At 33.2% G+C, this 70,077-nt stretch overlaps 2 protein-coding genes and 1 long non-coding RNA gene across 4 annotated transcripts in view; 1 reads left to right on the top strand and 2 right to left on the bottom strand.

Annotated features, from left to right (window-relative positions):
- The window catches only part of LOC123553458 (uncharacterized), a 7,172-nt gene extending 564 nt beyond the window's left edge, over positions 1-6,608 (top strand). Inside the window, exons 2-4 of the mRNA XM_045343164.2 lie at positions 3,818-3,885; positions 4,416-4,502; positions 5,061-6,608. Coding sequence (XP_045199099.2) covers positions 3,830-3,885; positions 4,416-4,502; positions 5,061-6,510 — 1,593 coding nt within the window. The 5' untranslated portion in view covers positions 3,818-3,829 and the 3' untranslated portion in view covers positions 6,511-6,608. The remainder of the gene's footprint in view (positions 1-3,817; positions 3,886-4,415; positions 4,503-5,060) is intronic.
- A 2,982-nt stretch (positions 6,609-9,590) lies between these two features.
- On the bottom strand, positions 9,591-56,863 carry LOC123552035 (uncharacterized). Of its 2 annotated transcripts, none has more exons than XM_045341418.2 (2): positions 56,325-56,863; positions 9,591-10,952 (listed from the first exon to the last, which is right to left on the bottom strand). In XM_045341418.2, exons 1-2 carry the CDS (start codon positions 56,645-56,647, stop codon positions 9,602-9,604), a joined length of 1,674 nt encoding a protein of 557 aa, XP_045197353.2. In that variant the 5' UTR covers positions 56,648-56,863; the 3' UTR covers positions 9,591-9,601. The 2 variants fall into 2 exon arrangements, with proteins under 2 accessions (XP_045197353.2, XP_053397528.1); XM_053541553.1 differs by lacking the exon at positions 9,591-10,952 and adding an exon at positions 46,364-48,904.
- Positions 30,033-31,574, bottom strand: LOC128556417 (uncharacterized). Its single transcript, XR_008370638.1, has 2 exons — positions 31,148-31,574; positions 30,033-30,223 (listed from the first exon to the last, which is right to left on the bottom strand). It is a non-coding gene; the product is annotated as an uncharacterized LOC128556417 (long non-coding RNA).
- Positions 56,864-70,077: the final 13,214 nt, after the last annotated feature.

Here is a 70,077-nt window from a genome sequence, read left to right as displayed (position 1 = left end):
TACAGAAAATAGATTCTTCAATTGATTCATAATAAATTTAGAGAATATCTACTACTTGATCCGTAAAAGGAGTTTTTATGAATTGCGGCTATTTTTCTGCTATGTTTTGCGCGACCAAGTCATGAACTATAAATCAATCTAAAGGTCTCTGTTGGTGGCAGTAGGATCTTTTTGAATTTTTAAAAAAATCTCGATTAATGTCAAGTTTTTAGGTTTTATCAAGTCACATGCACAAGTCTTAGATTACATATTTAGCAATTATTCTAAAAATACATTAAATGGAATCACGGAAGTTTATAGCCGAACATGTTCTTTCCCCACTGAGAAAATCAGGTAAAACCACAACATCGATTATTTTGAATATTCTTTGACGCTTTAAAGTATTAATATTGCTTTTACGCTAACTAATGCATCCTGAACAATTTATCACAATTCAAAAACCAATAAAGCCACAATTGTATTTTTTTTGTGGTTTCAAAAAATGACTGATTTACTAGTAAAAATAAACCCCATTAAATCGTCTATGGAAATAAATTCAATTTAAGTATCGGGATATTTTTGAAATTAAAATCAAAACACATCATAATTATTACCACACTCTGAGATGTTTACAATAATGTAAAATATCAAATACATGTAGTTACTTATTATCTTATGTATTTAAGAGGAATCAAGGTAAAATATTGTTACGGAAAAGTTGAACCAAAAAGCAAGTCAGAACTACATATTGATTATTGTTCTAAAGTATCACTATTGTTCTAAAGGAACACATATTTTGCCAAAATGACTGAAAATTCAGCTTATTTATCAGTCAGTACATTGTATATGTTGTTGTTTAAATATCGACATTTAAATAAAATCAAACTATTTCTTAGAATCTTCTTTTTTTTAAATTTCATTATACAACTTCATCCCATTCTTTGAATTTTATAAAATACACGTAAGAAGAAAGTCTAGTATTTATCAAGTAGCGAATGAAAATGCTACCAAAACAAAAATAATGATGTGGTCGCGCCACATTTAGGCAGAGCATTTTTGCATGCCAAAATTTACACTCTGTTGTCCGCTGTTTCAATAATGATGATAAAAACTTTTTTTAATGCGTATAGTTTTTATGACTTTTTTAAGAATGGGTTACGTTCGTAAAATAAATAAAATCGTGTCATTGCATATCTCGATTTTCTTGAAATATTTTCTTTTTATCAACTCAGCAACAATCAAGTTGTCATTGAAGTGTGCCAAAATTAAAAAATAAAAATGTAATTTGAAATTATCAGATCATTAAGATATTGTTTGTTGCCTATAAGCTTTTGGCATCCTTCGTTTTTTCAAGTTTACTGAAAGCCACGTGTGCGCTTTGAATATACACATGCACAAAGAAGAACGAAGCATGAGTGTCACTACGGATGAGACACATTGAATCTCTAAGCAGATCAAATAAAGTTATAAAATATTTTGATTTACCAATCATTCATTTTGGTTAAACCTTACAGTTAGGTGTGCCATGACCGTGTGCTCAAGTGTTACTGCATTCTATACAGTATTCCCTACTTAAGGAAACCGCGTCACAGATTTTGCCTTCTAATTAATTTTATGCTCTAACATCCGGTTTGATAGAGGCTTATACCTCCTTAACCATACTAAAAGGTCAAGAAATCGAAACAAGTCCTTTTTGAAAAATCTGTGACCAGGTTACCTCAAGCAAGGAATGATGTAACTATAGAATGCAGTTTAGGCAATCGCCCCTGCTGTAAGCCTTGACCAAATATTAATGAACTTTAAGATTCTATCCCCTTTAGTGGTAATTTACCTTCATTGTATTTATCTGTGTAGACTGATTTCTTTAAAAAACAAAAAAAAAAACATGTATATAATTATAACTTTGTTTTATCTGTTTAGAAATTAAATTGTAAAGGTTTATATACAGTTGAAACTCGGCATCTTGAATTTCAAGGGATCAAGCGTTTTACGTCGAGATAACCGAAAATCGACTTAAAGCATATTTATGTAATATATTTTGTGCGCCGCTGTGTAATCGGGGCGTGACTTGAAATCTCTCCGAGATAACCGGAAGTTCGAACTGAGCAAGTTTGAGATATCGAGTTTCAAGTGAATTTTCTAAATGAGCCGCACCATGAGAAAACCAACATAGTGGCTTTGCGACCAGCATGGATCCTGACCAGACTGCGCGGATGCTCAAATATAATCAAACTATATACAGACCTTAGAAGATTATAGTGAATAAAATCTCACCAAGCGTCATACATCACCTTAAATTGAGCGCAGCAGTATTTAAAGCAATCTTAAGTAGCAACTGACTGAAAATTGCGTTTCTACTTTGCACAAGTTAGATAGATAGATCTTTATTTTTACTCCAATATTGAAGATTTGAACATATACAATATAAAGGAAAATTTTCCATACTCAGACAGTGTTATTTTCACTTAAACTGTACCAGTAACCTAAATGCATGGAAGAAATACCAGTTTCAGTTTCATACAATCAATTTTCAAAGTTTTATGGCTTTTTCAGTAATGTATGCTAGCGCTCCAAATTTCCTTAAAAAGGCTATGGTGACATGATTTATGAGCACTTTTCCCTGCTGGGGCTTATTTTTGCCATATTTTATCAAGTTTTACTATAAACCGTGAAGTAGTTCAAAATGTAGTTCCATGCTATGGATGAAATCTGGTATAATAAGTGACAAGAGGGGGTGACCGTTATATTTTTGGCTTATTTTTATTGCTTATTGTATTGAGAAAAGACTAGACCATTTTCATTGTGAATTTCCTGGAATAAGTTTTAGTCTTTGCGAAAAATGCCTGCCTCTGCGTAATTGCTAAACGGCTGTTTTCATGGGGGCATGTTTAGTGGGTGATGTTTCTCAGAACAGATTAATTTTCTCATATGTAACATAACATGTCAATATTTTTCTATTTTTGATAAGAAGGCATGTCATACTAAATGACCATTTATGGTTTTCATATCATTGAAATGCTCTAAAGTGCTGAAAATGAGGTCTGAATATTTTATTGTTAATATGAAATAAAGAAGGAATTGAATCGGTAGAATGTAACCAGAGAAAATATATACATTGCATGCAACTTACTATACATATATCAATGAAAATACGGAATAACATAAAATGAAAAAAAAATATAAAAAAGAAAGAAAAATAAATAATGAAAGTTGGCTGCCCACTCCTATTCAGCTTAATGAATCATGAACTTGTTTAGTGAGATCAAGGCACCAGTGAAACTGCTGTTACAGTGGGATTAAGACACCAGTGAAACTACTGTTACAGTGGGATTAAGACACAAGTGAAATTACTGTTACAGTGGGATTAAGACACCAGGAAACTACTGTTACAGTGGGATTAAGACACCAGTGAAACTACTGTTACAGTGTGATTAAGACACAAGTGAAACTACTGTTACAGTGGGATTAAGACACAAGTGAAATTACTGTTACAATGGGATTAAGACACCAGTGAAACTACTGTTACAGTGGGATTAAGATACAAGTGAAATTACTGTAGCGGTGACATTAAAGCACCAGTAAGGCAGCTGTGACGGTTAGCATAAAACATCATTGAGTCAGCTTTAGCAGTGAGAACTGGGTACAAGCGAGACTGCTATTACCGTAAGATTGAGACACCAATGAGACTGATGTAGCGGCGAGATTAAGGTACCAGTGAGAGTGAGATTAAGACGACAGTTAGACTTGTGTAGCGGTGAGGTTAAGACAGATTTAAGATTTAGACAGCTGAGAGAGAAACTTGCACATTTTCTAACACGGATCTATTTTTACATTCCAGATATAACTGTCAATGTCTGGATACGTCTGGCTTATAGACCACAGAAGGTCTCAACATATGAATCAAAGGTAATCTGGTTCAATACACATGTTTTTAATATAAGAGTTTTAAAACAATGCTGATAAAACAGCTATACAAATGTAACTGTTCTTCATTCTGATGTTCCCCATCATCGGTTCTGTCTTACGTAGATTTTCATTACTTACAGAGAAAATCAGGACATAGGCTATGATAGTACACCTAAAATGGATTGATGACACACAGAAATGTGTTACTTTTAATCATTTTATGTTATTTTAGCAAAAACTCAGTTAGAACAAAATATCTTAAATGCCATGAATTACCAAACAGACCGGACACTCACTGAGTAGTTGTGATATGCAAATGAGATCTCGTTTATAGAGGAAAACGCGTTATTAGACTTTCTGAGCGTTGATCTGGGTTCCACGTGATTTCACGAGAAAGCCGAATGTTAAGTACCCATTTTCGAGCCTAATTTAATATTACTAAATATACTCTCTGAATCTTGAACCGCAGTAAAATGTTTGTATATTTTGAAAAATTGAACAGTCTCGGTACTTTCTGTTTCATTCCCTAGGAAAATTCCCAAGAAAATTAAAAGTGTTATAGACGATGACCTTGCGACATTTTGCGAGGACCGAAGTCTGACAAGGACTCAAGTTAGGTAAGAATGAAGACAAAATGAATTCTTAATTTTCTCCAAACTTAAGACAACCGGTTCCGGTTCCAAACTACACTTTGGGTATGGCGCTATTATTGTTTAACCCTTATCATGCTGGACACGATTTAGCCTTTGCGACCAGTGCAGTCTGATCATGATCTGCACTGTTCGCCATTCAGTCAGTATCGTTTTGGTATTCACCCCTTTTAACAGTAAGTGGTACTGTCCCAATTGAAAGACGGACAAGTTCATTATTTAAATGTAGCAGGGTAAGGGTTAACATAGGACAGAAACAAAAATTACTTGAAAGCTAAATTATTCCAATTCATATTTCTTTACTGTATGCCACGAATAACTTTCAAATAACTCTGTCAGATTCAGCATTCAAGGACAAGATGTCAGATATTCGTTTGAAGTTAAAAACTTTTCATACTTTGCAAATTGTAGACTGGGATAATTTTAAAAGTTGCATTCAGCATCGCATTAAACGTAAACTGCCGATTAAATATTCCTTATACTAGCATAGCCATTGTTTACAATAGCACTTGCGTGTTTCCTTAGGTTGAGAGAGAAACTAAAGCGAAAACAGAGCAGTGAGATATTCGAGTCGCAAGTTTCCCAAAGTATGGGCGCAGTTGGCACTAGAACAAAACAGAGATCAAACAAGAGAAAGAAGAACAGAAGGAAACACAAGACGACGTTGGACGAAAATCTTCTTCCTGATGACAAACCCGCACTTATCGAAGGTACCGCGTGCGATGTACTAGTATCTCATATTGACAAGTTTGTTGGAACTGAATCTGATGATCGCACTCACAAGGAAATACCCATGGATTTGGAAAAAGGAGATGCAAAAATTGAACATATTACTAAGAACATGCCGTCTTGTTTTGAGAGAAAGGAAATAGCGAAACTATTAGCCATTGATCTTGAAAACTTTCGTCGGGATCTCAGGAAACGTCCTATGATTGAGTTACAAGTTTTTGAAAGAAAGGGTCAAATTGCAAAACTGAACTCAGAGGTAATGAAGTTGAGGATGGAGCTATCTAAACCACCGAAGGTAATGTGTCAAACTTTACAAAATTGCAATTCTTCTAAATCCTCAAAACTGAAACCTGAAATGCCGTATAACAAACATGACCGTGGTTTGAGTTCAGCCGAGAAGACATTACGCATGCTACATAGAACTGTGCGGCAGCGGACGTGTCCAGGGATCTGCTTAGTGTTTGGTATGTACAGCGGAATTCTTAATTTTATTGATCCCAAAAATCGGTTTTTGCTACCAATAGATGGACCACCAACTGCAAAAGCAGACAAAGTCATCAAAATAAAATGGATCAACGAGGAGCAAAGAGAGGTATTCATTGATTATCTTGCCAGTAGATTAGTTTCTTTGTATAGAAGGTACTTTTTGCCGCCAAGGCAAATTTTTCTTAAACACCGCAATTCAAGACAACACTTTGTTATGGAAAGTGAAGCAATGATGTTGACGATCTACAGAATGTTAACAATGTCCTATTTAGCTCAACTTTTACAATATCGCACAAAGCAAAACACCTCTCGAATGGAAAATAGTTCATTGCCAAATTCAACAAAAGGAACACTGTTATTGTTTGGAATGGAAGTCAAATGGATGGTTAGTATTTTACAGAATGCGTATGTGGTTCAATGCAAGGGGGAACAACTCTTAACTGCAGGAACTGATTTCTGGAATCTTTTAGAGGGTTTCGCTGCTTGCCTTATACACCAAACGCCACAAAGAAAGACACTTTCTTCAGAGCTTATGTACATTGTTCGAAAGATGATTTCCGCTAATAAGTGTTCACCAAATTCAGTAACAGATGGCAATTTGTTGACGCCCAGACGTTATTGCATGCAAAGCGACCGCTCATTGCAAAATGTCAGAGTTGAGGGTGGCCGGCGCCGGGTTCGGTTACAGGCATGTAGAATCTGCGATGATGGCGATCTTCAGGAAAATTATGGAATAAGATTATGTTTGTGTTTAGAGTAGGAATTTGGTACAATCAAAAGCATGGTTTGGATATATATTTTATATACTGAAGGAATTTGTTGAATGTTTTGAAAGTTTGATTAATTATTATAAAGTGAGCTAGTCTTTCTTATCTTTCAGTTTCGTAAGAAATAATTCTAGCAGAGACATGCGTATGTTGATCTGTAAACGAGGACGTTTGCCAGAGCTTGAAAATGACCTTGGACAATGCACGAGTTTTGGTTTTTATCAATAGAACGTTGTTACCCAAAGTTTTATTTTCAAAGATGAGAACACATTTTCACTGATCCTCCAAATAATACAAATTTGCCAGCATATCACCATCGTAAAACCGGACACAAAAGCAACATTTAGTTATAAATGTAACACTTCGTGTTCAAAAACGTCAGATTTGTATTTTCTTGTCACTTTGGACAAACGTTATACTAGAATTCTGCTTAACCCATGGTAGCAGTCGTGAGACGAGTCTTCCGTTATTATGTTTGGCTTGGTTCTATGCTTCCAGGGAATCGTCTTATAGACCAAAAATATGATATGTTGAGGATCAGTCATAGATACTTATAGTATTCGTTCAACATTGATGGTGCTGGGTGGAAGCATTGACGTTGTTTAGTATATTTTAGAGTCCATGTATGACATAATAAATGAATTTGTTCCAAGCGATATGCTGACCTTGAGTTGTGACCTTGGCCTTGAGCCCGACATGGCTGATTCATGAGTTCTGCACATCGTTTTGATAAGGTGATAGTTTGACCTAAGTTTCAAGAACATCCTTCAAGGGGTTTAGGAGATAAAGGGCGGACACAAAATGGAAGAATCAAACCTTTGACCTTGAGTTGTAAAAGTGACCTTGAGCTGACATGGCTGATTCAATGCGACCATTCCATTACGCACGCCCACCCCCCCCCCCCCCCCCCCCCGCCCCCGTGGCGGGGGATTAAAAAATGACACTATCATTACGTTGCGTAGCAAATAATATACACATAACTGGGTCAAAGATAGCATTATCCGGATTTATGCATGTTTACATTCTTGATATTTCTGTAACTTTTCCCTCTGCAATCTTTCAAACACGCTTACAGGAGTTCATTTCTGATTAAACGTGATTTCAAGTCTGTCAGACTTTTTTTTTGTAAACTGTTCTATCCAGTCAACCAATGTGTTTGTAGGTTTGCAGACAAAAATGTTAAAAAATAAATCATTACTGTTAAACAGAATGTCGATACGGAACCCTATAACTTCAGCTTAGGCGCTTAATGTGTGTGTGTGTGCGCTTGTGTGCGTTTGTGCGTGCGTGCGTGCGTGTGTGCGTTCGTGTGCGTGTTAGTTAGTTATGTTCCTCTTTTGACTTAAATATTAAATTATTAAGCATTTTTGGGGACATGTGTCATACAATGTTTACAACATTCTTGTTGTTTAGAGACTAATCGCTTAGCTCATTGGAAAAACATAGATTTAGGACATTATGTCTGAAATCATTGGTCCTGAACCTCTGATGTATGTGGAGAAGACGGCAGCGGAGACATGTTTACACTGGTAGAGAATCATCCGGAAGCAATAGTTGATTAATAACCCGCCAGTACAATCGAGCGCTGTAGCGAGAACAGAACACAAAGAAATATATATGGTTTTACTATTCAATATTCGTTTACCAGGTAACGGATGCATTGTATATTCACTAACATGAATATTGCTTGTTTCCAAGCAAACCTCGCGCAACCAACTTTATTCCCAACATATCTTAATCATTTAACATTCATATATATTGTTCAGTATGTTATTCAACTAACAATCAAAACCTTTGAGTAAACTTTGTTGCCTGATTTATCAAGGTTCAGAGTTCAGATGCGAAGACACTGAACTAGAAGGGCGTTAGTCCGACTGGATATTTAAGCGTCTGAATGATGAACCGTGGTAAATTAGACGATAAACTATAAGCAGACCGTGATTTTGATTGTTACATTGAATGAACCAGACGTCATGATGCAATTCGACGTCCCGAGGGATTGGTTTAACCTGAGCTCGTTAGGACGACGGAACCAACGATTCCCGAGGGATTCTGAAGATGTTATAACACGAAAAGAACATGCGCTAACGCTATTCTAGCATATAACGCGAAAACACCAAGTAAATAGAGGATATTACACGAGTGTCTTTCCATATTGAATTTATTAATCGAGTTGAATAAATAATAAAATGCTAGGCTCAAGTCAATTTGACTAACGTCTCCTATACTATAAATTCCAGGAAATGCGCGGTAAAGCCAACGTTGTTTTCACGTTGACGTCATTTCCTTTTGAATAATCCGTTTAAAGGGCCGTAATACCTTTACGCTTTGCCACGAAACGCGCAAATATTAAAAAAGTGTTATAACTGCACGTGAGCGCGAGAATATCTCTGTTAACACACGTTTTCTCTCCTGTTAAAACAACCCCGAAAAACGACAATAAGAACAGTTTTATGCTAGTTTACGTCAACATGTTCCCTTACCTGTCCGAGCCTTGTTTATCGCAGAATATATAGAGCTTAACATTCTTTGTTTAACTGGCAATGAAATCGAGCCATGTTAGAATATATTTCTGACATCTAAAAATGTTATTTACATTAACAGATACAATGAAGTTTAATAAGACCCATTTGAACCGAATCCAGAAGTCTATTATGAAATTTTACATCAATTTCATCTGCACGTAGAATGGATGCTTTTACAAGTTACAGTTTGTACTGTTGCAATTATTTACACGCCCACGTGCTGATAATAAATAACGATGTTGTTTAAACGAAATGTATTAATAATTTATACAACTTAAGTTCAAAGCAGAAAGTACATGCGTACATTTTTGATTTGAGCGCACATTTATTGAAAAGGCGAGTCTGATAAAAATTAACAACTGAATACTTCATTTAAGAAAAAGAAAGTTAATTATTGAGAGACTTTAATCTTAGTGATTTTATAAAACTGTCATAGGGAGAAATTTGACTCTGTTTATACTAAATAAAACAAAAACGGTATTGTCCCTAAAGATAAAACAGTATATACACTATAATCATAGTTTCTATTTTCTTCTTTTTTATATGAAAACTGCCTCATTTACTTAAGGTCAAAAATTTTAACAATGTCATTAAACTGTGTAACTATCAGTTTACACTGAACTGAATCAAAGCGGACAGACTGCAGGTTTTGAACTCCATGAGACTTGTCTACCACAACTCCTCTCTTCTTGCCATCATATCCTATCTGTATTACGTTATATGAGCTATATCCACACACAAAGATGTTTCCTCTACGATCTGTACACACTGCCGATGCATTGGACAATCCTGAATCAGTAAATGTAGCAACTGGTTGATAATGTCCATCAAGAATTATAACACTTTTGCTCGAATCTACAACAAACACACCCTGCGTGATGTCGTTAAAAGCAATCTGTCTAGTGCAGCTGAACATACCAATGCCAGAGCTATCCTGTGATACTGCTTGTAACTCGTTGCCTGTCATATCATGTATGTATATGGTTTGTGCATTATCAGTGATGTATAGCTTATCTTCCTTATATGCAATGTCTAAACAATTATGATTCATCTGGACTTTCCTTGAGGGTATTAGCTGATTACCAATGGAGACAAACTGGATGATTTTTGTATAGAATGTGACGACTGCCTCTTGCCTACTCGTACAACAGACGCCATACGGGCTATTGTCAAAACTGCAATACTTATCTACAGTCATATTTGTAATATTTGCACTTTTCATTTTTTGGTTGTTATGATCCACCAGCAGCAGCAATCCATCTTCAGTCCAGCAAGAGCCAAATATACTGCAAGTTGTAGAATCCTGTTGTAACTTAACATTCATATCTTTGTATTGCGCGACTGTATATATTTCATCCCTTTTAGCTATGGTTATCACGCTGCTTACTTTCCCGATTGTCTTCATGTTTCGAAAGTAAGACTGCACATTCGGATCTATTAGAAATATCACTTTCGCCTCTGTCGCCGCTGTTTTGAGAGACAGCTCAACTTCTTTTGCTTCTTTGAGTTTCCGATTGGCGATTTTCATGCAGACAAATTGCTGTGCCTTATTTCCTTCTGATGTTTGTAAGTCTGTCATTACCTTCTCTAGATCATCTTTTTGGCGATTTGCTTCTTTCGTGTCTTTTTCAACGCGGGTCTTTGATGTTTGATACACGTTTTCGACGTCTTCTATCGACTTCCTCTCAAGGTTTTTAACAAGAGCGATGAATTCCTCACTGGTGTGTTCTATTGCTGTATCAGCTTCCTTCTTTGAGGAATCTAAGTCTTTTAGGAGTTCACATTTCTTCTTTTGTATGTCTTCAAACGCTCCTTTACTGCGTTGTAAATTCTGGTTGATATCTTTTATGTCGGTTGTTTCTAACAACATGTCAATATCATCAGGAATAGAATGGACATTTTTGCACGATCTGCAATATATAAACAGGTAAATGTAGAACACATTGAAGACTGGGATTGAAACTTTGTGCAAAGTGATAATAAAGCTACCAGTAGCAGCTTTGTTAGGTATACTTAATATTTACAAATGGAATGAAAACTGTCAACATCTTCATACAACATCAGTTTTATCTAAAATGTAAAATTCTTATCAGCAGAAACAAATAATAAGTGGTGTACCTTATATATATAAAAATACCAATGCAGAATGATAGTTTTATTTATATTTATAAAAGTTGATATATTTCACTATGATCACAAAACATTTAAGGCAATATTGAGATAATTTTCCCTACAACCACGTCTCTTTAAATCTAAGGCGGAAACCCGAGTTCTATATCTCACAAGTAAAAATGTGCTGCAAAAATGCAGCAAAAAAGATAAAGCACGGCGGAAAAAAGAGTGTTGGAAATGAGTTTTCTATTGTTAATACTATTTCTTTGCTTGTAATGTAAAACTGCATAAGCGCGTGCCAAGTTTTGTAAACCTTTCTGCCAAACCTATTTATATATATTACACTACAAAACATATGTCATGTCCAGAAATGAGACCGTATTTTGAAGAGTATTGTCCCTTGATTATTAAGCCAAAATGTTTGAATTTGATTGTTTCCCTATATACCATCTTAAAGCTAGTATCGATTTTTGTTGATCTTCTTATCTTGACACTGGTTTTGTTAATTAGAGGTTTGTAACGACAAGGGATGAAACTTTTTACTCAACCGGAGTTTATACCTTGCCCGAGGCTATTTGCTGTATACATTTATGATAAAGTGAGCACTTATGTTGCACGAAGGTCAATTTTTGAACTTCTAGCTATTGCAAAATGCTATTTATATTTCAGCTGCATCAGCCCATCTGCAAGTTTTAGTGAAACGGTTTGAATTTCTTATGCCCAATGTAAAAGTTATGACCTGTTAAATTTACACACACATAAGGGCCTACGGACTATACAATGTTAAGCGTACTTCAAAGGTTAATATATCTCTGATTTCTATTCGAATGTATAAAAGTACTTATCAACAACTTATACAAGTTGTTTTTGTAAAACAATTTCACTTCTAGCTTACAAATATTTTTCAAAAACTGAAGGAGGTGTCAAAACAGAAATGAACTTGATGACTGACATTAGCATTGCAGTAAAAATGTGTGCTGAAATTGGTTTAATTCAATACTCAAGATTTTTAAGAAATTCACAGCTTGTTTAATCTGAAGTTTGAACTTGATATCTCATTATTATGTTGCAAGACAAGTCTCTGATAGTGCCTTATATAGGGCCTACGGACTATACAAGTAAGCTTATTACAAATTCTTGTACCCTGAAGAGAGCACAAACTAATTTCATTTCAGAAGTAAAAGCACTTTATGGTTAGCTAAGAAGTGAGTAACTATCTGCACTTATTTAGTTAAACATACTGAGATCATTTGAAACCATTAACCAACTTTATTAACTTTTAACACATAAACGTTTGAGTTTAGAAATAGTAACATTCACTGAAATTGCATAATGACACTGCTAAAATGGTATAAGCTTTTGTAAATAACAAGTTTTATGAATAAACAAAACCAAACCTTAGAACTTATTTGTGCCATCAAGGAAATTTTGGGTTTTTTCCCAAAATGTAAACAGGCCTACGGACTATACATAATTATAAAAGAAGTCAACAGCTTGCCTTATATAACTTATTTACATTTATGTAACTTGTGAAGTTTCAAAAAGAGCTAACAAAATCTTATGAACAATAAATTAAATAACTGAACATTATATTTCCTTACTATCAATGGAACAAATAATTCCTAAATGTTTGAATTCAGAAATACAACATTACAGATATATGACATTACCTGCAAGAAAAAAGAACTTTGACTTACTCACTTAATTGTAGATCTAAAAGCCGAATACTTAAAATATTCATATACAAACATGGCATTTAAATGTTTTGCAATATTTGAATTATTTCTAGTATGCAGAATAACTATTGTACAAATGACTTAATATTTCAGTTTTTTCAGAGAGTTATAAAGCACCAGTATTTTGTTAACTGAAATTTGTAGAGAATAGGAATTATATTTCAAAAATAATCAACTGTCTGTTTTCATCATCTGGTACTTTACTATCTAGTCAAAATGAAATTATGAATGAAGCAGTTAAACACTATAAAAATTTGTATTCATATAGACACACTGAAAACATTGATTTAAACAACATTTTGTTAAATGATAATATACCTAAGTAAAGAGAATATGAGAAAGAAAGCTTAGAAGGATATTCAAGTTACACTGAAATGTTGGTCAGTCTAAAGAAAGTGTCTAATGATTCCTCACCAGGAACTAGTGGTTTTACTGCAGATTTTTTAAAAATTCTTCTGGAAAGATATAGGTCATTTTCTGGTACGGTCTATTAATCAGTCTCTGGACACGGGAGAATTATCTGTTTCTCTCAAACAAGGGGTCATAACTTGCATACCAAAAGGTGATAAAGATAAACGATATATAAAAAATTGGCGGCCCATTTCCTAAATGTATCTTAGAAAATTGCTTTAGGCAGCATTGCCCAACGTTTGAAAACAGTATTTGGTAAACTCATAAGCGAAGATCAAACTGGCTTTTTATCAGGAAGGTATATGGGTGATAATATAAGGTTAGTGTATGATGTTATGCAATATACAGAAGAACATCAGTTACCAGGAATGCTCTTGCTAATTGACTTCTCAACGGCTTTTGACTCTATTTCTTGGACATTTATGTACAAGGTCCTAAGATTTTTCAATTTTGGAGAAAATATCATAAAATGGATTAAATTATTTTATACTGATATTGTATCAAGTGTAACCATTAATGGGCATTTATCAGATTGGTTCAGGGTCCAACGTGGCTGCCGTCAGGGAGATCCCCTTTCCCCTTATATTTTTATACTTTGTGCTGAGATATTAACAATTTTAATTAAACAGAATGAAAATATTAAAGGCATCAGATTAAACAACATCGAATTTCTACTCTCCCAATATGCTGATGACACTACTATAATGTTAGATGGAACTGAAAAGTCTTTGAAAAATACCATGCAAACTTTAAATGTTTATGCTAAACTTTCAGGTCTTAAAATCAATGTAGAAAAAACTAAAGCTATATGGATTGGTTCAATGAAAAAAAGCAACTTAAGCATTTGTCCTGAACTCAATTTACAGTGGGAATCAGAATCTTTTAAGTTACTTGGAGTTATTTTCACTGTTGACCTGAACAACATTATTGAAACTAATTATTTGTTGAAAATTGAAGAAATTAAGAGATTATTTATTCAGTGGTCAAAAAGAAAAATCACTCCAATTGGCAAAAATGTGGTGATTAAGACTTTAGCATTACCAAAAATAAACCACCTCATTATGAGTCGACCAAACCCTAGTGATGAAATTGTCAAGACAATTCGAAATATGTTTTTCAAATATTTGTGGTCTGGGGGCCCAGACAAAATAAAACGTAATATCATAACTCAGTCATATGAATATGGAGGACTCCGAATGGTAAATCTGGAGGTTTTCATGTCAGCTTTGAAGATAACATGGCTTAGAAGATACCTTAATTACAATACTGAATATTTTAATCTAGTGAAAGATATATACCCTTTCCTGGAAGATTTGACAAAATATGGAAATGATTTTTTGAAAAATAAAATAACTACTGTCAAAAACATGTTCTGGAAAGATGTGTTCATAGGTTTCACACAATTGAGCTTACAATGCCCAAACTCATGGAGTGAATTTTGCTCCTTACCTGTCTGGTATAACAGTATGTTTAAAGTTGGAAGAACAAGTATTTGTTTTCCAAGATTTGTAAGAAATGGCATTATTTTAGTTAATGATTTCTTAGATGGAAATGGAAATTTTTTGTTCTTTAATGACTTAATTAATAAGCATAATATAAACACAAATTTCCTACAATATCAAAATATTGTAGAATCTATTAGAAGTTTTCTTAACAGTCTGAGAATTCCTCATCATGCAAAAAAGAAGACAGTCCTGTACAACCTTTGTCAGTCAAAATTGTCAATAGTAAGAAGAAGGGTTGTAGATTTATTTATGACTCATTGCTAAAATCTAGCAAGTTTCCATGTTCTAATAGAAAATGGTGTGAAGAATTAAACCTGAATGTTAACTTTAATTGGTCATCTATATATAGACTCCCATTTATTGTCACTAAGAATTCAAAGTTGCAGTGGTTCCAGTACAGAATAAACCATAGAATACTAGGAACAAACTCTTTGTTAGAAAAAATGGACATTAAAAACAATAATTTGTGCAGTTTTTGCAACAGACAAAGTGAAACTATAAAACATCTGCTATGGGACTGTGAATTTACTACTGCTTTCTGGAATGATGTAAAAAGATGGCTAAGGGACAAATGTACCAATCTAAATACAAACTGGTCTATTGTGGATGTGATTTTGGGAAATGAAAAATTTAGTCAAGCTACAACAAATCTAATTTTAGTGGCTAAATATACAATATTTAAATGTAGAATGAATCATATATTTCCAAATATAGTGATGTTCAGAACCGAAGTGGAATTTCTATTGAAGACAGAGATGTTTAATGCCAAAAAAGATAATAAATTAAATAAATTCAGAGACGTATGGAGTGAATATGCTTCTTTGCTTTTGAATAGAGATTAATTACATATTTAGTCTATTATCTTTTTCCAGCGCTGCACTGAACTTTTTCTGTTCATCTATTTTATTTCTCCCCTTTTTTCACCTTCAGTACTTACAGTTTGCTTTTTGTTTTCCACTTTGTTCAAGGCTCCATTTTACTTTGTAAAAGGGTCTTGCAACAGACTCTCACTGATCTTGTCTCCTTTATAACATGTTTTTTATGTGTTTTTTTTCTCGCCCTTATATGTCTTCCTATATCATAAATTGACAGAAGTAGTGGTATCCTTTTACTGTTGTAGTGTACTGTCTTGTTTATGTGTGTATGTATGTTGTCCGTTCTTTTTTGTGAAAAAATTGGGTAGACATTTATTCATAAAAAGTTAACATTAAGATCTGTCAAAAGTAACATGGAAATTGCCTAGTTTGAAATGCTTTACTATTATCTCTTAGATAAAAGCAACTTTAATGTAAAACAGTATCATTCGCCTTTCACCATTTATAACAAATTAATGTCTAATAGTAAAGAACTTATTTTATAATTTAGTATCTCCCTTACTGGTTGCTTGAAAATACATATTTTTGGTTTACATCTTAACCATTGCCTAGCTTGACGCGGTTGGTTTTACCTTTGCTGGCTGTGTAGAGCATTGTCGGACTGCATGGATGTGCAGGCTGATTGTGATCTACACTGGTTGCGGGTGTGGAGCCAACAGCGTCCAGCATGGTGCAACCTGATGGGCGTTTGATTTGATCTCTATTCAGCCAGTACCTTTTTTGGTAAATACCCCTTAGAATATGGTGCAGTCAGATGGTTATTTGCACTGATCTCTATTCAGCTAGTACCTTTTTTGGTAAATACCCCTTAGAATATGGTGCAGTCTGATGGGTGTTTGCATTGATCTCTATTCAGCTAGTACCTTTTTTGGTAAATACCCCTTAGAATATGGTGCAGTCAGATGGATATTTGCATTGATCTCTATTCAGCTAGTACCTTTTTTGGTAAATACCCCTTAGAATATGGTGCAGTCTGATGGTTATTTGCATTGATCTCTATTCAGCCAGTACCTTTTTTGGTAAATACCCCTTAGAATATGGTGCAGTCTGATGGTTATTTGCATTGATCTCTATTCAGCTAGTACCTTTTTAGGTAAATACCCCTTATATTATGGTGCAGTTAGATGGTTATTTGCATTGATCTCTATTCAGCTAGTACCATTTTTGGTAAATACCCCTTATATTATGGTGCAGTCTGATGGTTATTTGCATTGATTTCTATTCAGCTAGTACCTTTTTAGGTAAATACCCCTTATACAATGGTGCAGTTAGATGGTTATTTGCATTGATCTCTATTCAGCTAGTACTTTTTTGGTAAATACCCTTTAGAATATGGTGCAGTCTGATGGTTATTTGCATTGATCTATATTCAGCCAGTACTTTTTAGGTAAATACCCCTTAGAATATGGTGCAGTCAGATGGTTATTTGCATTGATCTCTATTCAGCCAGTACCTTTTTTGGTAAATACCCCTTAGAATATGGTGCAGTCAGATGGTTATTTGCACTGATCTCTATTCAGCTAGTACTTTTTTGGTAAATACCTCTTAGAATATGGTGCAGTTAGATGGTTATTTGCATTGATCTCTATTCAGCCAGTACCATTTTTTGGTAAATACCCCTTAGAATATGGTGCAGTTAGATGGGTTTTTGCATTGATCTCTATTCAGCTAGTACTTTTTTGGTAAATACCCCTTAGAATATGGTGCAGTCTGATGGTTATTTGCATTGATCTCTATTCAGCTAGTACCTTTGTGGTAAATACCCCTTAGAACATGGTGCAGTCAGATGGTTACTTGCATTGATCTCTATTCAGCCAGTACCTTTTTTGGTAAATACCCCTTAGAATATGGTGCAGTCTCTATTCAGCTAGTACCTTTTTAGGTAAATACCCCTTAGAATATGGTGCAGTCAGATGGTTATTTGCATTGATCTCTATTCAGCTAGTACTTTTTTGGTAAATACCCCTTAGAATATGGTGCAGTTAGATGGTTATTTGCATTGATCTCTATTCAGCCAGTACCATTTTTTGGTAAATACCCTTTAGAATATGGTGCAGTTAGATGGGTTTTTGCATTGATCTCTATTCAGCTAGTACTTTTTTGGTAAATACCTCTTAGAATATGGTGCAGTCTGATGGTTATTTGCATTGATCTCTATTCAGCTAGTACCTTTTTGGTAAATACCCCTTAGAACATGGTGCAGTCAGATGGTTATTTGCATTGATCTCTATTCAGCCAGTCCCTTTTTTGGTAAATACCCCTTAGAATATGGTGCAGTCTCTATTCAGCTAGTACCTTTTTAGGTAAATACCCCTTAGAATATGGTGCAGTCTAATGGTTATTTGCATTGATCTCTATTCAGCTAGTACCTTTTTTGGTAAATACCCCTTAGAATATGGTGCAGTCTGATGGTTATTTGCATTGATCTCTATTCAGCTAGTACCTTTTTGGTAAATACCCCTTAGAACATGGTGCAGTCAGATGGTTATTTGCATTGATCTCTATTCAGCCAGTACCTTTTTTGGTAAATACACCTTAGAATATGGTGCAGTCTCTATTCAGCCAGAACCTTTTTTAGTAAATACCCCTTAGAATATGGTGCAGTCTAATGGTTATTTGCATTGACCTCTATTCAGCTGGTACCTTTTTTGGTAAATACCCCTTAGAATATGGTGCAGTTTAATGGTTATCTGCATTGATCTCTATTCAGCTAGTTCCTTTTTTGGTAAATACCCCTTAGAATATGGTGCAGTCTGATGGTTATTTGCATTGATCTCTATTCAGCCAGTACCTGTTTTGGTAAATACGCCTTAGAATATGGTGCAGTCTCTATTCAGCCAGTACCTTTTTTAGTAAATACCCCTTAGAATATGGTGCAGTCTAATGGTTATTTGCATTGATCTCTATTCAGCTAGTACTTGTTTTGGTAAATACCCCTTAGAATATGGTGCAGTCTGATGGTTATTTGCATTGATCTCTATTCAGCTAGTACCTTTTTTGGTAAATACCCCTTAGAATATGGTGCAGTCTGATGGTTATTTGCATTGATTTCTATTCAGCTAGTACTTTTGTGGTAAATACCCCTTAGAATATGGTGCAGTCTGATGGTTATTTGCATTGATCTCTATTCAGCTAGTACTTTTTTGGTAAATACCCCTTAGAATATGGTGCAGTCTGATGGTTATTTGCATTGATCTCTATTCAGCTAGTACTATTTTGGTAAATACTCCTTAGAATATGGTGCAGTTAGATGGTTATTTGCATTGATCTCTTTTCAGCTAGTACTTTTTTGGTAAATACCCCTTAGAATATGGTGCAGTCTGATGGTTATTTGCATTGATCTCTATTCAGCTAGTACCTTTTTAGGTAAATACCCCTTAGAATATGGTGCAGTCAGATGGTTATTTGCATTGATCTCTATTCAGCCAGTACCTTTTTTGGTAAATACCCCTTAGAATATGGTGCAGTCTGATGGTTATTTGCATTGATCTCTATTCAGCTAGTACTTTTTTGGTAAATACCCCTTAGAATATGGTGCAGTCTGATGGTTATTTGCATTGGTCTCTATTCAGCTAGTACTTTTTTGGTAAATACCCCTTAGCATATGGTGCAGTTAGATGGTTATTTGCATTGATCTCTATTCAGCTAGTACCTTTTTTGGTAAATACCCCTTAGAATATGGTGCAGTCTGATGGTTATTTGCATTGATCTCTATTCAGCTAGTACCTTTTTAGGTAAATACCCCTTAGAATATGGTGCAGTCTGATGGGTGTTTGCATTGATCTCTATTCAGCTAGTACTTTTTTGGTAAATACCCCTTAGAATATGGTGCAGTCTGATGGTTATTTGCATTGATCTCTATTCAGCTAGTACCTTTTTGGTAAATACCCCTTAGAACATGGTGCAGTCAGATGGTTACTTGCATTGATCTCTATTCAGCCAGTACCTTTTTTGGTAAATACCCCTTAGAATATGGTGCAGTCTCTATTCAGCTAGTACCTTTTTAGGTAAATACCCCTTAGAATATTGTGCAGTCAGATGGTTATTTGCATTGATCTCTATTCAGCTAGTACTTTTTTGGTAAATACCCCTTAGAATATGGTGCAGTTAGATGGTTATTTGCATTGATCTCTATTCAGCCAGTACCATTTTTTGGTAAATACCCTTTAGAATATGGTGCAGTTAGATGGGTTTTTGCATTGATCTCTATTCAGCTAGTACTTTTTTGGTAAATACCTCTTAGAATATGGTGCAGTCTGATGGTTATTTGCATTGATCTCTATTCAGCTAGTACCTTTTTGGTAAATACCCCTTAGAACATGGTGCAGTCAGATGGTTATTTGCATTGATCTCTATTCAGCCAGTACCTTTTTTGGTAAATACCCTTAGAATATGGTGCAGTCTCTATTCAGCTAGTACCTTTTTAGGTAAATACCCCTTAGAATATGGTGCAGTCTAATGGTTATTTGCATTGATCTCTATTCAGCTAGTACCTTTTTGGTAAATACCCTTAGAATATGGTGCAGTCTGATGGTTATTTGCATTGATCTCTATTCAGCTAGTACCTTTTTGGTAAATACCCCTTAGAACATGGTGCAGTCAGATGGTTATTTGCATTGATCTCTATTCAGCCAGTACCTTTTTTGGTAAATACACCTTAGAATATGGTGCAGTCTCTATTCAGCCAGTACCTTTTTTAGTAAATACCCCTTAGAATATGGTGCAGTCTAATGGTTATTTGCATTGACCTCTATTCAGCTGGTACCTTTTTTGGTAAATACCCCTTAGAATATGGTGCAGTCTAATGGTTATTTGCATTGATCTCTATTCAGCTAGTTCCTTTTTTGGTAAATACCCCTTAGAATATGGTGCAGTCTGATGGTTATTTGCATTGATCTCTATTTAGCCAGTACCTGTTTTGGTAAATACGCCTTAGAATATGGTGCAGTCTCTATTCAGCCAGTACCTTTTTTAGTAAATACCCCTTAGAATATGGTGCAGTCTAATGGTTATTTGCATTGATCTCTATTCAGCTCGTACTTGTTTTGGTAAATACCCCTTAGAATATGGTGCAGTCTGATGGTTATTTGCATTGATCTCTATTCAGCTAGTACCTTTTTTGGTAAATACCCCTTAGAATATGGTGCAGTCTGATGGTTATTTGCATTGATCTCTATTCAGCTAGTACTTTTGTGGTAAATACCCCTTAGAATATGGTGCAGTCTGATGGTTATTTGCATTGATCTCTATTCAGCTAGTACTTTTTTGGTAAATACCCCTTAGAATATGGTGCAGTCTGATGGTTATTTGCATTGATCTCTATTCAGCTAGTACTATTTTGGTAAATACTCCTTAGAATATGGTGCAGTTAGATGGTTATTTGCATTGATCTCTTTTCAGCTAGTACTTTTTTGGTAAATACCCCTTAGAATATGGTGCAGTCTGATGGTTATTTGCATTGATCTCTATTCAGCTAGTACCTTTTTAGGTAAATACCCCTTAGAATATGGTGCAGTCAGATGGTTATTTGCATTGATCTCTATTCAGCCAGTACCTTTTTTGGTAAATACCCCTTAGAATATGGTGCAGTCTGATGGTTATTTGCATTGATCTCTATTCAGCTAGTACTTTTTTGGTAAATACCCCTTAGAATATGGTGCAGTCTGATGGTTATTTGCATTGGTCTCTATTCAGCTAGTACTTTTTTGGTAAATACCCCTTAGCATATGGTGCAGTTAGATGGTTATTTGCATTGATCTCTATTCAGCCAGTACCTTTTTTGGTAAATACCCCTTAGAATATGGTGCAGTCTAATGGGTGTTTGCATTGATCTCTATTCAGCCAGTACCTTTTTTGGTTAATTAGAATACTTATTAGAATACTTATTAATATGGCCCATGATTGGAGATTGGCGTCCATATAGAAATTTAGCTGTCTTTATATAAAAAAAATTAGTATGTAAGGTTATGATATTTTAAGTAGTTCCATAACAAACATTGTTAATGTAGTCTTTTCAAAAGCCATAGAGCTTGTATGTTATTATATTTAAGTGATTTGTGGAATAACATATATGCCCATAAAAAAAAAAAAAGAAATTTGTAGAAAATTCATCTACTGTGCCTCTAATTTTCTGTTCCCATTTTTTATAAATTTGCCTCTGTATGTCAAGCTCTTTGGCAGGCATTTTCTCAAGTCTTGATCATTTTTAACATCCTGCAAACAGGTACCTATGCATGCGCCTGCATTTCTTACCTACATTGTCAGATTTGCTTTCACTAGTACTGGCACTATTTTCAGACTCAGCCTCTTTATTATTATTTCTTGGTGTAGGTTTCATAGTTTCATTAATTTAGATTTAATATCCTGTGAAAATAAATGTTTGTATTTAAGGCATATCATTTTAACAATTTTTTGTATAGTCCGTTGGCTTAGTTACCTCTATAAATTTTAAGTACTATATCACCAAATTTAATATTTAGCATAAAACATTTCTATTTAGTTAAGGTAGATGATTAGCTCTACTTCTTACATTAAAGCCAACAACCTATATTCTATGTTACTGGTGACTGCACTTATTGGCCTGAAGGACTGATGTCAGTTTCATTGTAGTGCACACACCAATTTCTACATAAGTACTGAATTTTGTGTACTAAGAGGCTTCAGATGCTGTGTGTGTTTAAACCTTACTATTTTATCAAGTTTCCTTGCTTGTTACAACTTCATGTTTATTTATCAGGTTATTAAAGAATAAGAATTTGGGGGCCTACGGACTATACTGTATAGTCCGTAAATGGTTTTACCCTGTAGAACAGACAAGAAGGAGTTGTTGCTCTAATTTATTCTTAGTGATAAATGCTAGTTACTGCCTGAAACTAAAACAGTGTAATTTATTATAAAGTTACTGCAAATGTTTCTTTGCCACTACTTGTAATTATGGGCCTACGGACTATACAAAAAATGTAAAATTTTGAATATATTCATAGAAAATATTCAGGCCTTTTTATGTAGTACTGTTAACTAGATATTTGAAGTTATATGCTTTATACAGCCAGCAACAGTAATTTATTTACAAATCTATTACTTTTAATTTGTTTGTCTTTACCTTAAAAAAATGGGTGTAAAACTCAAAACTTATAACAAAGGTACACTTTTATATAAATAACTATTCAGTATTCAATTTTGGTCCGAGTTTGATTCTGTAAAAAATTGCCTTGAACTGAAAATAATTTCTTATCAGGAGAATCAAAACATCAAAATTAACAAATCACAGTGGATGTTTTACAGCTTTCAAGAAACAATAGTTGTTTTTTTTTGCAACATCAATTTCTTGAAAAAATGGCCATTTTAGGTCATATTATGCTATTTTCTTCATTCTAGATATAAAGTCAAATATACAAAACCATACATTTCCAGAAAGCTTGGGTTATGAACTATACAAAAACCACTACTGTATTAAGTTCAAACACTGAGTAAGCTGAAATTCGAGATATAACATTCTTAAAACAAAATGTTCACTTTATCATGACCAAGCCGATAAAAAAAAAATTATATAATATAACATTGTAATTTCTTCAAATTGGTGATTTTGAATGATAATCGGGTTTTTGTTTCAAAATTGAGAGTCGGGAAGGTTATTCCCATTACTCAGCGTAACTTTTAGTTATCACGGTATTTAATCTTTTGATTATATCTTTTACGGGCAATAATATATGTGAATCGTAAATTTAATGAATTAGAAAAAAACAACATTTATTGAAACATGTTAATTAAAATAACATTTGTTATTTAATTTGACAAAGACGGAATTAGATCGACTTACATGTCTATTATCTGGTATACATAACATTGTAATTTCTTCAAATTGGTGATTTTTAATGATAATCTGGTATTTGTTTCAAAATTGTCAGGAAGCATGTTGATCCCATTCTCAGCGTATTTTCTATGTGTATTTAATGTTTTAAATATTTTTAGGGCAAAATACATGTGTATTTCGGGTCTCCTTGAAAAAAGTTTCTTTTCACAACTTTAGAAGTATTAAATACAAGGACCTGTTGTCAAATTACCTTAGTGGAATCCCTTCAAGTTAAAATAAAAAGTTGATGTTGCAATAGGTGGTATCATGATAGTGTAAGTCAGTAAGAGTATATAACCGTTAAGTAACTGTATTGATCTATGTACAACTTTTATACATAGAGAACTTTTCAATGAATGTAACTGAAATGGAAATAACAAATATTAAAAAATTCAAAGATAATGAAACAAATGACTTAGTTGATAAAATGTATGACTAGGAATAATGGAAACATTGTATGTGAAGTGTAAGTGTGCAATGTACTAGATACTTAAAACAGTATAGTTAGTTTCATTCAAGACAATACTCATTTTTGTTAGAAAAAGTATTTAAGTACTATTTTTTCACTTATAAAAAACAGTCATAAGTTTCACAACCTTTAAAATTTTAAATACTTAAATGCAGTAAAATATTTTTTACACTTACAAAAACATAGTATATATGATTAAAACTAAAACGAGTATCATTTAACAAAAGCACTCATAAGTTGAACAAGCTTAAAAATTTTAAACACTAAAATTGCAGTAAAAACAAGGCGAATTCTTTGAATTGATATCCCCCGCCAAAAGGGTGCAATCAGCATTTCAAAAGTTTCAAAATATGCCTGCTGGAGTGTAAGCAACACTTCTCTTTGCTTTGACCTAGTGACTTTATTTTTCAAGCCGAGATTTCATGAAGGCAAACAATCTGACTAAGAACAATGACGATTGGACTTGAAATGTGACCTCTAGAGTTCAAACTAGGATTTTTATCTAGTGACCTACATGTATATTTCATCAAGATAAACATTCTGACCAAGAAACATGGTCACTGGACTTGAAATGCAAGTACTATAGCATAAAGGTTTTTCTTGACTTGACCTAGTGACCTAGTTTTTGACCGCATGTGACCCACTTTTGAATGTGACCAAGATTTCATCAAGGCAAACACTCTGACCTAGAATCATGATGATGATACTTGGAATGTGACCACTAGAGTGTAAAATAAAGTGTGACGGACGGACGGAATGACTAACAGACAGGACGACAAAGCCAAAACAATATCCCTGCGCTTTTGGTGGGAGATAATTATTTTGAGCACTTACAAAAACCATAGCATACATGACTGAAACAAATATTTTATGAGCTCAACTTCTTCTCTTGAATGTGTATTTTAGACAAAACAATAAAACCTAATAAACAAAAGAGAATCCACAGTTAAAATACAGCACATCATGATAAAAACGTATGTTGTTTTGGATTTCCCCCTCAGGGATACAATTATGTTAACATTGAAGCATTATTATTTTCATCTTCAGTATTTATCATTCCATCAATTTACAACGCTTCCATAAATAAATGTCCATTTATAACTGAACGCTCACGTACACAATACAAAGAAGGATGACAACGAAACTTCCGCGCGCCGCAATTATCGTATTGCCTACAACCTACCCAAGATTATCGGATCGGAAACACAACTCGCAAGTAGGCATTAGAATTTACTATTTAAAGTGAAATTAGTAGGCGTACAACATCATTTATGCATGTTTTATTATGTATTTTGTAACTCTTCAAATACTCCCGTAATCGTAGCCTATCCGCATAGGGTTGTACTTCCGTAATCCTAGCCTCCGATTCTAGGATTACGGATCCGTAATCCTAGCCACCCCTTTCGTATAACTCCGTAGATTTAAATAGACTGTGTTTCATAGCTTAGAAATAAAATGGGTACTGATGAATCAGCAAAAAAAAAAGACAGTCTGTAATCCATAAAATCGAAAGGAAAAATAGAAATCTCAGTTCCAAAATTTAATTACGAATTGCATAATATACAAAAGGAAATATATTACCATGATTAAAAACTGTATTACAAAAAATACAGTATTTTCTACTATGTGTAAGAGGGCTAAGCAATAACATTTTCACAATAACTTCAGTTAAAGTGGTAGGTAGATAAATCGAAAGGATCAATTTCTCAATTTCTACACCATTGTCAAACAAAATCCCCAACACAAGATATTAATAATAGTAAAGCACTGATCATTTGAAATCTCAATATCACATGAAGTGCTATGGTGAGACTGGATATTCGAGCCATTGATGCTCGAGAAATTTGTTTTTTACTATAGGCTACAAATTTGTCAGATAGTCATGATCCCAGAAATCTTTGTACAAAATTACTTAAGAACTTGCCTTTTAACAAGTCTCATTTAATTAAACAAACTTGGAAGAAGTTCGATTATTTGTGTGAAAATGTTTTAAAATCTGACCAGCAGGTTCTAACGAGAAAATGTAAAAGGTTTCCAGTATTTCATATAACAAGAACTGACTATGGCCCACTGACTATCAGGTCTTTTGACTAACTGGAATAATATGAACAGTCTTGGTAGAGGGTCACCCAAGAAACATTTGTGTGAAATTATTTAGAAGTCATAGAAGGCGTCTCCGACGGGAAGACATTTTTCGAATTTCTACTAAATACACGCATCTTTACACGAGAAAAGAAAACCTTTGAAGTTTGACTGAAATTGGTTGCTTTAATTATGTTGAAGAAAATGTCAACGGACATACGGACTGACGAACGAAGACCATTTATTACATATATTTCTTGTTTCTTTGTGTTGATCTTTTGCCTCAGATTTAAAGCGATATCCCTATACGTTTTTTTTTATACTGAAAGTTTTTCTTTTTAAATGTAAATTTATTTCATTTAGAAACCATATTTCCTTGATGAGATTAATTAAATTAAGTACTTCCTATCTTATTGCGATACTGTAAAATCATTAATACTCTTGCAGAATTAATGTTCGTGGAGTTCGTGGTTGCTTCTATCCTAAAGAGGAAAACCAAATCCATTTAATTTCATTTTCAAAAGATGGAATCCACAAATTCATATCCACAGGAAATAACCGTGTTCAAAACCACGAAATTTCTTGCCCACGAAATTAAATTATTTCACAGTACGTGATAAAAGAATAACAATTTAGATCAAAATTGAGTACAGACCGATAAATGTACGTATTGATTTGCATAACGTCAAAATGTATATACACTTTTCATGTAGAAACATATAATAACTTAATACCTGTGACTGAGAGCCATACATGTTGTGCAGCCCACTTCATCGTGATCCTTGCAGTACATGTCCATTAGTTTGATAGTGTGAATACTGCATCTTTCTGTCGGCACCGCCGGTAATGTTGTCGACAATCCAGGGGTGTGGAAATTTGATTTGTCAAGCAGCGTGTGCCCTTTCATGGACGGAAATCGTGAGTGGAAATCAGCACATGACTGACAAAGATAACCTTGACACTCCACACAGTATTTCACAGCATTCTTGTTAGTACAAGTAAAGCATTGAAATTCAGAAATTTCATCTGAGGCGACTTCACTTCCCCCTGTCGCCATTTTAACTATTACTTCCTCTTTCGCTTTTAAATCCAACAATGAACATTTGCTAAGTTTATGCCTATTAAATAAATCATATCATTTATTAAGTGTTTACTGATTTTATGTCGAATCAAATCTCATGTCCGCAACAGTAAACAAGTAAACGTTTGTGCATATCAATCCGTTTGGTGTGAATGTTATTGATTTATTGTTATCAAACGTTTCAATGTTCAAGTATTGACCTGGCACTATGGAACGCCGGGGCTGTCTTATACGGACATTTTTTCATAGTATTCATTCGCTTTAAAGGCGCTCTCTACAGCTTTTCCGGACGGGTCGATATTTACCCCAACACCGTGCCAATTTGGTTGTATTTCTAATCGATGTAAGAGCTGAAATAAGACTTTTCTCGAAACACATCGCAATTAGTCTTAATAGTCATAAATCGGTTGTATATGATATAAAAGGGTGTTTCCAATGCAAAATAATAATGAAAGAAAAATTTTGAATTTTGACCATATTTTGTGTAGATGCGCCTATTTCAGCAGTGATTTCTGGGATTAAAAAGCCAATATTTTGTCTCCAGAATGTCAGAAAATGCACAAAATGCATCCTTCTGGGTCTTATTCATGACGGAATGAATGATATTTCAGAATCCCAGTGAAAAATAAATACGATAAAAGGACCATAGGGCCAAAATTTAGCCCAGTAAATTGGTAGGGGGTGGCTTCTATTAAATGTCTATATTTCTCTAAGATCTCGATATTTCACAATGAAACTTGGCAATATGTTTGGTATTACATCTTTCTTGAAAATAGAGATGAAAATGATGTGAATTTTGATAAGAAACATTTCTTATAAGAGCTGAAATAAGACTTTTCTCGAAACTCATCGCAATTAGTCTTAATAGTCATAAATCGGTTGTATATGATATAAAAGGGTGTTTCCAATGCAAAATAATAATGAAATTTGAAAAATTTTGAATTTTGACCATATTTTGAGTAGATGCGCCTATTTCAGCAGTGATTTCTGGGATTAAAAAGCCAATATTTTGTCTCCAGAATGTCAGAAAATGCACAAAATGCATCCTTCTGGGTCTTATTCATGACGGAATGAATGACATTTCAGAGTCCCAGTGACAAATAATGCAAACAAGTGAAACTTTTACCAAAATATACGATAAAAGGACCATAGGGCCAAAATTTAGCCCAGTAAATTGGTAGGGGGTGGCTTCTATTAAATGTCTATATTTCTCTAAGATCTCGAAATTTCACAATGAAACTTGGCAATATGTTTGGTGTTACATCTTTCTTGAAAATAGAGATGAAAATGATGTGAAATTTGATAAGAAACATTTCTTATAGGAATAAGGTCAGTAATTCGGTCGAAAATGTGCTTCCGTGGTGTATCGAAAGAAGTGCATAATAAATAGATCCTAATTTTCCCATTTTTTGCGCAAATTCGTGTAGAACGAGTGCTTTAATCACCATTTTTCACTACTAGAATACATTTTGCATGAAATGAGACAGTTTTCATGTTCATACACCCTACATGGCAAGTTTTGCAGATCGAAACCGGAAGTAGGTGTTTACTGCGCGGACGAGAGCAAATATGCGCCATTTCAAGAAGGATTTGAATTACTGACCTTTAACCTGTATTATAGGTTAAAGGTCAGTAATTCAAATCCTTCTTTGTTTCATATAAAAAACGGCAACTTCAGGTCGTCTTTACGTATCTTTAGAGAACATCACTTTTTCCTACACATCTTTTTAATGAAAGTTCTATCACAAATTAACGAAAAAATGAAAAGAAAATAGGGGGTATTTAGTTCCTAGTGAAATGGCAGTCAGTTGTGGTCTGCTACCCTAAAAATGGCGCATATTTGCTCTCGTCCGCGCAGTAAACAGCTACTTCCGGTTTCGATCTGCAAAACTTGCCATGTGGGGTGTATGAACATGAAAACTGTCTCATTTCATGCAAAATGTATTCTAGTAGTGAAAAATGGTGATTAAAGCACTCGTTCTACACGAATTTGCGCAAAAAATGGGAAAATTAGGATCTATTTATTATGCACTTCTTTCGATACACCACGTGAGCACATTTTCGACCGAATTACTGACCTTATTCCTGTAGGTTACATTCTACCAATTCAATTCCTTATTTATTTCATATTAATAACAAAACATTCAGACCTCATTTTCAGCACTTTAGAGCATTTCAATGATATGAAAACCATATATGGTCATTTAGTATAACATGTCTTCTTATCAAAAATAGAAAAATATTGACATGTTATGTTGATAATAAGAAAAATAATCTGTTCTGAGAAACATCACCCTCTAAAAATGCCCCCATGAAAACAGCCGTTTAGCAGTTACGCGTAGGTAGACATTTTTCGCAAAGAATAAAACTTATTCCAAGAAATTTACAATGAAAATGGTCTAGATCTATTCTCAATACTATAAGCAATAAACATAAGCCAAAAATTTAACTGTCACCTCCTCATGTCACTCATTATACCAGATTTCATCCATAGCATGGAACTACATTTTGGACTACTTCACATGTAACACTGAGTAGTCACTTCCGGTTTGGTGTAATCCGTCCTGTAGCTCACTGCAGAGTTGCCGTCTTCTGCGCATGCCCGGAAGTGATTATCTAATGTCGCGTACGGCAAAAATTCGCAAATTATTGTATGTTCGCATGCATTTAATGTATATGTATAATATACTGACTAAAGGTTAGTGTAAGTATCACCATGGTTACAAAATTTATACATTTAAAGTACTTTTAGTTCAAATTGCTTAAATCCGACATATGGTGTCGGCCCAGTACAATTTCTCCTTCTTTGCTGTATAGTAAAACAAGCACTTTTGGACATGGATTGTGAATTTCACAACAAAATTGCAGCATTGACAGCTCTGTATTTCTGAAGAGTAATACTATCCCAGTCAATATATCACAGAAAAACACCACCATCAACGATGAACTTTTTTGCTACACATCAAAGTATCTAGTCCATGTTTAAATTTCCCACTGACATCTGTCATGGCCACCAGTCTGGTGTAGTTTTTTAATCCTTCTGCACAGAAATGTAATCCTGAAAAACACACATAAAACAACTGTTAAAGACATCAAAAATGACAAAAAAATGTACACAGTATCAATAAATACATTTGGAATATAACAGGTCAAAGTAGGGATAGCGTTAAATTGGGAACTTCAAAATTTCAAAGAACTACTTTCTAGGATACAACGATCCGGAAGTACTTCTATACCGGGGTGTCACCTAAATCTTATCAAATTTTTAATGTAGCCAAATTTTTCGCATAAAATCTTGTAACTTAGGGTTTTGCGAGAAAAGTTACACAAGACATTGTCATCGCAAAGAAAATTTTGTACCGCAGAAACATTTCAAACATTAGACCTACTTTGCGGAGAAATTGGCTCGGAAACCTGAATTTTGAAGAAAAAAGGCACATTACAAAATTTGCCTTCCTTCTGAAAATTTCAATCAGATTTTCATGAAATCAACTGTGATATCACTAGTTAAGGCTTATAGTATGTTTTATGTAACTTTAAGCTTATTTATTTTGAAAAATGATGTATCAAAATGAGTATTTACCTTAAAATATGCAATATTAGTAAAAAATGCATAATTTTACCCACTACAATTGCAGAAAAATGAACTTTTAATGATTGAAAGACCAGAACCCACAGCAAAGACCAATATGTGATTATATTTATGACAATTACTTGAAGTAAAAACAGATCAATACATCACAGCCTATCTTAAAATGAATTATTTCTTCGACTAAGCCGGCAATGCCTGAAACGTCAAATGCAAAGCCGATCCGCACCATCTTGAAAGCAGGCAAATGCGGAAGGTCAAGAACTCCAACTGGAGCCAGACACAGCTCAGGGTACCCCTGAAACTGTCAAGCAGTTACTGACAAGGCTACAGTTCTGACTAAAGGCATAGGACCAGAGGGAAATGCACCGGTGGAACATGTAAATCGCTTACCGAAAACTAGCCGTCATTCTGCGGTGTTACACTGGGAATCACAGCTTCTGCCCGCTCGACTTAATAGGCTGGTCTAGTTTATGGGTAGCTGCTGACTGGTTGTACGATTCTAAATTCCTACTGACGTATGGAATTCATCGCCTGCAAATGACAAAAGAAAGATTGTGAAGCGGTGTCGGCCTTTCTTGAGAAACACCTGAGTGTGTGTGTATAGTTCTAATTGTGATCAGGAACACCTATAGAAAAAAAGTGACATAATATTCACAGATTGGTACCATCTATCATTTCTCTATCATTCTGATATCAACTGGTTCAGGAACTTTACAGGAAGTATGTCATTAAAACACTGCAACTGAATAATTTTCTACATATATGTTAGCTGAAATAGTGAAAAGAATATTAAAATAAGTATTACCAGACAACCTCTTTCAGCACAGACAACAAAGTAATCTGAAATGCACATTTAAAAGAATTGAAACACATAAATGCTATGAAAAAACAACATACAGAAAAACATGAATAAAAGTCCACAGGAAAAGTCCTATCTAAAGAATGAAGTAGAAATGAATCGGCAAAACTGAAATACAAATACCGTCAAGTTGTGTTTCCAGCGGTACCAGGACAAATACATATTAAGGAAACTGCACAAGGCCGACCGAGGAAAACAGCCCGGTTAAATAGTTTCGTAGTAACACAGACCTGTGTCGTAAGCCTGAAAAGCAAATCGAATAAGCATCCCATTCAAGCAGAATGTATCTGACGACGGCCTGATGCGGCTGAAGCTGAAAGCTCGGAATATGTTCTAAACTGAAAAAACAAATGAATAATAAAATAATACACAAACAACAACAACACCAACTATTTTATCACACTGAAGCAACCTCCATGTAATTCCCTGTGTAATACAACCAATGTCCTGTCAGTGTAAAGAAAACTTGTTATACATTAATAATGCCGACAAATGCACTCGGCACACCGGTAAGCAATGTCCTTCAATGCCAAAATGCCGGTAGAACATTGAATTTGACTGAAATGAGAAAAATAATTATTTCGTGTAATATTAGTTATGCGTCTCATACGCAAGGGAACGAACATTCACGCAATTTCTTTATATCATATATGAGACGCCTGCTGACTGGCTTTAACATCAGTGCAATAACACCGTGACCGGTTCGAGATCCAGGCCCGACAAGCAATCCTTCTCTCCGACTCTTGTTACGAAACCGACTATAGCCTCATTTAACCCATCCGGTCCAAAATGTAGAGCTTCCATGTACATAAGAAACTGTTCATCCACGGTCTATTGCGGCACTATGTAACATGTTCACATATATATACTTATAAATTCTTCGGAAAAGAGACGCTATGCGAAATAGATTTTTTTTTTTAAATTTAAGAAATTTAAATTTATATTTGTTTCTTAAAATTAAAGTGAAAAACTATGTGTCTTCTTTTTATATAGCCTTTTTAAAGCTTCCTGCTTATTCAGTGTCTTTGCACTATAGTAGAAGACTGACAAATCAAGAGGAGACAACTTTTACTCAAATTTTAAAGAAAATTCAACTACTGAATTTTTAAAATTTGAATAAAATTTAAATTTCACAAACCTTGGAAATATCCTTTCAGCCACTGATTTTTATTGTTATCAGCTACTAGTGTGTGAAGTTTCATGACTGTAAACCCTATGGTTTCTGAGATATTCCACTTTCTGAATTTGCCATATAGGTGTCGGCCCAGTACAATTTCTCCCTCTTTGCTGTATAATAAAACAAGCACTTTTGGACATGGATTGTGAATTTCACAACAAAATTGCAGCATTGACAGCTCTGTATTTCTGAAGAGTAATACTATCCCAGTCAATATATCACAGAAAAACACCACCATCAACGATGAACTTTTTTGCTACACATCAAAATATTTAGTCCATGTTTAAATTTCCCACTGACATCTGTCATGGCCACCAGTCTGGTGTAGTTTTTTAATCTTTCTGCACAGAAATGTAATCCTGAAAAACACACATAAAACAACTGTTAAAGACATCAGAAATGACAAAAAATGTACACAGTATCAATGAATACCGGTCACCGTGGCCCAGTGGTTAAGGCGTCCGCCTCGGGATCGGCAGGTCGAAAGAGTCGAGCCCCATGGGGAGCGTTCGTCCGGGGAATGTTTGTCATGGGACTCGTTCCGAAAAGGCCGGTTCGTGAGCCGCGAGCTAGTTAAATGAATGGTTACCGACTTCTATCCACCTGGCGCCTGGTATAGTGGTAGGAGTTGAGAGGTAATTGGTACGCACAATAAAGGTGTCTCATAAGCCAAATTTGCCGGCCCTTTCAAAAGGGGTGACACTATAATAAACAAGACCTTTACCTTTACCTTTTACTTTGGAATATAACATGTCAAAGTAGGGATAGCGTTAAATTGGGAACTTCAAAATTTCAAAGAACTACTTTCTAGGATACAACGACCCGGAAGTACTTCTATACCGGGGTGACATCATATACTGGAGTCTGTAATTTATACCGGCGCTCCAAGTCAGCATTGAGTCACAACTGTTTCTAATCCCGTACCGTACCCATACCGTACATCCGTATTCGTAAACTATAGGTTTTGTTCGGAGAAAGGCGGAAACTTTCATGTTCTATGCCATCAAAATGCTTCAGAAACACCTTAAAATCCGCTTCCGCTTATTAAGAAATCTGCCGTTTGATAATGGTATATTTCTAAGTCATTTGCTCAAACACTGAAAGAGTATTTTGTACCAACCTGCGTTGTATAAATGCCCGCCACATCCCACCTCGTTGTAATTAAGCGACATCTAATATGGTGACCTTTCAATTTTCTTTTTGTTTTTGATTAGGTAGACATAACCAAAGGTATGTGCAGAATTTGATTAAATTCTATTATGTAAAACTCGATAAAATAGCAGAAGTACCAACTTAAAACTGACAAAAATATGCAAAATAGCCCTTAGGTCTGCTGAACAAGTATTCCTTTCATTACAAAATCATTTTCTTTTGATTTCTCTGAGCATGTTTCAAATAGATTTATTGTTTTCCGTTATAAAAATGCTTAGATATCAAATTTATGCTGATTATTGTACTTTACTGAAATATATTTTAGGATTATAGAAATTTTGAAAAATGTTAAAAATAGCACCATATCTAGGGGCGAATTAAATTGAAACAAAGCTGGTGACCTTGTATTTTTATTTATTTTTCAATAGATCATAACATGATCTTTTAATACAAAACATTTCATCAAAATCTATTATTGAGAAAAAAAAATACGAAACTGAAGCGAGCGTCCTTAAGAATATATAGGTTCATTCGCTTATTATATAAATTGGAAGATGCAATATATGGAACCGTTTCGTCTTGATATGGAACCAACTTTTCATCATATTTATTCATTCGTTTTAAGAATATATAGGTTCTTCGCTAATTATATAAATAAATTGGAAAACCGTTTCGTCTTACATAATGAAAAGTTACGCCAAACGCCACAAAGAAACAAGCTTTGTTCATAGCTCATGCACATTGTTCGAAAAAAGATTTCCATTAAGGTAGTTCTGCACATTTGATAAACCGGAAGTGATGGCGTGACGCCATTTTTCCGGAAAACGTAGAATAAAGACTGGATTCGGCGTACGGAACAGAAAATCATTTTATGAATTAATTGCAACCGGTGAGTAAATTTATTACAATGGTACTGTTGCTATATTGTAAAGTCAAAATATGATATTAAAACATATCACATGTTAAATAATTCAAAATAACGTCCTAAAATTAGCGTGAAATGTCCGGTTTACTTTAATCATGGTCAAATATCTCAAAAATAAGCACACAGACCTATATATTTTATTTCATCAAATTATAGGCCATGTCTTTATTTACAACTGTGAGAAGTTTCATCAAAATCTACATTGTAGAAAAATTTCTATTCGCGAAAATGTTAAGAAAGTTATGATTTTCCCATAGACTCTCATTATGAAATATTGCGTGAGGTCCCTATTTTTCAAATCAGTCTAGCAAAAAATCAAGCACACGACCCTATCTTTTTATTTGCTTAATTTCTAGGTATATTCTGAAAATTTGAAAAATCAGTGTTAATCAAATTCTACATTGTAGAAATAATTTCGATCCAAACGCGCAGAACTACCTTAATAAGAGTTTACCAAATTCAGTAATAGATGGCAATTTGTTGACGCCCAGACGTTATTGCATGCAAAGCGACCGCTCATTGTAAAATGTCAGAGTTGAGGGTGGCCGGCGCCGGGTTTGGTTACGGGCATGTAGAATCTGCGATGATGGTGATCTTCAGGAAAATTATAGAATAAGATTATATGGTAGCATTTCTGCCTCGAGATAACTAGGTAACTATTACGATAATTTGTAAACTTTCCAGGAAATGTGGCCATGTTTTTCTGAAAGAATTTCAGCAATAGGTAATATTTTATAGATATTTTTACTTATTTCCAGAAAATGTTTTAGCTCAAAATTTCGCGTTAATGCTTGGAATTGGCACAAGATGCTCGGTAACTATCGCGATAAGATTTTAAATCTCCCAGCAAAGTTGTGCACTTTTCTGAAAACATGATCGTAATAAATAAATTTTTCTCGATATGTTTTTATTTCCAGAAACTTTAGGCTATCGCGATAAACTTTCCAGAAAAGTTCGAAATATCAAGATAATTTCTGAAAATATCAAGAAAGGTTATCTAGCTAATATACTCAGTTCTAAAAGAAAGTGTGCACTTTTTAAGTTAAAATATTTTTAACACCTGTCCTATTTCGAGCAAAAGCAACCACTTAAAGCGACTGCAACTCAAAATCTAAAATGCACACCAATTTGTTTACGAACTGATTTAAATTTTGGTTCCAAACATTATAAGTTTTCATGAAAATAACCGAGAAAAAATAACAGAAAACTAAATGCACACTTTCTTTTGGAACTGAGTGTAAATGGCAGCTGGGGGCACTTACATAAAAGGTATCGAGCAAATAATGTAAATAATCGCAATACTATTTCCAGGAAACCTTCCACTATTGAGAAAATCTTTCAGAAAACTTCGCTTTATAAAGATAATTTTTTGAAGTATCGCGATAGCTACCTGGCTATCTCGTAGCAGAAATATGCCACCTTACGATTATGTTTGTGTCTAGAATAGATGTTTGGTATAATGAGAATGTTTTGGATAAATATTTGATATAATGAGAGATTTTGTTGAATGTTTTGAATGTATGATTACTTATTATAAACTAAGCTAGTCTTTCTTATAAGAAATAGTTCTAGCGTTTAGTCTGTAAACGATGTCATTTTGCCAGAGCTTGAAAGTGACCTAGGACAATGCACGAGTTTCCGTTTCCATCAGTATGTGTTATAAGTGAACAATGTTACTCCTAGTTTTATTTCTAGAGATTAGAATACATTTTCACTGATCTTCCGCATAATACACATTTAATACTAGTAATTTTAAAATTTGTTTGTTTTACATGTAAGATCAAAATATATTTCACCTTTGCCTGTCGTGAACTTCTTCTTCGTTCGCCCTGACTGTGTAGTCATACCGATATTGCATAGTGCTGCGGTTCGTTAAGAGAGTACCAATGGCCCAGCACCTTTGTCTTCAACTCCCTAGATTTTATCCAGGTTACCTCACCCTTAGTTCCGAGTTCATGCCCTACCCTGGGAACACAAGGGCTATTTGTCCCATAGCTGAATGGTCTGTTCACAGGCATCAGGGCGTGTCCACATACCGTTGGGCCTGGTATGCCACATGTCTGGGGGCAGACCTCCTCCGTGTCCCCTGCAGTTCTGTCTGAGGCCGCAAGGTGCTCAGTTACCGTGTGACACCAACTGGGAGGCACTGCAAAGGGCTTGTCTGCAAAAAGGCTATGTACTGGCAGGAAAGAGGTTTGCACTCGGCTTCTTTTTTCACCAGAAGGCTAGCCAGCGGCTTAGACTTAAAGCTGGGGGGACAAGCACACAACAAACACCACACCGCACTTGACACATCAAAAGACCAATGCCATACGCCATTCGTTAACATATTGCATCTGGTGTGCACTCGTGAAAGGTATGCTTCTGTTACACTGAAATAAAGAAATATCCTATATATCTTTCACGGAGTTACATTAAATGCCATATTTTCACCAGTGGTGTAGTAAAAGTGTAATTGCAAGATATGATGAATCACGAGTAAAGCTGTTTTCATCTTAAGTATACATGTAAATCTTTTTATTTTTTTTTTGTCAAATGTTTCAAGTAGATTTTATAGTTTCCTTCAGTGAAAAATAAAAACAGTTCGATAACTTCACCGTGTAAATAGCAGATGTATTTCACTATAATATTTCAAAATTGCACGAAAAAAAAAAAAAAAAAAAAAAAAAAACACGTGGAAAAAATAAGTACAAATGTATTGAGAATAATGATCAGAAATATTGAAAACGCAGGTAAAGCTCATTGATAAAATTTTGGATTTTAGAGTATTGAAAAAAGAACCCAGTACGGAAATAAAAAATAGGTATATCGAGGTTTGATATCTGATATTTCTCCGAAGCATCATCCTGTGCGCCCACCTTGCTCATTAGTGAGAGCAGAGATCTACAGATCGCGAGGTTCGGAGTTCGATCCTCAGGCGAGGCGTATTCTCTCCGTGATGATTTATAAAGAGCACTGTGTGTCTGGAACCATTCGTCCTCGACCTTCGATTCGTGTGGAGACGTTGACAGTGTCTTGCGAAAAACAGCTCAGTACTGGTACAGAATGCAGGAAAATTAGGTCTGTTAACTGCTCGTCGTTATATAAATGAAATACTTTTGAAAAACAGCGCTAAACCAAAAAAAAGTCAAACAAATCAAAGCATCATCCAAACAGTACCAAGTGCCTCTTAGTATACATAAATATGTGTATGTGCCTGAGCAGACACAAACATTTGTCTGTTTAGTTTAAACATATTTATTCCCAAAATAGAGTACATTATATTTATACGTATGACATACTGTAGTGAAGACAAAACAGGAAAGGATAAGAATGGAAGACAAGTCTTATAGAATTCTTCTCCTTTGCGGACAAAATATAACTGTATGGGCATATCGAGCTTCAATCTGTAATGGGGCTAGGAATATAGTCTTAAGATATGAAAAAAATAAATATATGAAAAAAAAATGAAAAAAAAAAAATTAATAAATCGCTGTGAATGTAAAAAATAGAAAGGGGACAATGTATATGGAAGAAGAAAGAAATTCACATAAATGTAGAGATTAGAACAAGTCAAAGGTAGAATAGAAGAGAGAAAGTGGGAAGAAATGGGAATGTCTTATGGTTGCTAACCAAATCTCTTACTTTCGGAAATATATGCCTGTACATGAGTAAATATAGTCATGTTATCCTGATCAGATAGGTCTGGGTTTTTCCAAACAGAATAGTATCCAAGTCAATTTCGAAATTCCGCAGATTATTAAGAAGATCGTTTGCGACAAAGATCGAAATTTCTGCATTCAAAAAAGAAATGGAAATTAGTTTCCATCTGTCCACACTGGCATAATGGTGTAGGAGAAATACTTTTTAGGTAAAGATGTTGATTCAATGCACTGCACTTAGTTCGTAGTCGTGTATGGAGCACCTGGAGTTTTCTAATTCCGGTGTATTTAATAGGCTGGAGTACGCTTCTTGTTTTTTTAGATTACTTTTAAATGATAAAAGTGTTTCCAAATTACGGATATCTGGTCTCAATAAATTCCAATCACGTACAACGGAAGGCAAAAAAGAATTGAAATATAAAGATGTTCTTGCAGGTAAAACATGGATATTTTCAGAGTTTCTTAGGTTGTAGCGAGTATCACCTGAGTCAGGAACTAGAGAGGATAGATATGCTGGAGTCAGATTAGATTTCATTTTAAAGAACATAAGAAGTCGATGTTTGTAACGTCTATCGAAAGTGGCTCCCAGGGTACTTCTCTCGTTAGGTTTTCCAAAGAAACAAGTTTGGTAGCTCCGGAGACTATTCGAGCACATTCATTTTGAATTTTGTCAAGTTGATCCATTTCATACTTTGTACAGTTACCCCACACCACGTCTGCATATTCGAGTATTGGCCTTATGAAAGAAATATATATAGTTTCAAGGGAGCGACGGTCAAGTGAGAATTTCAATTTACGCATTATATTAACCCTCTTCCAAGCTTTTGCTACAATGTAGTTGATATGAGAATGCCAGCAACAATCATTTGACAGGAATACACCAAGATGTTTATGTTCGAGTACCTCTGGAATAATCTGGTTAAAACATTCGAAGAGGAGGGTGTAGTTGAAAATTTCGTTTTCTTGAAATTAAGAGCGCTTCTGATTTGGAGGGATTAAATTTAACAAGCCATTTTTCTGCCCAAGATGAAATTGTTTGGATATCAGACTGGAGAAGATTTGCTGCAATGTCCGGTTGCTGAACTATAATGTAAAGACTTGTGTCATCAGCAAACAAGTTGATGCATGATCTGATTTCATCAACGATGTCATTGATAAAGATAAGGAAAAGAAGAGGCCCGAGAATTGAACCCTGTGGAACTCCAGCTTTGAGAAAAGCCCAGTTCGATTTGACACCTGGCAGTACAACACGTTGACGTCTATGAAAAGAGATAATCCTGAAACCACATATGAAGAAACCTGAGATTCCAGCGTATTTTAATTTACATAGTAATCCTTTGTGCCAGACTTTGTCAAAGGCCTTACTTATATCGAAAAATACCGCACGAAACCTCTAGACCGTTATCTAGAGCTTTACAGAGAGTATCGTATATGAAAAAAGTTGATTAACTGTGGAGTCGCCCCGGAATGAAAGCAGACTGTACAGGAGTTAGAAAGCGAGAATCATGAAGATGGTTATAAACATGCTTGAAAATAAGACGTTCAAGAACTTTTTCAATAGTGTTTAAGAGTGATATTGGACGATAATTATTAGGAAGAGTGGCATCATCTTTCTTGAAGATTGCGCTAACATGGGCTTCTTTCCATGTGACTGGAACAGTAGAAGATTGAAGTGAAGCATTGAAAAGGTCACAAAGAGGAAAAGATAGTTCATGAGAAGCCTCAAGTAGAATTTGTTTACTTATACCATCAGGACCTGCGGCCTTGTGAACTGGTAGAGACTTCAAGACATCTTCAGTTTCTGCCGGAGAAAGATGAATTTCATTTAAATAGTGGTAGAATTCGTTAGACCAGATTAGGTTATCTCTATATTTTCGTCATCAATGTATGTCTGCTCTTGGAAGTAATCATTTAAAAGGTTAGCTTTTTCAAAATCAGAAGACGTAGTTTGTCGAGTGTTGGAGTTATATAGTGGAGGAATAACATTGTTGTTCGTTCTAGAGATGAAGGATTTTAAGGTGGTCCACCAGTCTTTTGAAGAGAATGATCCGTTTTTAAGTTTGTCTGAAAGTTTGATGAAGTATTGTGATTTGGCTTCACGAATGAGCAGAACAGTTTCATTTCGGACTTGTCGAAATTTTTGCCAGTGATGAGGTGAGCTTGTTCTCTAGCTTTTCTGTAGATACGCTTACGCTTTCGTATGTTCTTCCTTATATTTTTGTTCATCCAAGGGACGTCTGAGGGTCTAATTGTGACATTTTTATTAGGAATGTTATGTTTTGAAATGACTGTGATTTGAATTGGTTATATTGGAGGCGTATATATTGATATCTGGATCGATACAGCTATTCCAATTGAAGTTGTCGATTTCTGCTCTTAGGCTATCGTAGTCACCCGATCATATTCCCATATCAGTCTGTCAAGCATTTTTGTTTCAGTTTATTAAATTTGAGAAGCCCGAAGATTGGAACGTGGTTACCGTTGGTCTTGTTCAAGAAAGTGTTCCCCAACACCTGAAAGAAGAATGTTATTTCTGTTTGTCACGAAAATAGGTCTAGAATGGATGTCGAGTGTTCAGTGAAATGGGTTGGTTCTTCAATAAGCTGTTCTAGATTAAATTGTTGCGTGATGGAAAGAATTTTCTGTGTGGAGTTGGACATAGAGCATTGTAGTTGAAATCTCCAGTGATTATTATATCCGAGATGTTTGTGTCAACTGCAAGACCAATAGAATCTTCAATCAGGTTAATTGTATATGGTGTCAGAACTAGGAGGTCGGTAGAAGGGCACCAAATAGTATATGTTTATTATTACAAAGAACTATTTCCACCCATAGACATTCGAGACGATTGATCTCAAGGTCTGATCTACGCAGGTAATGTATATTCTCTCTAACATACAAAATAACTCCTCCATGAGAAATCACCATCACGATCTTTTCGTTCAGGTTTATGATATGAATGCAGCACTAAATCTTCAGAAGTAATTGAGCGATTTAACCATGTCTCAGAAAAGGCTAATATATCAAATTCAGAAAGTTCTGCGTATAAGATATCGAGTTTGTGTGTTGTATACTCTGAACGTTTAAATGTATGAAAGAAAGATGGTTTGATATCGCTTGTGCATACGGTGATGTATTTGACTGAGATGATACAGAAGAAGTTGATTCTGGACCTGGATTCCTGTGGACATCTCCAGCGGTAAGTAGGAGGCATACAAGCCATAATGAGAATGTGATAACAAATAAGGAACTCAAAGTATGCACAATGAACAGGCGATTATCATGTAGTCGGTTCATGTTCGGCTGTATGGTTCTTCGAGGATATTTTATATCGTTGCAGATAAGAGCATTCGCTAACAAAGAGTTGTGCAGTGACAGGACGTACTCGGACAACTATAAATACTTACGAATAGAAGGAAGTGGGATAAAACAGGTAGGAAAACCGTGGTATCGATACGTGTACGTGACGGCTGTTTTGGCAATAATTTAGTGGTCATGTGATTGAAAGGGTGGATAGTATGAATTCAAGAAAAGCCGTCATAGGAATGTGGATGAATCAGGATAACTTTTATAGTTACAACCCCGAATGAGACATAAAGGATAAGAAAGCATGGGACAGGAGTTATGTACCTGAGGCAAGTAAGAAAAAGTGTACAGAAAAATAGAAGCATATTTAGGAAGAAGTAGTAGATGAGCTGTTATCAGTGAGGGAAAAGTCTAGTATTGAAAGCAGGCCTCCTTGAAAACGTCATTTGTCTTTTTAGCAAAATGGTAAGGACAATTTTGTTCAGACTTATTATCTGGTCGCAATGTTATTGTTAAAGTGAATGCTGTTTCGGCATACGTTTAGATTGAGAAGAATTCTATGGACAAATTATGAAATAACATTTATAACGTACAAATTTGTCTGTGACATCTAAGAGCTTGATTTTGAGATTGTTCACAAAAAAAGCTTTTTTTTTTCTACCAAACTACTGAACTATCTTTTAGCTGGAACTGAAAGAGCAAAGTTAATGAAGATCCTCAGAATGTTAGTTTTGTCCTCTTTAGCACTGCTTTAATAACTTCTTACCATACCTTAAAAATACCACGAAAAATAATAGTTTATTTTAGCGATTTTGTCAGAAAAGTGATTCAAATATCGTGTAACATTGGACATGGAATATAGACTGGCTATATTTACAATTCTAAAAGTACATATATCATAGTCTAGGAGATAGTAAATACATTACTCACCACACGCCCACCTAACAAACATCAATAAAAACAAATTACTTTAATTTTCTTGTGCCTTAGTGTCTCATCATTGCAGCCTGATACCCACCTCAGCCCCCCCCCCCCCCCCCCCCTCCACTAACACACAAGAAATAGTTTTCTTACAATTTGACTTATGGTACGTCCTTGTGCACATATTTCACTGATCACAATATATGCTTCATTGGCTGGTAGTTAGGTGCAGTAAAATACACTATGAATACCTATTTGATGAGTGATATTATTTCTTCACCTCTAATTCATGAAGAAAATTTGGAAGGTTCCGTCGGAATTATATAAACACTGGCAAGGAATCATCCAGAAGCAATAGTTTAGTATACTACCTGTATTTAACTTCTGTTTAAAATGTTGCTTTGTAAATGTAATTCACGGTTAGGAAATCTAGAAACAAGAGATCACAGAGTGATCTTGGCGCCCATCATTGAGCCATTTTTGAATGTTCCAATTTTAAGACTAGCTCAAGGTCAAAATCAAGGTCAGATTTGATTTCGGTACACATCACTATGCATGTGGTCCATGCATGTGGTCCAAATTTGAAAGCTGTAGCTGTAGCTTTAGAAATGTGAAAGTAGGTCACTAGATCAATTTCAAGGTCAAAGTTCATTTCGGTATACAAAACTATGTATGTGCTTCAAATTTGGAGGCTGCGGCTTGAGAAATGTGAAAGAAGAAACTAGGTAAAAACCAATGTCAAATTTGAATTCAGAACACAAAATTATGCATGTGGTCCAAATTTGAAGCCTGTGGCTTCAGAAATGTGAAAGTAGGTCACTAGGTCAATGTCAAGGTCAAAGTTTTTTCCAGTGCACAAAACTATGCATGTGGTCCAAATTTGAAGGCTGTAGCTTGAGAAATGTGAAAGTAGGTCATTAGGTCAAAATCAAGGTCAAATTTAATTTCGAGACACGAAACTATGCATGTGGTCCAAATTTGAAGTCTGTACCTTCAAAAATGTGGAAGTTGGTAACTAGGTCAATGTCAAGGTCAAAGTGTTTTTCGGTACACAAAACTATGCATGTGATCCAAATTTGAAGGCTATAGCTTGAGAAATGTGAAAGTAGGTCACTAGGTCAAAATCAAGGTCAAATTTCATTTGCGAACACGAAACTATGCATGTGGTCCAAATTTGAAGCCTGTACCTTCAGAAATGTGACAGTAGGTCACTAGGTCAATGTCAAGGTCAAAGTTTTTTTTCGGTACACAAAACTATGCATGTGGTCCAAATTTGAAGGTTGTAGCTTGAGAAATGTGAAAGTAGGTCACTAGGTCAAAATCAAGGTCAAATTTTATTTGGGAATACGAAACTATGCATGTGATCCAAATTTGAAGCCTGTACCTTCAGAAATGTGAAAGTAGGTCACTAGGTCAATGTCAAGGTCAACGTTTTTTTGGTACAAAATACTATGCATGTGGTCCAAATTTGAAGGCTGTTGCATGAGAAATGTGAAAGTAGGTCACTATGTCAAAATCAAGGTCAAATTTCATTTCGAAACATGAAACTATGCATGTGATCCAAATTTGAAGCCTGTACCTTCAGAAATGTGAAAGTAGGTCACTAGGTCAAAGTCAAGGTCAAAGTTTTTTCCAGTGCACAAAACTATGCATGTGGTCCAAATTTGAAGGCTGTAGCTACAGAAATGTGAAAGTAGGTCACTAGAGTAAAATCAAGGTCAACTCATGTCAAGGTTCATCTTGCCAATCAAAACTATACATGTGGTCCAAATTTGAATGTTGTTAGTTACTGACAAGAAGATTGTAAAAGCTTTTCCCTATGTTAGTCTATATGAACCATGTGACCCTAGGGCGGGGCCATGTTTGACCCTAGGGGGATAATTTGAACAAACTTGGTAGAGAACCACTAGATGATGCTACATTACAAATATCAAAGCCCTAGGCTTAGTGGTTTGGACAAGAAGATTTTCAAAGTTTTTCCCTATATAAGTCTATGTAAACCATGTGACCCCCAGGACGGGGCCATATTTGACCCCAGGGAAATAATTTGAAAAGTCTTGGTAGAGGACTACTAGATGATGCTTCATACCAAATATCAAAGCCCTAGGCCCTGTGCTTTTGGACAAGAAGATTTTCAAAGTTTTTCCCTATATAAATCTATGTAAATTATAAAAATAAACAAAGGGCCTTAACTCACTCAAAAGTTGTTGAACTAGTCTGATTTTCAGGGGGACACAACTAGGGTGCCAATACACTATTCTGACAAAGTTTAGTCAAAATCCCCCCAGTAGTTTCTGAGAAGATGCGATAACGAGAAATTGTTAACGGAAGGACGGACGCCTGACCACGGGCGCAGTGATTTGAATAGCCAACCATGTGATGATGGTGGGCTAAAAAGCATAGAGACAGTGACATTTAGGCAAACATAACTGTATGCTTGTTCTTATGTTTGTTTTGTGGTAAGCAACGTTTCTGCCACAGTGCTTGCTAACATTGCATATTTATTGACATATATATTGAATATTTTTCAAACAGAACTCGTGCAACAACATCTGTTTCTTACATATTTTAAAGTTCTTACATTCATGTATTTTGATTCAATATTGTTATAGAATCACTGGACCTCAAATTCCAAACTTGTGTGAACGAAACATTCCTAGTCATGAAATCTGCAGCATAGGCATGATACACATTCTAATTCATTTACAAATGGTACCAGCACTCCGTGGTTTCTGTTAGCAGTGCATGTAATTTGTCCTGACCTCTGTGCAGTACAACTGTCAAACCCATTCGGGTCGCGAAATTACATTACAATGAAAAATAAATAATAAACGGATGAAACATTTATCACAATAAACAGATATGTAAATCTATTTATCAGTACTTTTACTGCAACCATTTTGGTGTATCATTTTGCAGAAAATACACAAGTCGCTGATGTTTACATGTACCGGAGAAATTCAGCGGAAACAAGTGCCGTTTCCAGGCAAACGACTAAAAACTACCGTAATGCAACACAATTACCCTAAGTATGTTTAGTTACTTCATCGTCTGCTCAATATCAGACTATAAATCATTTGTGCATTTATTGTATAAATGCAGAACAATCTTATTTTAGCAGAATCCTAAGCGAATCTATCTTTTCTAGAGGCGTAAGAGCCATGATAGTTCTAAGTTTAGCATAACGTTTTGATTGGTCAATCGTTTCCGCTATCGTTGCTGATTGGACGAGAGTGCATTTGAAAGTTTGACGGCGGGACAATTTCGATTGTATATTCCGACGCCCAAAAACTAATAAATACGAGCTCAGACGTCAGTCATCAGCTTTCCATCTGTCAGACACGGACACTAGGTTACGCGTTATAGGTTAAAATCCTCCATCCGCCAACATCCGCCAAAGATTCTACATATTTGTATATACAGTTAATCCGCCAGCATATTTATTTACATTTTGTATGTATAGGTTATTAAATCCGCCAAAACGAGATCGCCGCTAAAAACTCAAAATCCACTAAAAGCTTACATTTCCTTAGTAGAAGTACGTACTCCCCCTATATTAAACATAGTAACACTGTGGAACATTGTGGAAGCTCATACCAAGGGTGACATTATATAATAAGTCTCATAAAATTAAAGCATTGTTGTATTTTTACTTAGCTAATACAATATTAAAAGTGCAGAAATAAACATCAGTCTTCATGTGAATTTAGGTAGTTCCGTATTCGGTATATATAAAAACCACTACCGTACCATCTCTATATCAAATAGCCCTGTCATCCTGTAACTTAAGCCTGAGCAATAGCAAATATGACAATATCGTCCTGAAATAAGACCCGACGATGACTACAAAATTATGATACTTTTAACTAGATGTTACATTAACATGTAATTACTTACTTACATTAACACAAACAATGGAGTTCATTAAACATTTCTTCTATATTTCTGTTTGCAAATAATCCAAGTATAGTCTGATACTTTATATAAATTTGATTTACATGTAGAATGGGTTATTGTTCAAGTTGTTGTTTTACAATTTGTACTGTTGCAATTATGTACACGTTCACATGCAGATAATGAAAAAGTGTGTTGTTAAAAAGTAGTATGGTGGCATATTTCTGCATCCACTTAAGCAGATAGTTTTAGCGAAAATTCGTATAGTTTTCGCGAAAATTAAAAAACACCTTTCAAGAAACCCTTGTTCTAAGTGAAAAAAAATCACGATTGTGCCAATATGGTGGCATATTTCTACATAGGATAATCATAAAATTTTCATGAACTTTTGTTTTCACCAGACGTCCTTGTCTCATGAAAACGGAAATTGTCTTTATAGAGTTATCTTTATGAAATAATGGGCACTATTTTGACATATAGTCTCGATAAACAGATAATATTGTCACGAACACGTTCTCTGAAATTCAGGAAAGTGTTTTCAATTTTTCACGAAAATTGTTGTGAGTTCATAAAATATTCATGAAAATTGAAAAAATTATGATTATCCCATGCAGAAATATGCCACCATACATAAGTAACTTGTAAAACGTAGTTTAATTCAAAGCAGAAAGTAATGCATACATTTAGATTGGGCGCACATTTATTTGAAAAGGTGAGTCTCATAAAATGCAACTTCTGGATATTTCATTCCAGAAAAAGTTGATTATTATCAAGTGGCTATGACTCAACTTACTGATTTTATAAATCTGTCATAGGGAGATACCGTTTAAGTTTATATTACATAAAAACAGATTTGTCCCTAACAATAGTCTTTTTACACAGTAATCATATTTATATTTTCTCTATATGAAATCTAATTTACTTAAGATCATAGATTTTAACAGTGTCTTTAGGCTGTGTAACAATCAGTCTACATTGAATTGGATCAAAGCAGGCAGACTGTGGCGTTTGAATTCCACCAGACTTGTCAACCACTACTCCTCTCTTCTTGCAATCATATCCGATCTGTATTATGTTATCTGAGCTACGTCCACACACAAAGATATTACCTCTACGGTCGGTACACACTCCTGACGCATTGGACAATCCTGAATCAGTAAATATAGCCACTGGTTGATAATGTCCATCTAGAATTATAACTCCTTTTTCCCAGTCTGGAACAAATACACCCTGCTTGACGTCGTTAAAAGCAATCTGTCTGGGGCCGCTAAACAGACCATTGCCAGAACTATCCTGTGATATTGCTTGTAACTCGTTACCTGCCATGTCATGTATGTATATGGTTTTGGAATCATCAGTTATATATAGCTTATCTTCCTTATAAGCAATGCCTAAACAATTATGATTCATCTGGACTTTCCTTGAGGGCGATAGCTGATTATCAATTGAGACAAACTGGATGAAGTTTGCATTGGTATAGAATGTAACGACTGCCTCTTGTCTATTTGTACAACAGACGCCAAACGGTTTATTGTCAAAATTGCAGTAACCATCCACAGTCATACTTGTCATGTTTGCGCGTTTCAGCTTTTTGTTGCTAAGATCAACCAGAAGCAGCGATCCATCTTCAGTCCAGCATGAGCCATATATATTACAAGTTGTAGAATCCTGTTTAATTTTAACATTCATATCTTTGGTCTGCGCAACTGTGTATATTTCAGTCCGTTCAGCTGTAGGCATCACACTGCTTACTGTCCCGATTGTCTTCAGGTTTTGAAAGTACGCCTGCATATTCGGGTCCACTAGAAATGTAACTTTCACCTCTGTCTCAGTTTTGAAGGTTATCTCAACTTCTTTTGCTTCTTTGATTTTCCGATTGGCTATTTTCATACAAACAAATTGCTGTGCCTTATTTCCTTCTGATGTTTGTAAGTCTGTCATTACCTTCTCTAGATCATCTATTTGGCGATCTGCTTCTTTCGTGTCTTTTTCAACGCGGGTCTTGGATGTTTGATATACGTTTTCGACGTCTTCCTTTGACTTCCTCTCAAGGTTTTTAACAAGAGCGATGAATTCCTCACTGGCGTGTTCTATTGCTGTGTCAGCCTCCTTCTTTGAGGAATCTAAGTCTTTTAGGAGTACACGTTTATTCTTTTGTATGTCTTCAAACGCTCCTTTACTGCGTTGTAAAGTCTGGTTGATTTCTTTTATGTCGGTTGTTTCTAACAAAACGTCAATATCATCAGGAATAGAGTGGACATTTCTGCACAGTCTGCAATATGTAAACATGTAAACATAGAACACCTTGTCATACTGTGTCTGAATGTTTTTGCAAAGTAATAACATGAGGGCCATAATGGCCCTATATCGCTCACCTGAGTTTAGTTGTTGCTTAAACAAATTTCATTGCTAAAGCTTCAAAAACAAATCAAACACTAGTAGAGTATGTCATGGTAAAGATAACTAACGCGAGGTATTGAAATCTGTCAAAAATTATACAGGTGGTTCAAATCTCTTTGCTGTAACTTCAAAAACAAGTAAAAAAGTCAGTAGGTCAGTATGTCAAGATTAAGATTATCAAGATGATTATTGAAATCTGTATTAAAAATTATACAGGTGGACCAAATTTCTGTGCTGTAACTTCAAAAACAAGAAAGTAGGCCAGTAGGTCACGATTAAAATAATTTAAGATGATTATTGAAATCTGCGCTCCACTCTTCGAAGAATTGATTGAAGAATGGGGTCAAAATATTTCCACAGATTTTCAGACAAAAGAAAAAAAATGGATAAAACAAAAAATGTTCCTGTATTTGTGGATTTCGTTTAGTCTTGCACTAAATGGCAATGTGTGTCCATGATGGCAAATATGTTAAGTTATATGTTAGGAAAAATATGGACTTGTATGGAAAATTTAACTAATTTCCAAGTTCAAACAGGGTCATAATTCAGTCAAAACAGTTGACAGAGTTATGTACACTTGCCTACAGATGGAAATCATGTTGATATACTAGTGTTAAAAGTTTCAAAGCCACAGTTCAAATAGTTTTGACAAAAATTTCAAAGTCCAAAAAGGGCCATAATTCAGCCAAAATAGTTCTCAGAGTTATGTACTCTTGCCTACAGATGGAAATCATAATAATAAACAAGTGTTTAAAGTTTTAAAGCCATATGTCAAATAGTCTTGACAAAACATGGACATATACGAAAACAGAACCAATTTCCAAGCTCAAAAGGGCCACAATTCAGACAAAAATGACGACAGTGTTATGTACTCTGGCCAATTGACAGACTATAATACTGAACAAGATATAAAAGTTTCAAAGCCATATGTCAAACACTTTACACAAAATATAAACTGGTACGAAAAACTTAACCAAGATTTCTAAGTCAGAAGGGGCCATAATTCAGCCAAAATGCTTGATGGAGTTATGTACTCTTGCCTACAACTGAACATGGTGATGGTAAACAAGTGTTGAAAGTTTCAAAGCTTTATCTCAAAAGACTTTGTCAAAAGGTAGACTGGTACGAAAAATTTAACCAAGATTTCTTAGTCCAAAAGGGGCAATAATTCAACCAAAATGCTTGATGGAGTTATGTGCTCTTGCCTACAACTGGACATGGTGATGGTAAACAAGTGTTGAAAGTTTCAAAGCTTTATCTCAAAAGACTTTGTCAAAATATGAACAGGTACGAAACACTTAACCAAGATTTCTAAGTCAAAAGGGGCCATAATTCAGTCAAAATGCTTGACAGAGTTATGTACTCTTGCCTATTACTGGACATGGTGATAATAAACAAGTGTTGAAAGTTTCAGGGCTTTATCTCAAAAGACTTTGTCAAAATGCGGACTAGTACGAAAAACTTAACCAAGATTTCTAAGTCAAAAGGGGCCATAATTCAGTCAAAATGCTTGACAGAGGTATGTACTCTTGCCTATTACTGGACATGGTGATGGTAAACAAGTGTTGAAAGTTTCAAGGCTTTATCTCAAAAGACTTTGTCAAAATATGAACTGGTACGAAAAACTTAACCAAGATTTCTAAGTCAAAAGGGGCCATAATTCAGTCAAAACGCTTGACAGAGTTATGTACTCTTGCCTATTACTGGACATGGTGATGGTAAACAAGTGTTGAAAGTTTCAAGGCTTTATCTCAAAAGACTTTGTCAAAATGCGGACTAGTACGAAAAACTTAACCAGGGTGTGAAGCCGACGCCGACACCGACGCCGACGCCGTGGTGAGTAGGATAGCTCTACTTATTCTTCAAATAGTCGAGCTAAAAACAAGATAGTAGGTCAGTAGGTCATGATTAAAAATATTCAAGATGAGTTATGAAATTTGTTTCAAACATTAAACAGGTGCCCCAACCTCTTTGCTGTAGCTTAAAAACAAAATGTTGGTCAGTAGGTCATGATTAAGAATATTCAAGATGAGTAATGAAATCTGTATCAAACATTAAACAGGTGATCCAGATCTTATTGCTGTAGCTTCAAAAACAAGATGTAGGACAGTAGGTCGTGATTAAGTATACTGAAGATGAAGTATTGAAATCTGTATCAAACATTATATATGTGGTCAAAATGTCTATACTGTAATTTCAAAAATGAAAACGTAGGTCAGTAGGTCACGATTAAGACTATCCAAGATACAGTATTGAAATCTGTATCAAACATTATACTTGTGATTCAAATTTCTCTGCCATTACTTAAAAAAAGTTTATGTAAAACAAGTTTTTCCTTTGATCTGAGCGGGTGACCTTGTTTTTGACCCCACATTACATTGGAATCATCAATATAAACATTCTAACAAAGTTTCATGAAGATAGGATCCTAAATGTGTCCTCGAGAATATTAACAAGCTTCTATTCTGATTTTATCGGGTGACCTAGCTTTTGACCCCATATAATTCAGTTTTAAACTTGACATAGGGATCATCAAGATCAACAATCTGACCAAGTTTTATAAAGATAGGGTCATCAATGTGTCCTTAAGAGTGTTAACAAACTTTTTTTTATTTGAATGGTGACCTAGTTTTTTAACCCACACGACACACCTTCGAACTTGGCCTAGGAATCATCAAGGTAAACATTCTTACAAAGTTTTATGAAGATCGGATCCTAAATGTGGCCTCAAAAGTGTTAACAAGCTTTTCCTTTGATTGGACCAGGTGATATTGTTTTTGATCCCATATGACTCAGTTTTAATCTTTGCATAGAAATCATCAACATAAACGTTCTTACCAAATTTCATGTAGATAGGATAATAGATGTGGCCTCTATGGTGTCAACAAGCTTTTCCTTTGATTTGACCTGGTGGCCTTGTTTTTAACACCACATGACCCTTTATCGAACTTGGAGATCATCAAGATTAACATTCTGTGCAAAAGTTATCAAATCAAAGCATAAATGAAACCTCTGTATGGCTGAAAGGGCCAACATAGAAAACCTTACCCCTTAAAGGGGCCATAACTCTGGAACACATGATGGAATCTGGCCAGTTTTCGAAAGGAACCGAGATATGATGCCAATACAAGTTGTGTGAAAGTTTAATTAAAATCAATTTGAAAATGTGGTCTCTCTCGTGTTCACAAGATATTGTGGACGGACGACGGATGAAGGGCGATCACAAAAGCTCACCTTGTCACTACGCGACAGGTGAGGTAAAAAAGCTAACAGTAGCAGCTAAAAAGATAAACTTGGAGTAAATATTTACAAATGGAATGAAAACTGTCAACACACCTCATACAACATAAGTTTTATATAAAATGTAAAATTCTTATCAGCAGAAACAACTAACAAATGGTGTCCATTATTTGTAATTCCCAATGCAGAATAATAATAGTTTTATTTTTATTTATAAAAGTTAATATATTTCACAATGATAACAAAATGTTTTAGGAAATGAGATAAATTTCCCTATGGCCACGTCGCTTTAAAATCAAGAAGGAAAATGTACGTGTATTTTACGTATTGTTTTTTTTTTTTTGTTTGCATGCGAACTGATGGAAGAAACTTTGAAATTTGTATGTTTCAACAGTAACACTAATTAAACAAGAGGGCCATGATGGCCCTATACATCGCTCACCAGAGTTGATTTGGTCTACTGACCTAGTTTTTGACCCCGCATGACCAAGAGTTGAACTTGACCTAAAGATCACCAAGGCAAACATTCTGACTAAATTTCGTAAAATTTTGGTTACAACTGTGGCATCTAGAGTGTTCACAAGCTTTTCCTTCGATTTGACCGGTGACCTAGTTTTTGACCCCATATGACACAGATTGGAACTTGACCTATAGATTATCAAAACAAACATTCTGACTAATTCCCATGAGTTTCAAACTTAAATTGTGGTCTCTAGAATGTTGAAAAGTATTTCCTTTGATCTGGCCTAGTGACCTAGTTTTTGACCCCACATGACCCAGACTCATATTTGACCTAGAAATGATGAAGACAAACATTCTGACCCAGTTTCATAAAGATTGAGTCACAAATGTGGCCTCTAAAGTGTTCACAAGCTTTTCCTTTGATTTGACCAGGTGACCTAGTTTTTGATCCCATATGACCCAGTTTCAAACTTGACCTAGAGATCATCAAGACTAACGTTCTGACCAGGTTTTATAAAGATTGGGACAAAAATGTGGTCTCTAGAGTGTTCACAAGCTTTTCCATTGATCTGACCAACTGACCTAGTTTTTGACTCCACATGACCCAGTTTCAAACTTGACCTAGAAATCATTAAGACAAACATTCTGACCAAATTTCATAAAGATTGGGTTAAAAATGTGGTCTTAAGAGTATTCACAAGCTTTTCCTTTGATCTGACCTACTGACCTAGCTTCTGATTCCACTTGACCCAGTTTCAAACTTGATCTAGAAATCGTCAAGACTAACTTTCTAACTAAGTTTCATAAAGATTAAGTCACAAATGTGGTCTCCAGAGTGTTCACAAGCTTTTCCTTTGATCTGATCTACTGACCTAGTTTTTGACCCAAAATAACCTAGTTTTAAATTTGACCTAGAAATCATCATGGCAACATTCTGACCAAGTTTCATAAAGATTGGGTAAAAAATGTGGTCTCTAGAGTGTTCACAAGCTTTTCCTTTGATCTGACCGACTGACCTAGTTTTTGAACCAACATGACCCAGTTTTAAACTTGACCTAGAGATCATCAAGACTAACATTCTGAGTTCCATAAAGATTGGGTCACAAATGTGGTCTCTAGAGTGTTCACAAGGCAAATGTTGACAGACGACGGACGTCGACGGACGCCGGACAATGACCGGTCACAATAGCTTACCTTGAGCACTTTGTGCTCTGGTGAGCTAAAAGGTATTAGTATAACAGGAGGTAATTGAAGACACTAGATCGCTCGACTGAGTTTTATATCTCAAATACTGTAACACACTGATCATTGGAAGTCTCAAGGGGAGAACATAATGCTCTAACTGCCCAGGATTTTCAGTGATCTAGATATAGAAAATATAAGGAGAACGGCTGGGGACCATATTAATTGCTTGATTGAGACCGGGTATTCGAGCCATTGATGCTCGATGGAGCTGTGTTGTAACACAGGAAACAATTCTGTCAGAAAGTCGTAAAAGAAATAAGGGACTTTACTCCAGATTTTGTCTAAAATTGTCTTTCTTTAAACTGAATTTTTGTCATATTATGGTTATTAGAACATGAGGCCTTGTTTCTTAACTATCTTAAAAATGCAAAATCAAGAAATAAACATGTCTGAGTCGTCGGGAATTGAACCCAGACCACCTAGGCAATAAAACGTTCCTACCTTCTTGATCATTAAGTATACAGTTTAATTAAGTCAGTTCATTTCCGGTACCTCGTTGAAAACGCTTTTATATTTTTGAAGGGGCAAATAGTAAAAACAATCAATTCTCCATAAGTTAAAATCTGTCAGTGATTAAGTTTCTAAGCCTTTTTAAGAAATATAGCAATAATTCCATGATATCTAAAAAGTCATTTTTGTTGTCGCACACACACCTGGAGGTCAGTGCCTTTAAAACTGGCCTCAGTTTCAGATAAGTTAATTACAGACTTTTCCATATAGCCATACATGGAATATACTGCCCTCACCTAGAAGTCATGTTTTTGACGATTTAATAAAATTTGAGCAAACTTGGTTTAATTTGCACCCTAGGTACGAAGACAATTGTCTGAATAATTTTGAAATCAGTTTTCTTAAATATTCATTATATATACATACATGGAAATGTGACCACACCCTCTGGTGTCCGTGTTGTTTTACAAGTTGTACTTGGATGAATAGCCTATCGATTATTTGTTTGAGAATATTTCAATATCTGAACAGCAGTTTGTAATACGGTTTTGAAAATGTCCACTATTTTCATGGCGCGAGAAGTACATAACCCTATTTGAATAATTTGAAAAATCTCTGTAGAGTGCCGCGAAAGATAAAATTTCAAGTCTATAAAATTGATTAGAAATCAAGCAAAGGGTCTCCAACGGAAAGACTTTTAAAAGCTTCCACTTAATACGTAAAGGGAAAAGTGACCATACCTCTTTAGACGAGTCAGTGTAATTTGAAACATTATTGGTAGAGGGTCATTCTGGATCACTGGGCTGTGTGAAACTATTTTGGAACTATGGCAAACGTTTCTAACAAGATTTTTAAACAGATTTTCATAAACCGTTGTCATAGCAATAAGAGTTCTGATTGGAATGGAACTGCGTGAACACCTTCCGAATCGAAAGAATACCATCCAAGAAAACAATCCTGTTAAGTTTGAATGAAATTGGCTGCGTGATTTAAGAGGAGATACCGTTGGAAGAAAGTAAGAACAGACACACGGACGCACGAATGTGAATGTGAGAGGTCACAATAGCTCACCGCATCACTCTGCTCAGTTGATGTAGTTAGCCAAGAATTAAACAAATTGTTCAAACATGTTTTATTGAAACTGGAAAATTTCAATGTAAGTTTATAATGTATTTCATGAAGAAGCCATATTTCCTCTATATATTAGATGTAAAGTGTGACGACTCATTATTACCTTGGATTAAAGACCTGCTCCAGTCCTACCTTTTAACCTTAAATTGTGACTGAAAAAGCATGAAAAGTCCTAACTATAAACAGTTACGCCTGTCAAAATAGAGTCTATTTTATATGAAATTCTATATAAAAATCATGTGGTTTTGCATGCGTGGCAGTTAACTGTTACCTTAGTATTGTAATCATAGGTTGCATACACACAATAGAATTTGAATAGCCGCGGAGTAGGGCTTTAAGTACTTTTTATCTCATATCTAAATGGCATGCATCCAACTTAATTATCAGCCTCTTATTACGATACTGTAAAATCATCAATACTCATGCAGGATTATTGTTCGCGGATTTCATTGATTTCGTGGAAAACTAAATACCAAATGAACGAAAACAAATCCAATCAATTATATTTTTAAAAGATGAAATCCATGAATTCATATACACAAGAAATAGCCGTAGCCGTGTTTGTTCAAAGCCACGAAATTAAGTGCCCACGAAATTAAACGATTTCACAGTATGTCATAAATTAGTAACAATTTAGATCACATTTCAGTACAGCCCGATAGATTAAATTATTTATTTGCGAACTTTCTTGTCCATACATATATTTTATGAGAACTTCAAAATAAGTATACACCATACAGGTAGTAACTAGGTAAGGTTTATACCTGTGATTTAGAGCCATACAGGTTGTACAGCCCACCTCATCATGGTCCTTACAGTACATGTCCAATAATTTGATGGTGTGAACGCTACATCTTTCTGTCGGCACCGCCAGCAATGTTGCCGACGATCCAGGGGTCTGACAGCTTGATGTGTCAAGCAACGTGTGTCCTTTTAAAGCCGGAAATCGTGAATGTGTATCAACACATGCCTGGCAACAGTTACCTTGACACTCTACACAGTATTTCACAGCACTCTTGTTAGTACAAGTAAAGCATTGAAATTCGGAAATTTCATCTGAGGCGACTTCACTCCCACCTGTCGCCATTTTAATTATTTACTTCCTCTTTCGCTTTTAATCCAACAATGAACATTTGCTAAGTTTATGCCTTTTAAATAAATTATATCATTTATTAAGCATTTACTGTTTTTATGTCAAATCAAATCTCATGTCCGCAACAGTAAACAAGTAAACATTTGTGCAATACATGTATTAAACCGTTTCGTGTGCATATAATGATTTATTTTTATCAAACGTATAGACCCGGCACTCATTAATCTTCGCCAATACTTTCGGGCGTTTTCGTTAGTTTACGTAATTAGTTGTTTTATTTTTAGAATATATATAGTTAATCGATGGCACAGTGGCGTAGTGGTAAGGTGTCTGACTTTTCTGTACACTGCCACGGGTTCGAAATAATCTGTGACCATTTTTTCTAATCAATGTTATGTAATGTTAACGGTATTGCCATTCTTTTTACATTATTTTATGAGACATATGTCACGAATTTTAATTTTTTTTCCGTAGTATCTTTTTTTTTTTGGAAACGCTGGTGACAAGTAATTTGTCCTTTTATCTAAAATAACTTTAAAGAGTTTTTTATTAAACATTTTCTTTAACAGTTGACTTGAATACAAGTGTATTTCTTTCAATAAATGATCAATAAAAATCAGGAGTTTAATAAAATAATATTATAATAATAATGATAATATTAATGATGATAATAAAAGGATATTCATGAGTGCATCAGGTCAATACTTACGGACAATATCTTTAGTGTAGTCATACATATGTAATTATACAGGTTTGTTCACAATGTAGCATTATTATTGACTTTATAAATAATACAACTTCGCCTCTCTGCCATTTTGCCTAACCTCGCCTGTCCAAGGGATAAGTAATACAATCTTCTTAAGGCGTTTATGCCATCATACAATTTAGCTCTGTTGTGAACAAAACATATGTAATTTATTTCAGTTGTGCTTCATATTCCAAATATTATATTAATGTATATGTGTATCTTTGGAATGTTTCATGACTTCGCAATAACTTAAGCCATAAAACAATAGGCCAACGAAAGCACGCCTAACGCACTCAAATCTGTGTCATCCGTGTAGGTAGTTCGTCAACTGACATTTGTGCTTGCTTTTACCTTTTATTTTGAACGGGTAGTCAGGTATTTGAACTTGTATGCAAAATACGGCATCTATTCTGCAAAGCTCAGTAGGTGAAATGGACAGGTTTTAGATCTATATAAACAGGTTCAAATCCCATCTTGATGGATTCTACTTTAGTACTTTCAATTTATCCAGTACCTTTTGTTTTAAATCTATTAAACTGTTATTATAAAAATGTTTGTTCTGAAGAAATTAATTACAGAAACAATGATGAACATAGAATACAAGAGGAAGCTGTCAGATATAATTCTGGAGAGTAGCTTATGTTTCCAGTTGTAAACTGACACCGAAATATTGTCAGAACAAATAACTTTCACATAAAACCTACCGTTGCAAGGCGTTCTTGGCACTTAAACTAATGTACTGAAGTCTTTACAAAAATTAAAAAATTAAAACAAAAGCAGGTAAACATTAAAATTACAGGTTCCAAAAGTCAGGACCACAAATGAAACTAACATCAGACAAAGATCAAACTATATAAAGAAAGAGAGAAACCGTAGAATCTGTGTTACCAGGTATATAGAGAATATTTGTTTGTATCAATATAAGGTAGAAAATCTTTCACAGAGTGACATTAAATGCAATGTGTTCACAGGTGCAGTCAAAAGTGCAACTACAATATAATGGTGTTGATGAGTGAACTATAGTTTCATCAAAAATCAAATATGTTTTCCATTATATGTTTATAGTAGATTTTATAGTTTCCTTCAGTGAAACAAATAAATACAGTTTGATAATTTCACCGTGAAAATAGCAGACGTTTTCTTACTGTTATATTGTTGCGCTTGCCCCCAAATAAATGACTGGTGTCGCTGGCAAGGCTACTCGCAGTCCAAGCTGTAAGTCTGAACCTAGAGTCGCAACATGAAAACCTAATGTGGGCACATGGGTTCGAATAGGACACTTTTAAGATTTCTGAATGTATAAGCTGACAAATTCAACCAGTTCATATATTTATTATATTTTGTATGGTTATATTTATATTTCAGTGATACAAATACAGGTATGCATGTATCTCATGTAAACATAGGTTGAGACCGGATTCGGTCAAGTATCAGATTGGGTCAAAAAAATCACCGTCTTCTATAATTATAGTAAAATAAATGTCAGGATATGTAAAAACCGAGCTCCCGTATATAATAAGAATACGTAAGAACAATATTCAGATTCGTTTTATAACCTTACAAGAACTTGACCAGATTGGGTAAAGTCTAGTCTACTGCACCGGGTCTAAAGGATCTCTATAAAAATACTGTTTAAACGTTGAATCTAGGTTAGTGACCAGTACAAATACGCTAAATAGATAGAATAATCAAAACTGGGTAAGCACCCCAACGTTGAAGTTCATTTCTAGAGGCAACTGCCCGGTTCAGTGATAAAAACACAACTGACAACTAGCTGTCAAAAAATGTAAACAAAGATCCGCAGTATAGCGTTTGGCCGCTCGTGAATGCCGTCTGTATGACGTCACGTCCGGATAAACAAATGTGCAGAGGAATCGCGCGTATATTTAGGAGCTTGATTTCTACGATAAATATGATGAATGGAATGGTAACATCGATTGAAATGAATAAAGTACAATCCATAATTACTAACAAAACCAACAATCCAGGTTGACAAAGAGAAATAAGCGTAAAAATAGCGACATAAGTGGAGTCAATCTGGGTCGCCAGACGCACATAAAAGGTATAGTAAGAAAGCGTCTCAAAACTGCCAGTTAAATGTCAAGCTCGGTATGCTGTTCATAGCAATATTCCAAAATTGCACGAAATTTATATGGAAAAGATAAAGTTGGGGAGTAATGGTCACAGATCTTGTAAACTCTAGTAATTCATATTGATGGAATTTTGGCTTTTTAAAATATTGGAACAAACAATTAGAACGGAAAATATTGAGGCTTGAAATAGATAATGCGTCAACGCATCACCCAGTGAGCTCTCTTAGCTCAATAGTTACAGCACAGATCTACGGATCGCGGGGTCATGAGATCGATCCTCAGACGAGGCGAGTATTATAGTAATTGTCAGTTCTGGCCCGATTTTAAAATTCAATTAAAAAAAATATAATTTATAAAAATCAACAATTTTTATAAATTATTTAATTAAAACGTATATTTTTTTTAAAACAACATTTTTTTTTTAAAATCAACAATTTTTTTATAAATTAATTTTTAAAAAAAAAAACTTTTAATTTAAAAACAAAAATTTTTTTATAAATTATATATTTTTTTAAAAAAACTTTTTAATTTAAAAATTTTTTTTTTAAACAAAAATTTTAAAACCTTTTAAAAATAATTTATAATTGTTTGTTCTATGCTTTTTGTTGTTAACTTTATTTTTATAAAAAATCAATACAACGGTACTTTTTTTTTGAACATTTTATGAAAAATAAAACAATATAACCACAGAGTGTATTGTTTTGTTTTTGATTTTGAACATGTTGTATTTTATTTAAATAAATATTTAATTACCTCCTTTGGGGGGAACCCAAAGGACCGAAATACATATTATTTAAATAACAAACCAATGTTTCCACCCAACAGATCATCAAAATGATATTCCACCTCGTCATTTTTTTTAAAATTTTAGTAATTATTTCTACTAAATACACCCAAATTTTTTTAATTTTTAATTTTTTTACCCATTTTTTCTATTTAAATTTTGAATTGGGTTTTTTTAAAATTTTTTTTTTAATAGGAATTCCTGTAAGGGTTTTCCTGAGAATAAATTTGTAACCCCGGCCTTTTCCCTTACCATTAAAAAAGTAATCAAATATTCCCTCCCCCCCATACCCAAAAAGCCGCCTTTTTTCTCTTTTTTTTTGTGTTAATTTTAATCCCCCCAGATCCTAATTTTGTTTTCTTTGATTAGGTGTAATTAGGTTTTTCTTTTTCTCTTTTTATTAGCTACTGAAACCATCCCATTTCCAAGTAACTTACGACACCTACGGAAATCCAAAAAGCACCGATCCTAGAGGGCTAATTTTTTTTTGGAGCTATTTTTGCTGCCTTGGGAAAATTTTTTTTCCTAACAAACCAAAAAAGCCCTAAAAATCCACCTTTTTTGCCCTTTGATGGAAAATTGTTTTTTTAAAAATTTAAATTTTTAAATCCTTTTTTATTTCTAATAAATTTTTTAAATTTTGTTTTTTTGTTTTTTTTGTTAATGTAAAGGGAATTTTCCCAAATAATTTTCATTTTTTAATCAAAAATTATAGGTTTTATTTTTATATGTTTTGCTAAATTTTTCTTTTGCCCCGTCTGTAAGACCCCCCTATTTTCAATATAATTTGTGCTTTTTTTACTTTATTTTTATTTTAATTTTATTTATTTTATTTAAAAAGAAACAATTCTTTCCCCAATAGATTTTTAAACTGTTTCTCTTTTAAATAAAATTGCGTAAACACGAATTTAGCGTTGGGGGAAAATTTTTTAACTTAACTGTTAATGTAAATGCTTAGGACTTTGTTTTTTACTTCCCTTTTTAACCCCAATTTAAAAATGAAAAAAATCCAACAAATTTTTGAAAATTAAATCTATTTACCCTTTTCCCCGTTCTTTTTTTTTTTAAAATAAAAATTTTAATTACTTTCACATATATCTTGTATACTTGTGTATTCTGTTTCTGGATAAAAAACACCATTCCCTACTTCAAGAACAAAGCTCAAAGTGCAATTTTTAATTGCTGCTTTAAATTTTAAATTATCTAATAAATGGGATTTTTTTCTGATTTTATTTTTTGCGCCGTTGTAAATAAAAATACTTTTTGTGGTTTTTATACCACCGTTTTTTAAAAGGGTTATATTACTTTTTTGGTACCTTTGTTTATCTTTTCCCCAAAGGGGATACCTCCTTTTGAAATTTTTCAAAATTTAAATAAGCCCAAAATCATTAAAAACCAAACGTGGAACCCTAGAATTAATTTTGTTACAATTAACACCAACATCGCAGCATTAGCTTAAAAATTTTAATTCATCATCATTTGTCCCCAAAATTTATTTTGAATTTGACTTGGGAGGTAAAAATTTTATTTCTAAACCATGAAAAAATAAAAATTTTATTTAGGGGAATCTTAACATTTACCTCTTTACCCCCTTTATTAATCCCTTTTCTAAAAAGAAAAAACCTTTATTATCTCGGGGCAACGTACACAGTATCTAATAAATATTTCGTTTGTTCCAGTTGATTCTGCATAACTTGATTTAAACTAAATTTTTTTACTTTTACTACCTTATATCAATTATCACATCATTTTAAAAATTTTTTCCCTTTTTTGTTAACCTTCTTTGTAAATTAATAAAGGGCATTATTTTTTAAAGCAATTTACTCCACCAGCATAATTTTACCACCCCCCAAGTTTATAAAACTTTAAAACTTACTTCAAAAAAACCTTTAAACCAATCAAAATATAGCTTTTTCATTAATTGTAAATTGTATCCGTTTTTTTTTGTTGTTTTACCCCTTTCCCCAAGCAATATTAAAGCTTATCAATTGAATGGTTAGTTCATATTTTTCACAATATTTTTTTGTTCTAAACATGTAAAATTTTTATTTTTTATTTTTTTTTTTATAAATTTTAATCATTAATACTTTAGGGTTTTCCCAGACCCTGAAAATAATCAAATTAAATCTTTTTTTAATTATCCTCCTTATATTTTTAATGTTTTTCTTTTCTTGTAATTTTTCAATTAAATTGCAACTGCCGGAGCAGGTTTTTTTTTAAAATTTTTTTCAAAAAATTTTTTACAGCAAATTTCCAACTTCCATTCCCAAACCTGTTTTGCCCCCTTTTCAAACCCATTTTCCTCTGTTTCCAAGTTTTTTTCCACGAGCAACCCCATTTGAAAAAAATTTCGTTAAAGGTCAAAGAACCTTACCAAGGGACGCGTCCTGGGAAACCCCCGGTCTACCACTTAATTTTTTTCTCCAGTAAGGCATTAACTAAAAAAATTTTCCCTTTTATTTTTATCATAAACCTTTTTGTACTTTTTTTAAAACTAAAATTTATATTTTTTTTAAAAATTAATAAAAAATTTTTTAAAATTTTAAAAAAATTTAAATATTCACCAAAATTCGTTTTTATTCTTTTGTTTTTATCTGTTTTAAAACTTCGAAATAAATTATCCAGTTTTTTTGTAAAGGATAACCCTTTTTTAAATCTCATCTTAAACATAGATAAACCGAAATACCATCAAAAAATGAATTTCAATAAGATCACAAGAATTAAATTGTATCCAAAAGTAGTTATATTTGGACTTCATTCCCCCATAGAAACCCAAATTTTTTTTCTAAAATCCAAGCAAGTATGAAATTTACATTCTTAAATAAAAATAAAATTATTTTTTAATTTGAAATCAAAATCTTAAAACTACTAAAACCATTTCAAACTTTTGGAGAAATTCCCCTGATTTATCAATTCAAATCACATTACTTTTAATGTTTCCCTTAGTAATTATTAAATCTGTAACTAAAAAAGAAAACCATTTGAAAATATAAATTTTTTCCCAATCCTTACCTTTTATACGAATTTTTTGTCAAAACATCCAAAAATTTTAGCCCATAAATAGTCATAGGTTAATACACCCAAAACCCAAACACAAAAGTTTTATTTTACAAAAATTTAAAGAACGACTAAATCGATTGTAAAATCACTAGGGTTTTATTTTCGTATTTTTAACTGTTTCGAATTTAAACCAAAATTTTTTTTTCCATTTATAAAATTTTTAAACTATTTTTTAAATAAATTAAGAAAAAAATTTTTTTTATAAATTTCAGTTTTTTTGGAAAGAGTGAATTAATTTTTAATAATTCACTTATTCAATCCTTCTTTTTAATTTCTTCATTATTACCAGCATCAAGGAACCACAAATTAACTCCAATTTTTAAACCAATTCTTTTGGATTAATGGACAAACGTCAAAACCCTGCCCCTTAATTATTTTTTTAAAATTTTATAGATTTTTTAATTGAAAGGAAATCCTGATTTTTCTGTTAATTTTTTTAAAATATTTTTCTAAATGAATAAATTTTTTTTTATTATTATATCTTTTATTAATCAAAAAATCAAAATTTTATTACTTTAGTTTTAAATTATTTTCCTTTTCCATTTTCTATCCTTGAAATTTAAATTTGTTTGTTATAAAGTTTTTTAAGTTAAAAAATAAATTACCTATTGTCCTTTTGGTAAAACTTTAACGGATTATAATTTTTTTATTCCTTTCCTTAATTTTTTTTGTTTACAAATTTCCCTAATTACATCTAATAATTACTATATTTTCTCTTTTATTTTTTAAAAATTTTATTTTATTTTCTTTTTAATCTTCTGTTAATGTTTTTTTTTTTTATATAATGTATTTTTGAATTTTTTTTATTTTTTTTCCTTCAATACTTTTTTCTTGATATTTTTTATTTTTCTCTATCATTTTTTTCGGGATCTTTAGATTGCGTAAAAAACCCCAAAACTTCTTGTGGTTGTTTTTTTTTTCATCTAAAAGATTTAATTAAATTTCCCTTATTAAATTAACATTGAATTTTTTTTGGTCTTCCCCCCCAATTTTCTGATTCTTCTTTTATTTCATTTTTCCCACTTTTTTTTCCAAAATTTTTTCTAATTTTTAGTTCACTTGAAACCCCGTCCAACAGTTCTCTCCCCTCTATCTATATAAGAAGTGTTTTTTAAAGCTTGTTTTTTTTTCCATAATCTTTTAGTATTTTTTTAATTTCTTTTTTTTTAGGTTTTTTGTTTTTTTCCCTGTATTTTTAATTCCCTCCCAGTTCTTCAGGAGACCAGAAAATTGGGGGTTGTTTTTTGGAAAGCTGGGGAAACCCCTATATTTTTTCCTAATCTTTATTTCTCACCTAAAAAACGCTAATTGCTTTTTAAATCCGGGAAATGCTTTTAACTGATTTGAAATTGTTTTTTTTGACTTTCTATTCCTTCAGAAATTTGGGCTATAAATTTCATTACTTTCCCCGTTTACTTTTTTTTTTTTTTTTCTCTAATTTTTTTCAAAGAGCCCTTCTTTGCCCAAAGTTTTTTCTTATTCTTATTTCTTTAAAGGTTTGTTTTGATTTTTATATAATAAATTAAGAAATGTAAAATAATGTGATAATTAAAAAAAGTAAGATAAGTTTTTATTAATAAGGGAAATTCCAAATTATGATAAAAAAGTAATAAACCAAAAACTTTTAAACAAGTTAAACAATATCCTTTTTTCCGGATTCATGTTTTAGAATTTTAATATGGGGATTTTCGGGATCTGGAAAAACAATCCTTAATGCTAGATACAAAACCCTTTATATTTATGAAAATTATATTGTATGCAAAAAACCTAGAAAAATCTAAAATCAGTTTTTAAATTTAAAACTTTTAATGGAATTGCAGAAAAAAAAAAAAAATCCAAAAAAAATATTTTGAATATTCACTGACCCCACCCAAATTTGAACCTTTAGAATTTTGAATCAAAAAACAAAAAGTAAAAATATTTGATGATTTTGTATTTGAAAAAAAAGGTTTTCAAATGAAAAAAAAATCATCTTTAAAGGGACGTCACAAAAATTTGTGTTATTTATTTAAGTCATCAACAAAAACCAAAAATACAAAAAAACTTTCACAAAAAAATCCAAGTAAACAAAAAATAAAATTTTTTAAATTTAACCCAAAAAAACCCAACCTTTTCTAATACAACAAATCAAAAAAAATTTCAAATTTTTTTTCAACCAAAATTTTTTTAAAAAAAACTTATGTAAAATAAAGGAATTTTTTTAATGATGTAAAAGAAAGGTAAACCTGACATAAAGTAAATTTAAATTTGTTTTTGATTTTAAGGATTATTCGCTAAAAAACAATTCAAAAAACTTAAAAAAAAATCGGAAGCGTATCTTCACAAAAAAAGGGAACTTGATAACACAATGAGAAGAGCATTAGATAGGGGAGGTAAAAACCCTTATAAACCTAGGAGATCCAATAAACCCACGATCAGTTTAAGACGATTTAGTTTTAAAAAAGTTAAAAAGTGTAATAGATAACTTAATTTGAAGAACAATCTTTAAAACAACCTAAAGAAAGTAAAAATATTGAAGTTTAACAAAAGATTTTTAAAAAAATTTATTATTAAATTCAATAAAAGATAAAATGAAAAAAAAATGAAAGCTATGGTGTTCTTTTAAAAACTTAAGAAAATCTGATTTGCAATGACAACAAAAGAAAGTATTTAAAACCAATTTTAAAAAGTTATACAATCAATTCAAAAAATTAAAAGATAGAGTTTAAAACATAAAGAACAAAAAGAAAAGATTATTGAAGCCGGAAAAGGTTAAAAAATATTATCATTAAAAATCAAACAAAATAAAAAACTAAATACGAATGAAAATAAGCATAAAGATGTTAGAAAAATTTTCAATAAATTGAAAATTAAAAATCTAATTGGAAAAGGCACTTCACAAAGAGGTGATGATCACAAACAGCATTAGAAAACCTTAAAGAAGAGCTTAATTCTAAAATAGATAGTTAAAAAACAAATTCAATTTTGGGTTTGTATTTTTTAAAAACCCCGCAAATTTTAAAGTATGGCAGACTTAAAATATACAAAAAAAATTACAAAAATTAAGCTTTTAATGAAAAGTTGAAGAACAAAAAAATGAACAGGACCTTGATTAAAAAAATCATTAAAACAAGGAGAAAAAAAAACAAAATTTAAAATGGTCGCTAAAAAATTTTTAAAACAACCCCGGGCTTGATTTACGTTGACACACTCAAAATTTAAAGTACCGGAAAAAAGTAAATACAGGTTTTTTACAAAAAGATACAACGTTTTAATGCTAAATTTGAAAAAAATAAAAAGACTGAACTTTGTATTGAAATATCACCTACAGGAGAAAAATTACTCAAATCCCCAAGTAATTTTTACAATACCCAAAAATTACAAAAGTAAAAAATTTTTCTTAAAACAAAAACACAATTACTAGAAAAAAAGGTGTTTTTGAAAATTTTGTCTGTTTGAATTGTACGACAAAAACGACTTGAATTTACTAAATAATTTGAACTAAATGAAAATTATAAAAAAATAGAAATGAACAAAACATAAGACTGAAGTTTTTTTTTTGAATATTACAAAGCAAAAATTACATGAAAAAGATAAAAAACTTTGAAAATGAATTAAAAAACCCCAATTTAGGTCAAAAAAAAAAGGGAAACTTTAAATTTTTCTTTGTTTGGAGGGGAAAGGGGGAAGATTACTTTTATAAGAATTTTATTAAAAAAATCCAATCCAAGAAAGCCTAGAAATGAATTTCTAGTCGAACAAATGGGGTTTATATAACGAAATTAATACATCATTGATTTCTTTCAAAAAAAATTGAAATTTTTTTTTTTCTTGGTGAGCGATCACATAAGAGGACAGGGTTTTTTACCTGGGTTAAAAATACGACAAGTTTTACAAGAAAAAAATCAAAATTAAACAAGAAAAGGAACAAGTTTTTTATTTTTCCAAAATTTAGACATAAACAAAATGTTAATTTTACTTTAAATAGGAATTATATAGATTCTTTTTGGTTTAAATTTAAATTTCTGTATTTTATTAAAAGGAAAAATTAATATAATGGGAATATTCAATAAATAAATAAAAAAAGTAAAATAGAAAGACAAATAATAAAAAAACCTCCATTGTTTTTTAACGTTATACCGAAGATACTGATAGTGGGTTATTTCGTGCAAAACTGAAATCTATCCTGGGTTTAGTTCAAAATGGGAATTGTAACAATTTAATTTTAATTTATTTTTAAAATTTTATTGTTGCAATTAAATTAGATAAAGGGGAAAAAATTTCAAATAAAAAACAAGAAAATAAATTCTTCAAATTATAATGCAAACACAAGAGAAAAAATAAAAATTTTTATTTAAATTTTCTAATAAATTAACATGAAAGATTTATTTATATTAATTTTTGAACGTTTAAAATTTGAATTAACAATTATTTCTATTATTTAAAGAAAAATTTTTTTCCCTAAACAATTATAAAAAATTTAACATAAAGATTTTTAAAAAAAAAAAACATGTTCTTTCTAAAATTAAAATTAAATCATAAAGATGTTTAAAAAATCAAAAAAACATCATAAAAATGCTTAAAAAGAAAAAAATATGTTCTTTCTAAAATCACATCATAAGATCTTAAAAAGTAAGAAAAATATTTCTTTTTTAAATCACTCATAAAGATGCTTAAAAAAATTTCATCGTAAGATTATAAAACCCTTTTTTTTTTTTTTGTAGGCTTGGGTATAATTCCATCCTTAAAAATAAATCTTTTTTCGTCAAACATGATAACGACGTTTTTTATAAAATAAATAGAAACATTTTGTTTTTGATCTTATAATTAAATTTATGATACTTTTTTTGAGTTTAAAAAAAAGTTTTTTGTAAAACTTTTTAACTATTGTCTTTTAACAAAACTCTTTTTAATTCCTTTACATTTTTTTAAACTCCTGGTTTTCCTTTCCCGCGAAAATTTTCTAATAAAATGAAACTTTTTCTCCGTAATCCAAAAAATCAACTATTGGAATGCCGGGAGCTTCATCTTTAATTTTCCTATTACTTTTTTTTTTACCCAAGTAAAATTTTGAATTACTTTCGTAATCACTATTATCAAAAAATTTTTTATCTTTTTAAAAGCTTTATACGCATCTTTGTTTTAATTTTTTAACACCGGTCGGTCGTAAATAAATAACTTTGTTATTTTTTAAAATTTTCTTTTAAGAATTTTTAAATGAAAATCAAATTAAATATTTTGATAAATCTAGAATGCACTTCCGACGTAACAAGGTCTATTTAATAATAAAACTTTTTTTTTTTCTTAATACCAAATAAATTTTTGTTAAACATCGTTGAAACTAACAAATGAAGGTTTTGCTATAAACTTCAATAAAATATTTTCATCATGGTCAGTTAATATTTTAAACCCCTTTTCGCAGATTTTCCATCGAATACAGAGTTTTCATCAAATTAAAAAAGTCCTTTTAAAAGAAATTTTTTTTTCAGATCTTTTCTGTGATTTAAGTAAAATATTCTTTTCCAGGAAATTTTATCAAAGTTTTTTACTCTTTGTATTTTTGGTTTCTTTAAAAACCTGTTGTGTTTACATTCAAGATTTTAAATGAACAAATATTTTTCCTTTTTTTTTAAAGTTGGAATCAACTTCCCCTTTTCATTGCTTTTTCCATTTTAAATTTTTTTTTAATTTTTTTCTGTAATTAGAAAACCATTCATCTGGTATAATAATTTGTTCCCGGGGCTGCGGGTAATCATTATTAAAGAAAGTAAATTCTTCCGGATATTCCCCAAACACACTCAACTATACAATTACTTTTTCCCCTTTTCTATTAATTTTTTTAAATTGTTTTTCGTTGTCCCCTTTAAAATTACCGTGGGTAAAGACTGAAATGGCCCCAACCAATTTTAAATTTTTAGCATCCAAAACAATATATTTATGTTCCTTTTCGGGGGTTATAATTTTTCATATATTTATTATTGCTTTGTATGCATTGGCTATATATAATTCCACCCCCCAAGCCTTTTGCAATAATAATCATATCAATACTGATTTTAAATCTAATTTTGTTTTTGTTTTTTAACATAGCCCCGGTAACCCGGACTACTAAAAAAAGCATGGATCTAATTTATAATAAATTTTAATGCATATTTTTCTGAAAATTTTTAAAACGTCGTCAAAAGTAAGACATCAGTTTTAATTAAACATGGTTTCGCCAAATTTTTAAATTTTAAAAATTTTTCCAAAAATTCCAGCGTGTTCTATTTTCTCAGAAAATTGTTTCATTCAAAAGCAGAATAAAAACTTCTTTGGGAAAAGAAATTTTTTATTATTAAATTTACGTGAATCCAAAAATCAACGGATAAACACCCTTTGTTTTTTTAAATTAATTTTACTTTGGGGAAAACTTCCAAAGATATTTTAAAAACTGGAAAGTTTTTTTTTAAAATTTTTGATTGCACTAAATTAAAAGAATCAAAAAATACTAATCGAATCATGAAGCCTGTTTTTTTCCCTATTGTTTGGGAAAAACGTTTTTAAATTTTTTTAAATTTTTCCCATTTGCTGCATAATGAAATGGGTGTATAACCTCTTAAAATTTGAAAAATAACAAATTTTATTTTTAATTTAAAATTAATTTTACACTCGATGAGCGCTTCCTCTGAATTTTCCTGTTATATGGCATGGGTTTTTACTTTTTTTAATCTTCTATATTTCTTTTTTACAGTATACCAAAAAATTTTGTTTTTTTAAAATTTTT

This window comes from Mercenaria mercenaria, chromosome 4 (genome assembly GCF_021730395.1).
Source record: "Mercenaria mercenaria strain notata chromosome 4, MADL_Memer_1, whole genome shotgun sequence".
In the NCBI taxonomy this organism is placed as follows: Eukaryota; Metazoa; Mollusca; class Bivalvia; order Venerida; family Veneridae; genus Mercenaria; species Mercenaria mercenaria.
Note: the sequence above shows the minus strand (reverse complement) of the source record. Positions and strands in the feature narration are given on the sequence as shown.

Bases quoted from the DNA above. Each gene is read 5' to 3' on its own strand.
- LOC123552035 (XM_053541553.1), bottom strand. From the start codon at position 56,647: ATGGCGACAGGTGGGAGTGAAGTCGCCTCAGATGAAATTTCCGAATTT. The intron at 48,905-56,324 runs GTATAAACCTTA...TACATATTGCAG, and splicing joins TGTATGGCTCTAAATCACAG to ACTGTGCAGAAATGTCCACT.